This window comes from Labrus mixtus, chromosome 5 (genome assembly GCF_963584025.1).
Source record: "Labrus mixtus chromosome 5, fLabMix1.1, whole genome shotgun sequence".
NCBI lineage: Eukaryota > Metazoa > Chordata > Actinopteri > Labriformes > Labridae > Labrus > Labrus mixtus.
Genome location: NC_083616.1, coordinates 13,446,953 through 13,517,515, shown reverse-complemented (window position 1 = coordinate 13,517,515; position 70,563 = coordinate 13,446,953). Strand labels below are relative to the sequence as shown.

Here is a 70,563-nt window from a genome sequence, read left to right as displayed (position 1 = left end):
ATAAGGATCTGATGAAGGTTTTTTTTGTTTTCTTTGTTTTGAATTATTTAAGTCCCAAAATAAAACTTTAACCTATAAATTCAATAAGACGTTAATGTGCTGAGAGCCATAAATAATTCAGTCAGCTACTTATTTGATTATGTTCGCTAATTTTGTGACCATGTCAAGCAATTATTTGCCAATTTTTGCTTTTCTCTCTACTTACCTGGTTCACTGGTTCACTGAGTGGCTAATGGTATTTTAAGTTGGCCAAATTATGAGAGCTTTTCTGAAGTAGCCGCTGCACAATTGGTTCAATATGTTACACCGTTAAAAATTCAACAAAGCAACTTTCCCAGGAATTCACAGGTTTTTTTTTCAAAATGATTTATCATTGAGAATGTGAAATGAAAAGAATATACGTACTCTCCCCTGTCTTTTACCTTAAATGATCCTTTTTTGACAGCTGACTAACAATCATCATTACGGCTCAAACAGTAACCTGTGAGAATGGCAATAAATCTTGTTAAAATAACCAAAACCGTCTCTCGTGCTTCCCCCCCCCCCAAAAGAAGCAACCTGTCTGTAAGTACACACCATCTGTACATAGTTAGAGCCGTATGCACACAGATGGCAGCCAAACACTCCCAAAGTTGCTCTGTCCGAACGTCTAACCTTACAAAGCAAACTAATTAACAGTAAAACTCAGAGAGAAGGAAGGAGCCGTACGAAGAGTTCGCAATGACTCTAATGAGGGGAGAGAGAGAAGGGTCATCTATATAGTAATGCCAGAGGAATGGGGAGGGGGGACTTCTACTGATGCTGAGGTTTATTGCCCTCTTTAAGATCCATATTAAATGAGGGCTACTTATCGCCAAGCCTCTGTCCCAGCACACAGGCCTTTAACAGCATGGTACAGGGCATAGGGCAAGCATCTGAAAGGAGGGAGATGAGTGGTTGTCGAGTTGGGAAGGGAGGGAGGGATTTTGATTTCCCAAAAAAAGGATATCGCTGGAGGCAGGTTCTTCTTCATAATTTAATGTAAAAAGAAAAGCCTCAAATACGCTGTCCTGTGGTTCAGTGGTTAGTAATATACATTTGTGTATGCATATTTTGTGTACCTTCTTAAATTAACCTGTTATGACAAAACTAAATAACAATGTCCCAGCTGTGTTCAATTAAAAAAAAAGGGGTTCATAATATTTTTTTTTCCTTTATATGAAGACCAACCAGTGAAGGACTTATGTATTGTTCTGGCTGTTGCTTTTGCATTAGACTGTGCACCACACTGCCGGAATTCATTTTATGAAAAGGAGGACAACTCCTTGGAAAGTTAATTAGTAGGAAACAAGCGGAGGAAAAAGCAGGAAACGAGAAATGACCCAGCTGCCAAAAGTAATAACGTTTTCATTATTTATTTCATTATTCATTTGTGGATGTGTTCAGACAGAATTAATAATAGAAATCCCTGAGAGAAAATGTTTGCGCTGGAACCCTATTACGAGCAGGCCAAGTCCAGTGGCACAGTTAGTTAACATGCACAAATGTACTGCCCCCGACAAATAACAAATCAAGTGGAGCCCTGCACTATTTCATGCTCTAAACCTCTCACTTTCAATTCACTGTTTTTCATTTAATTGTATCAGTAAGGGTTAAGGTTGTTTACAAACCACTACCTCCATGAAAAAATAATACCATTTAAGAAAAAGCTACAGCCATAAATTAATCATTTCCTTGCAAATGCAGTGAGAACTTTATCCCAATAATCACTATGGCGTCCCCTTAAATGTGTATTGTTCTGTTTTCATAAAAAAAGTGAGATGTCCATTGCTCCCTGAGAAAGCCCGTAATGAAGCACAGAATCAATTAGAGGTCCCGTTGGAGAGGGGAATCTGTGGTGTTCCATTACACAATTCCTCTTTTTAGTCCAAAAATTACTCTGCATGATATTCCCCGATCTGGCCTGTGTTTGCTTTTTCTCACTGTTTACTGCAACACTTCCAGGCCAACTCACATTTGATTTTCCCCACTGAGTTTCCAAACACACTCCCAATACATACTCTGGAGAAATGAGGCCGGAACAGAGTAGTGGCAAATCATTCAAGGCTGTCCAAAGATCTCTATTACAAAAGCAGATTTTATTTTCACTTCCAACACAGACAGCTCTGATAAAAAGCATGTTAAAGGCAATTGGGATGACTGGTTTTTCTCTTGGCATATTATTTTTCACTTATCAAATGTGTTTCCCTTACCCCCCTCCACAACCACAACCTTCCCACCCAATTCCTGGCTTTACTTTATTAAGGAAAATTGAGAGCGCATTGCAAGGGACAAAGTGCTTCTTTGGATCAATCAATCTATCTACAGAATATCTGCAAGAGTTGGTGTGTATGTGTGTAAAAAATTATATTAAAAAAATTATGAAGGCTTGGCCATGTGTCAGATTCTGCATTAGCCATACGTAAGGAATTTCTTTCTTCTTCTCCTCGCTGCTTAAAGGACAAGGGCCACGGCCATGTGTGAATAATCACGCAGAGGGCCTCAGAGGTGCCCTCACAGCCTTACAAGAGGCTGGGTGCAAGGGCATATGGGGGAGGTGCAGGTTTTGGGGGGGGGGGGGGGGGGGGGGGGGGGTGGGTGGGTGTAAACGTTAACACGTTGAGGATTTGGATATCCTCACAAGCTTGTCTCATTAGCTGCTAATTGGCAAGATTCTCCCCCATCTTTTGTTCTCAATACCTTTCTTCTTTTATTTGGGACAGAGGCAGACGGAGAAGACGATGGTGACATACATGCTTAAAGTCCTTCATACTTCACTAAGAGAGTTAAGACAACATTAAAGCAACATTAAAACGACTGTCCTACGATCAACCTTAAAAAGCAACTGAATGAAAGATCTAAACCTTTAATCTGCCCAGGAAAATTAGGAGAGAGCCAGGTTGGGTAAAAGGAAAGGGGAAAGAAAACAATGAGTTCGAAAGAGAAGCGAGGACAGAGGTTACCCCCACTACTCCTCCCCCTTTCCACTTATTCACCTATTCCAACTGGGAAATTGTAGGAAAACATCAGCACAGCTAAACGGCAAATTATTACCAAAGCTCCCCTCTGTGCTGGGTCCAAAGCAGACATATTGGAGTTGTCATGCAGGCGGCTGGCCAATACTTTCCTAGAATTATGGTGAGTATTGCATTCTTTGACAAACATTAAACAAGACAATAAAATACATAGGTATAGGTGAATTCGCCTGCAGGCACACATGGCTTGAAAGAAAGACAGGAAGAAAGCGAAAATAAGAAGATTGGTCTCCATATTAACAACAGTTTCCTGACAGTCAAAGCAAATTATACATTTTCAGAAGAAGCCACTCAAGTCTGCATGAACCCTTTCCTCGAGGCAAAGCCTGGCAATGACTGGTGGTTTGAAAAGAAGACTCGTGTGCACACCTTTGTTTTTGACACTGTCTCTCTGCCTGCGTTCCCATTAGTGATGCACCAATGCTTCAGTTTACCATCGGTATCAGCCGATATCGGCATGAGCCGATGTCAGCAGCCAATGTTTATCTGTTGTGTCAAATCAATTTAAAGCTGGCAACTACTGCACCTCAATACTGTTTTAGAGGAGATGTTTTTAATTGGGAAGAGGAAGCCACCTGTTGGACAAACTCTGATCTGTTTTCTTGGTCAAACATTAAGAGAAAAGGTTGGCATTGTGGGAGTCTTAAACCAAAAGAAGTCATGAAAAAACATTGGTATCAGCAAAATTGTTATTTTAAACATTGTATCAGTATCAGCTCTGATTTTCACAATCACCCAATTTTCACAATTGGTGCATCTCTAGTTTCTATCTGTCTTCGTCTGCCTACTTTAGAGAATTTTATTTTTTTCCAAAAGACATTAGATTTCAAAACCAAGTCATTTAGAACAAACTATGTTGGCTGTAATCTATTTTAATTGACATGACTGAATTGAACAGACTGGGCTATGCGTGTCTCAATGTTTGTTGAAAGATTTTCTACTGACAAGTGGTTTAATATAATACACTTTCAAAGTTCCAGATTGTGTTACTAAGGTGCAGCATGTCGGTGCAGCCCTGCAATGTATTGTATTTGTTGTTTTAGGTTAAGGAGGGAACAACCGGTACGTGTTCACAGCTGAGGAATGACGAAGGCACCTGAGCTTTACTCATAAATGGTGCTTACCAACATCTTTCAGAGGGAAACACTGGAAAACAGTGCAAAAGTAACATGATTACAATTCCGATGAGAGTGAGGACTCTGTTTTATGCTAAAAGAAGAGAGCAGAGGAGAAGGTTTTAAAGCTAGGTCATAGACATTTTACACTGTTTAACACTTGAAACCAAAGCCGAGAAAGATTCAACTAAATGTAAGAGACGGACAAAAAAAAATATTGAGGGAGAAATACAAAATGATAATCTTACTCCTCAGATTCTTCTCTGCCCTTTTTAAAAATAGCATACTTTCTTTAAACCAAACATCTCATGTCAGACAATTAAAGAAATAAAGGCTTAAAGTCATTTAAGATCAACCATAATCATCCGTAATTTTGTGTCAAAACCTAAATCAAAGTCACCATTTCTGACCAAAAAATCAGACTTCCAACCAAATGCATGGGACACCAAAGTTAGAGCCCCTCTAGAAAATGAGGATAGGTCACAAACGGCTTGCACATGAGTCCTTGGCTTCATCGAAAATCCCACAGATCAAGGGCCTCCAACTAAAGCAGTACTGACACTGACCTCGCAGAGACCCAGCAACTGAAACAGTTTTAACAAGGTATTAGCAGGCCCCTCTGTATACCCTCCAAGTCTTAGGCCAGGTCTAAAGAAACACAGCTGCACTGGGTGTTTTTCAGGTTGGAGGGCAAACTTGCAAGCAACATGGTGCCCATGGCTAAGCTCAGCCCATGGGTGCAGCTGGAAGTTGAAGAATTCAAAGTTATGGGGGCCGAGATTACAGAGATCATTGGCATGATTTTTTCTCTATGCTGTAGCCCTTATTCCACTTGATTTTTATTGTTTGATACAGTACAAAAGCCTGTTATTTTTTCCATTATATTTATTCAATGCTCTTCACATAACTTTATGCATTTCCAACAACAATAGGACTGAGTTTATTTTGCCCTCTAAGAATATGTTATAGCTATGTGTGTGTTTGTGTGTGCATGCACAAGCACTATGGCGGTCGTTTCTGTGTGACTGTGGGCGTCTGGAGGAGAGAGAAGCCTCATCTGTTACCAGCCCAGCCCGACCGGCCCGCTGCGTGAAGTAGAACGACAGGGTGTCACCACCGACGACAGTGATGGATGCCTTAAATTCTGTAGGCAACTTGGGCAATTGGACACATTAACAACAGGCACCTGCTTTCCCCCATACGAATCTATTAAAAGATAACAGCAATGGCGGCTTCCACACTATTAGTAAATTATAGCTCTGTCTGAGTGTGGGGTAAGTGTGGGCCTCCCATCTCCCACCTACCCCATCTCCTCTCCTCTGCTAAACTTTCTCATTGGCAGTCTCAGAGTGCCCCCCAGTGGCAGCAGTTTATAATGCTTAGTCAAATCTGAAGCAATATCTGAACATGAACAAAAATGTCAACAGAAGAGACGAAGAAGAGTTTATTCAAAGGTTATAATCTACCCATTTATGAGAAATAAATTTGCAATCCAAAAAATAAGTGACAACTGACAGAGTGTGTCTTACAATTGTTAACTAATCAATGTTGTTGCATTTATGAAAACAAGTTCCATCATGGCCAAATTATCATAATTCAAAAATGTGTCATAAATCACGCCAACAATTATTCATTGTCAGACTTACAATTTGAAACTCCTAACCAAACATAAACCATACCATTAGCCATAAGAACAAGCCCTTTAATCAGTTTCATTTAAAGATGAATTAAAGCTTGAATGTGGTTGATGATTATCACAAGGATGATAACCTTTGACTAACTTTTTGAGAGGGGAAAATAGTATTTCTCTGGACTGGCTAAATACAAATCTCAAGCAATTAAGCTGACATAAAACTATCATGCTCTACTCAAGATCTGCTCTATTAAAAACATTAAAAGGAGACCACCACTCTGAATGTGACTCCATTATGGCTTGCTGAAGGCTGGAGCTCAGGTACACCACATAAACATGTGTCACATAAATTTGCTGTTGGTAAATATTTCTGTGCCAGTGAGCAATGTGTGTGTTTGCGAGCTGGTCAAGAGTAAAGGGAGGACAAGACCAGTAAACACTTTTACAACAGGCAATTTGTCAGGAAGTGTAAATGTCTCCAATTCCCAACAGCACTGGGGTTGAATTTACAGTCAGTCTGGAAGTGACAATGCAGAAAAAAAGGACCACTTTTTACTCCCTCTCATCTCCCTCAGACCACTAAAACCTTCCCATAAATCTACACTGGCCCCCCAAATGTCTGCTATTGTCAGATATCATGCCTTGACAATGCCTTCCACCATCATTGTCTTGACAGAAATATGATATGTGTAACTGCAATGTCACATCACTTAACATGATTTAGCCTAAGCTAGTCTGCACCATTTTAATCAATCAAAAATGTCACCTATTCCCTGTAACGATAGCAGAGGTATAAGATCCCTGTGTTGGGGTGATCTATAAGACTTATCTAGGCTACTGATTTATGACTACTGAACGCTAATGTACTAAAGGAGCTTCCTCCCTTCCTGTCATCTGGGTTTCTATTGAATTGGCAAATAAGTATGCCAGTATAACCTCATGGGCAGGGAGGAAGACACGTCACTTCATGTCACATTTTGTATTTACCCAACACATATAACATTATGTGTGTAAAAAAATGTCTGCTACTCCAAAGTCTGTTAAAATGCATTTACCGAAATGACCCAACTTACAAGAATGAAAGTAAACAATGAGTGAACTAAAAAAGTACCCTGAATGGCAACAATTGCCAAGTTAACCTGCTAAACAATATTTTCTTTCACTAAACAGGACAAATGACCAATAGATGCATTCAACATAAAAATCTTTGAAAGAACAAGATACAGCCCAACTTAAAAATAATTTAGAACCAAAATCTAAATCTAAAACATTAAATCATGGTGCTAACATGCAATGGAAGACACGAAAATAACTGCAGAAAGGGACCAGTACCTGTAATCACCATGGAGTGACTGGATCCACACGCCATCAACTTCACCCTTCCAAACTTTACTTCTGTGAACCCTCTCATATGGGCCTCCGCAGGACTGATGTTCTTTGGCCTGCCATGTCCAGTCTGGCCAAGCTCCCCACTACCCCAGCAAAGCAAATCCATCTCAAACTCACACTGCATGTCCTGAAAAAAAGACAGAGAAATGTGTTTAAGTGGCGGTGGAAACTTACCTATTTGTATGGTAAGCATTTTAACTAAAACTTTATTCAGAAACAAGAACTTTGTATGAATAGTTTTCTCTTTTAGAGCTTGGGTTAAGAACTGTAGTCCCGGATTTGAATGAGTACGGTTAGGTATTTATAAAGCAGCAGTTTTTAATAACCTATAGTCACACCACAGACATAAAAAATACATAATGTAAAATCTGGTGTATAAGACGCACTTTAGATACCTTTTTTTCTTCATCTAAGTTTGCTATGTTCCATGTATAAAATGATGACACAAGTGCCATCATTACAGCATGTGCAGCTGCCACCATCTAACATTGCATGCGACCTGATGGGACTGAAAATTTGCCCCCTTTCATTGTGTATTGCAAGCTGTGCAGGGGTACAGCGACGCTAACCAAACTACTCCTGATTCCTCATTAGGTCATTATTGTGAATTTAAAGAAAACAGTGGTATATTTTTGAGTACATAAACCAAGTGGAGTGTTAGTTTGATTGAAAAACTCCTGATTAAAAGTCAACAGGTGACCAGTGGAGGTGGGCAGTGTGACTCGAGGGCTGTGGGTCTCTACTTCAAAACTTTAACTGTAGGCTAAGAGCTCAATAACTGTATTGTAGCTAGTAGGAGTGCAAACTCCATGAAGCGAAGATAGATGGTACTAAAAGAGCTACGCTGCACAGAAACTGCAGGACATTGACCGTAATTGAAATCATCACGAGGGTAGACAGTTTTAACCCTTTTTTTCTCTCTGGGAGACCCCCAAAAACAGACTGCATCTTATCGATGCGACTTATATTTCGGATTTTACAGGATCTAACCTGTAAAATGGTCAAGTGATACTTCAACATTTTAAGCTGAAATCAAAGATGTTGTCTCACAAACAGGATGATAAAAAATAGTGGAAGCGATTTAAATAAAATGTGTTTATAAAATATGAATCTTGCAGTCAGCATTAAGCCAGCATAAAACCAACCTGAAGTTCCCAGCCTCATTTGTTATGAATTGTAGAGCCGATGCAGATCACCAATATTTCCCTCAATATGTTTATTTACAATCTGCCCTCTGTGCTAATTAGAATGTGACCCTGCACACGCATGCAAACAGCATCCAAAGACCCAACAGCAATATTACCAACACAATTCCATCCGACTGATATTGGAATTTTTCGAAAGAGCAAACCAATAGATAACCTATTACAAAACTATAAGAGATCAATAGCTAATTTCTTTATATTGATTACCACTTGGACATTTAACATGCACCCTGTGGCCACAATGTGTGTTCTGCGAGCTTAGATTCCCATTGGCCCTCGTCAGTATTAAAATTATCGATTCAGACAGAGGACTAAAAATGTCAAGCTGTTCATTAATCTTAATAAAGACTGGACTTGACCAAGGCACCCTTTTTCCAATGCAGAGATACAACCTAACCAGCTAGGTCCACATACACGGCATAGATTAATGAGCTTCTACTGAAGGATGTGATATAAGTCTTTGCCATTAATAGATCAATTGTATAAGAACAAGTCTTTTTTAATAGTACTGACTTTTACCTTGTGTTTAACTCAACAATTTTTCAAGTTTAAAATGACTTGCAAATAATAGATATTTGTTGAACATCTTCAAAGAGCAGGACAGCACTTATGGGGTTTCTGTGTGAAATGATGCTGCATTGGCTGTTAAGCTACAAATGGCGCTCCAAGATCTATAATGGACAAATGTAATCAGGCACCGCCTCACAGCCAGTTTCTTCTCTGTTTTATATTAAGAGGTTCAAACCACGCAGAGTTGTTCCTACATTAATGAGAATCGTAAGCAGTAATGTGACTGAGAGTATGATACAGACTGACAAAATGTGTCCACTACCAAAAGTCACGGACAGTGATTCATCTTCCATAGGAATAACTCTGTGTTTCCTGTAGGCTACTTCTTCTAACAGAACAGGCTGCCAACATCTCCTGTGGGACTACTTTACTTACAAAGCTACCGTCAAAAATAAATAATCAAACACAATCCAGAATGTGTTTGTTCTGTAACACACGGTCAAAGTAAGTTTTACTGAAAGAATAGTTGTATTCATAGAGGGGGTGGGATAATCGTTGATAGACAGTCACCGAGGTTACTCACTCTGACCTACCTGCTACACACTGAACGAGAGGTGGGAGCTGCTGACTGACATCACTTCGAGCAGCAAGCATGAAAATCTATGCATGGAATTCAATGATTGCACTTTTCAAAATATTTTTTAACAACCGAGGTCCAGACCTCACTGATACAGACTAACTCTTTCGTCATAATTTTCAGCGATGAACCCCGCTCAGCTGCAAAAGGGGGAGCATCTGTGTAGGATCCTACGAGCTCTCTGCTTTGGCATATCGTCAACACGATCTAATCCTTCACGATGTAAAATCGTCTTATCGCACACCACTATTGTAAGCGAAAGTGGACTTTTGTTTGTAACTCTGCCTGCATGCCAAGAATACACAATGATTAAAGTCAAAAAGGTAAAGGCTCAAAAGCATACAGCTACAAGGAACTAACCTCTGCCGACGTTAAAGGACAAGAACTTTTCATTCCACTGCCTTCATAGCTCACGCTTCATTTCTCTGTTATATTTCTGTTGTAGTCCACATTGGATGCCTCTGGTTTTCCTGTGTCCCTGACTACGCTTTCATTGCACTACTGACATTGACATGGTAACTGTCTCCATAGCACCTTCTGTTGACAGCACAACAGAAGACTGAGATTAACTTCACAAAGAAACTGGGGACAACTTTGAATGAAAGCAACAACATTTACTGAATTACCTTGAATCACGTTAAAAAAAGAGGGCTCGGTTTGTGGAGTATTTGATTTTCAATGTGTTTTACAAATTGTAACCCCAAACCATAAAATAAAACTAATTAAATACAATTTGTACATAATACTTATCATCATAGTACACCCTTTTAGCGGTCAGTTAACAAGAAAATAGGAGAAACATTTGGTGTTAATATAAATAGCACTCACATTTACTCTAATCCCATCACCACAAAACAGATCATAAATAGATACTACAGTTCAATGAAGATAACTTAGACTTAATGCATATGGTGTGTTATCTAGTCAATATTACTGTAATCCTCACATGTCCAACTCTTCACCCACTTAAATGTCTTGATTACATGGTGGCTCACAAGTTTTTAAGATGAGAATGTCAGCCATCTGTACTAGCAATCATCATTAAATGGAGTAGACAAATTTTAGCATCCATTTCCCACCCTTATTAAAGCCCGAATGACAAAAAAAGATTAAAGCATGTGTTTGCTACAATCCCCAGATGACTCTTCCCAGGTCTGCGATGACCTGTGCATCTATCAGTGAATTTTATTAAAATTTTACAAAATCATGGAATACATCTTTGTAATATCAGAAACCAATCTCCTATGAGCACTGCATAGTCAATGAAAAATTATTTTTAATAGTTCACTCAAAAAAAACTGTCCTATGTCAGTTTTATTTTATTTTTTTACATTTTAAAAGCACCTTTATGAAGAATTTGCACGCTACCACGGGAAATACTTGTGAGTTTTGAATGACAAGTTAAAACTGTCGGAAATGTATGTCATTCAAAACCACTACACTAGCCAAAAGAGACAAAAAGGGAATTCCTCGTACTTCACTTCTTTTTTTCAGACATTGCTTCTACTGAGAGAGTCACTGTCTGGTTTCATGGCTGTAATTTTAAGCCATTTCTCATTGAAACCAACAAATCCTAGAAATAAACATAGAAAAAGCAGAAGATAGTTCTGAAAGTTCCAATGTGCAAATGGACTGTTTCTAATGAGCGCAGTGCACTGACCCCTTAATTGAAAGTCAATGTAGCTTGCCCACAAAAGATCTATCTCCCTCCCCGTTATAAGTATAAACAAATAATAAGTCAAAAACAGATTACTTCCTTACACAGAATAATAATGTCTGTGTTCTGAATAATGGATGCATTGGTCATCACCATACATTGTATTTATGCACTTTAAGAGCAGCATGCCATATAAACATTCCATATTAGCATATAACAATCATCATCGAGTTACTCAAGTGATTCAAGGAATTGTTTTAGCCCACAAGTCAAGTATGATTTTAAGCCAAAAAGAAACGATGGGCATATATTGGGCTCCACAGAGAGCTTTGGACACATGGCCTTAAACAGGATCCTTTAACTTAAAGCCCCAATATGTAACTTTTCAGTTTTGGTGCGCTTTGGTGCCAACAGCAGGTCTCTGACTGCAACTGCACTGTCATAAAACGGTTACGCTTCCCATCTGAAACAATGTGCATTTGTTGACAAGCAGAGGGTGAGGAAGCCGGCACAGACGCCGTGAGAAGATAAAGAACCATGTCGACTCAAAAGGTACAGTAATATTACCAGATTTTGATCAAACCTGGATGTCTGCAGTCCGATGTTTAGTATGAGTATATGTATTCAACTGTTACCATGACAACTATAGGCTGTAGATAAATAGCTATATGTATACATGCTAGGTATCAGTTTGTAAGCTTATCAACTTTTTGGAGACAACGTAAGATGGATATATTTATCTATTTGTTTGCAAACCGGAGACATAACTTGTGTTGACTTTCTGCTCCCGGTAAAGCTGCTAAACGTGAGACAACGATGACACCGGAAATGATGCAGCCTCACATTATGTCTGAATCTGTTATACATAATCTGCAAGGATGTTCATTCTGTTATCTAAAAGTCTCTTTCCCATTAGACGTGAGAAGGATCATAATACCGACTTGTTTGGGCAAAATTATAACTAGTCTGCGACCATGTATATGTAATAAGTGTATGAGGTTTTTGTTTTTCAACATCGGTTCTCCTTTTATTCCAGGATTCAACTTCAACTCACCATCAGTGATGAGCAGGAGCCTGGAGTGGAGCAGCATGACAGGCCTGCAGCATATAGACAATGTGTGTTATGATAGCATGGCTGCTTGGGAGAGGGGAACAGAGTTATGAATCAAAGCTGATGCGTCTGGAAAATCTGAGATGCTTATACAAGTACAGTATCCTTGCTACAGGGTGTGTTGCCTTGTGTAAAAATGTGTCTTACAGACTTGTACATACATACCTATTGTGGTTTTGTTCGGTATTTTTGTGCCATTTCAAGTTGAGTTTGTATGTTGAGTTCCTTGAAGTCTTTTGTTTTGACCAGTTTACATAATAAAACAGATATCCTTTTCTTCTACTCTATTGTTGTGATTGCATTTACTACCTGTAATTGACCTGTTCTGGTAATGGTTATAACAATTAGTAATTGTGTGCATTGCCCACTGATTTTTAGTCCTATCTTCTTATTTATATTTACCAAATAACAAAAACATTATCAAGATTTCAAGATTCAAACGATCACCATTGGGCAGAACAACAACAACTAAGGTAATAATAAAATAGGATAATATAATAAGAAGGAAAAGTTAAAGAGATCAAGATAAAATAGTTATTTATTCAACAAACATTGACTTTCTATACAAATACAATCTAAAGCACATTTGGGCACTTATTGACACATTCAGCTGCTTGGGGGGGGGGGGGGTCTACACTATCCTGGAGCTTTGTTATAATGGACCTGAGCTCTGATGATGCACAGCTGAAGATACAGGCAGGCAGAAAGTTTAGGAGCAGTTTCTTCCTGTGAAATGTGAGTAAAGTTCAGCTGTGGGTGGTGCCTGTGGATCATCAGCACTAGACTCTGTTTTGTAGGAAGGCCCGTTCATCTTCGAATTCTGTTTTGCATCAATGGGCGTAGTCTCATCTCTTTCAAGGCGTTCACACTCCAGCTTTTTTTTTTATTGCAGCAACTTCAGGACCTTGGACAACAATATTATTTTGTATTAGAGTGGTTTCATATTTTCAAAACTGTTTAGGTAACAGCAACAATACATTTGTACGTTAGACAACTGTACTACTAAATACTTACATCTTGTGTCCATCACAGTTTCGAGCAGGAATTCGGCGGTTCTGGGGCCCGTTTCTGAAAGAAGGTTTTGTGCAAACTCTGAGTCAATTAACCCTGAAATGAGGGAAACTCTGGGTTATCCGTTTCAGAGGGGGAGGTCACTAAAACCCAAGAAAGAGGGGTAACTCCAGCCCGTTCCAGAGGGAGAGGTAACTTTACCTCTGAGTCAGTTACTATGGTAACTGAGTCTGTGAACCTAACCTGGTCGGGAGCAGGTTTTCTCTCGGTCTCCTCCCTCTTTCAGAGCCAGAAACGCTGTTTCATTTCCTCATTCTTTCATTCAGTCCGTATCACACGCGTTAGTGAAGATTCACAGTTTGTCTGAATAAAAATCCAGGTTGTTTTAATATGATAGCCTATGTTAGGTCAGCATTACTACAGCGTACAAAACAAACTATTTTATCGAACATGGTGTCTTTTAGTCGAGCCTCATATGAAGGGGCTACATTACTCCGTAGGGAATTAGAGCCGAACGTCAGGAGATGATCATTTAGGCCTAATTAATTAATAAACTAAACAGGATAAAGGTGAGAGGAAATTTAGCCTAGGCTATGTGTGTGAATCATAGGTGTGAATACAGCATTAGCCTATGTTGGAGATAAAGTTAATGCACAAAATAGACTCTGAATCAAGTTAACTTTAAATCTATATGTTATTATATTTCATTTTGAGCTGTTTTAAAGTCGCTTTTCTTCTGCTGGGTTGCATCTTAATGAAAATAAATTGTAGGTTAAATACAATTCCACCAGTTTTGACCTGCAATATTATAATTCTGATTAAATATTAAATTAATAGACTTCATTACGCGCTAACGCGAGCAGTTGTTTTCTCTTTTCTCTCCTTTGCCGCTGCAGCAGTGTTCCTTTTTTTCCTTCTTAAAACCTGTTCATATTCGCCGTATGTCCACATGAAGATAGGCTATATTTTGAAATGGTTAAAGTAGGAGGATCTCTTTTTTGTCACCTGTTGCCATGGTGAATCGTAGAATCGGGGCTCAATTCATGTTGTCTTTTTATCATCGTGGTGCACGCGCTGAACACCGAGTGAACCTACTAAGAGTTGATTTAAATAATTCAAATCTGCTGATCTGGAACCGCCGAAAACTCAGAGTTTCCCATCTGAGAGTAAATCAACTCAGAGCTCAGGGTTAGACTGATGGTTTGTTGAACCTTCTTTCAGAAACGGGCCCCTGGTGGTTATAATCAGTAGCTGCAAGCAAGGTCAGTGTTCTGTATACAGGTGGGCTGTGACCAAACTGCTTCTCTGCATACATGAGGGTGTGCTTCTGAAGTTGTCTTGTTGGGTAAAAAAGGCAGACAGAAAAAAACCTGCTCTGTTAGTGACATACTTCTCACTTCCACTTCATACTGCACCAAATAACATAAAGGTGAGCAGAGTCCTCAACTTGAAAATCAGCTGGAGACATAGAAAGAGTCAAAATATAAATGGAGTGTGCCATTTCAAATACACTTTGTAATGGTCCTAAATAGCATTGATGCATCATGCAGCCATTGTCGATTTGAAAAAAAGTGGAAATGTGTTTGTATGGAAATACTTACAAATACAAGCATTTGCATGACTGGAAGGTGATCTGCGAAATATATATGTGTGTGTTTGAGATGTAAGTTAAATTTACCTGGATTACAAGACATCAGCCTCCTCCTCTTCCTCATTCAGTAGCTGAACACCTTGGACAGCAAGCATCATTCCCGAATCAAAACACAAGTAGAATATTACATCTTACCATTCAATGACAGTATTTTTTTAGATAATGTTAATCCATGAAAACATACCTGTCGCGGTTGTAGGTTGCATTTGTTGCTGGAGATGATACTGACCGCCTTTTTAGAAAGCTGGAATAAAGTTCGAAGTCATTATGCTAGTTGATACAACTGTGCAGAGTATGTACAGTAATGTTATTTTCAACACATGAGAAACTTTGCATACGCGCTGCTCAGATAATTAGCAGCCGGAGCTATCGTAACCTGAACCCGGGACAATATGCTGTCTATATTATTATGCTACGGGCTTAACTTCAGCCCCAACTTTAATGTGTCGACAACTTTTTTCGCCGTGCATCAGTCAAAGTCTGCCCAAATAACTCTAAGGTTAGCATGCGTCGCTAACTCATCATCAGGGGACAGTAACGTTATTCTGACATTCTGGTCGTTATATGACACAGACTGAATGGGTTTGTGTTGAAACAACTGATAACTATGATGCAAAGAAATAAAACAACGTTTGTAACGAGCATAGTACTCACCACTTCAACAGCAGCAGTGCCAGGTCGGTATCTGACTTACAGCCCACCGTTCCCCGAAGCTCAATCAAACACATAAAAGCCTCTCCAGTATTTACTCTAAATCCAGTTAAATTGCGCAACAACGACACCTGCTGTCAGGAATAAGAAACTGCAGCTCAGCGGTCGCTAGGTAACTGTCTGTTAATGCCTCAGAGAAATTACATTTAAATTGTCGTTAATGCACATACAAGTAAAGATGGCTATATTTGGTTAATTGTGATAAGTTTCAACAATAATTTCGCCATGTTTTTGATAAGCTGAAGCTCTGTTTTTGTATGTTTTGTCCATTTAAAAGTTCGCTAAAAGATCGCTAGCTAACATAAGCATGTTGGCTTATGTATAGCTAGCGTGTATGTGCTGTAACGTGGAAGATTCATCTTTCTACTGTTTGTCTTATTACAATGCAGATGTAATATGCTGTTACAACCCACATGAGCGGCTCCAGAGATTCACTGAAGACTATCACAGAGGTCACATTAACAACATGGAAGAATAGTGTTTTATAGAAAGATTAAGCTAACCTTATCCTTTAACTTTAGCGAGATAACATTTTCTGTCCGACAGACGAATGAATAGATGTTGCGGCTGTGTGTTACTGCAAACTAAAAACTTAAATTTGTTGTAAAATAACCAAGTATTACGGATTTACAAGAGTCTTGAGAGGATGTAAGTTGACAAGCTATCACGAGCGGCACGCGACTGCGTGGCAAATAAAGGGCCGCCACATTGAACGTGGCCTGACATGCGCAGTTGGGGGTCAGTTGACGGACATCTGTTTTTCCCCATCTGAACCATAGGGTGCGTTCGAATTGTCCCTCCTATCTCCTTTCACTATCCACTTTACCTTAACCCCGGAAGCATTTAAGTGGCGGCCATGATAAGAGCCGTTAGAATTCTCTAAAAGTTAAGGAAAGGTGGGTCAGTGCTTCCTTTATAACCTCCTTTAGCATAGGATACACCGGACCATCCTTTACGAAAGGAGATGAGATATGCCGCCCCATAATTCCTTGCGGCCGCAACATTTAAGGCGAGTCGCGCATCCAACTGTTCACGTAAATGAACGATGATCGTAAAGTGATACAGATGATGTTTTATTCAACATATTTAATTCACTTAAGAATGCTTTGTGCAGTTGTACATTTGTATGCTTAAAATATTATGTGTAGGTTATATCTTATATCTTTCATCATTAATGTAACAATTAATTTCATACAATCATGTTTATTTTGATGTTGATTTCTGAGTGGACAGGAAGGTGATGGTTTCACTTTTGTTACTTGTAGCCTGGTAGTCTATATTGCTTTTATTTCAATCCCAACCTTGTGGTAATTAGGATTATTTCACCGGTAAGAAGGCACAAAGGAAAGTTTTTTAGATGCGTTTTTTGTAGTCCATTTTCGGAACATTGTAGTTTCAACACGGCGGATTTACGTCATTAACCTCCGCCAGTCCTTTATGAATTCTCCTAACATCTTTCCTTGACCTCATGACGTTTCCCCGGGGTTAAGATAAAGTGGATAGTGAAAGGAGATAGGAGGGACAATTCGAACGCACCCATAGACTGTAAATTCTCTTACCACCATCATATATTTTTATGTGTGAACATAAAAACTCTGGCACTTCAAATTGATGCAATTGCGTAAATAAGTAAGACACTAAAGTAGGTTTGGGAAGTAAGTAACAAAAGGAACTTTTTGAAATAAGCTCATATTTGCCACTGAAAATAAACTGCAACTTTATCAAAATCAAATTATACAACTATAACTATATATAACTATACTCTGACAGATGTAAGTATTTGATTTAACTTAGCCTACTCCAACTGCCATATGAATTAATACTTATAATTATTGTGGCTGTTTTTTTCTTCTTTTAATTTCAAGTAAGACACACTTTTAATTTTCTTGTCTCCCCCCCCCCCACACACACACACACATTTTAATACTGTTACTTTCAAAAGTACTTTGAATGGGCGGCAGTAGCTCAGTCTGTAGGGACTTGGAACCGGAGGGTCGCCACCAAGTCCTGAAATTGGTCTGGTAGCTGGAGAGGTGCCAGTCCACTTCCTGAGCACTGCCGAGGTGCCCTTGAGCAAGGCATCAAACCCCAAAAACTGCTCTGGAGCGCTCGCTGTGGGCAGCACCCTCATTCTGAGACCTCTCCATTAATGCACGTCCATAGGATCCTGTTTGTGCATGTGTGTGTAGCATGTTCATTAAACAGAGTGTAAAACTGAATTCCACCTCGCGGGAGTAATTAAGGATAAATTATTTTAATTTTATAATGAAAAGTCTCCAACAAAGCAGCAACATCATTAGAAATGATGAACATAAATACAAACGGAGCATTTTTCTCTGTGTTGTAAGATTTACACAGACCACAAACAAAGGACTGGATGGATTCATTTCACATTTGGTGGGTCAGGAGACACTTAGTTCTTGTGGGTTTGCCGTTGTAGATTTCTGGGGGGGGGCGGGGCGCGAGAGCACATGAGACGGGAGAGCACAGACGAGAGTAGCCAGGATGCAGCCATACCCGACTCTCATTCTTCGAGACCGGAGGTTGCCCCTTGTAGAATCCTCGTTAACTCAACAACTTCCTGTTACGAACGTGTGTGTCCTTCAAAATAAGAGCACATTGTAATACTAACAGATTACGCCCACATACACGGATCCCTTCACAATAAAAGGAACAAATTGTTTACCTTAGTTTTTTTTTTGTTTTTTTTTATCAATCATGACCCACATGTGAGGCTGGAGTTGCATTTTATTTATTTCACTATCACAAAAAATGGCATATGATATTTAAATATCCTATGCTGTCTTTGCATTAGCAGAAACGTTATTCAATAGGCAGTTCAGTCTGTTTACAGTCTATGGTTTGAACTCAGTTGATAAACTTATCTGCTCCGTTTTGTCATTTTTGCTCAACAATGCTGCCTTCAAGTCCCATTTCTCGAGTTCGAAAATTGTAGGCCTAGGCCTACTTATTCCGTGGGTAACATTTGCAGGTTTTAAAAAAAACAACTTGTTGTTCACTCACAACCAAATAGAAATTATAGTGGAAATTGTTATCCCTTTTTCATTTTTTTTCTATCAATAAACTGACATATTACTATTTCGGGTTGTTGTCGGTGGCTGTTGCGTAAAGTGGTATGTACACTTGTTTGAAGACTTCAAGTAGAAACAAAAAAGATTCCGGGATCACATGACTGTATGGTTACTTGGGGTCACACTCAGATCTATATATTAGAGTTTAGGGTTTACTTCTGCGTTATTTTTTCCTGTGCTTGACCTCTGTTGTATTATTATTTTTGTTTTGCATGATAGCTTCGAGCAGCTGTAGAGAGTGGTCTTAGATTACATCGAGCCCCCCTAGTTTGTCCTCTGTACATTGGATGGCAGTAGAGGTTTTATTAGACCTCCATAGGGCGTGTCCTGCTCAGCAGTCCAGACGCCATGGGTCTTTTCAAAGAAGTCTACCATAAAACGGAGCCATCTGAAAAGGAGTTGTAGGGTCGATCACATTGTGTTTTTATATAGGCTAAGCTATCTAACTGTCTAGATTATCACCTACTCATGCTACTATACCACGATGCCTTCAATTCAAAGCTTAACAATGACTATCGACGCGCTGAATGAGCACGAGACGTTTTCGGAAAGAGACACTATTACTGGAAAAATAACTCTGGTCTTAATAAAGGATACGAAAGTAGAAAGCCTGTTTGTCAAAGCAAAAGGGGACGCTAATGTGCTTTGGTCGCAAAAGTACGGCAAAAAGACGTACACATACTGTGCAAAAAAGAGATATTTCAAACTGAAGGACTTTTTAATTCCGGAGCAAAACGAGGGTAGGTGGTACATGTCCTGTTAGTTCTGCATGCCTTAACCCATTGAGATTAAACTATCACACAGTGTGTAAGCCCTCTTTATTTTTCTCCTCCTGACTGTTACTTTGAGCTGTTTTCCTTTTCTATTTATTTCATAACTAGGCAAGTCTGCGATTTTACAGTAATGTAAACGATAACTCAAGAACACCATAAAATAATAAACAAGTTAAATCCCACATTCAAAACGTAAGAAAAGTGCATAATGTGGGGGCTATCAGTCTAACGGAAGTGGAAATTGTGAATTTTGTAAAGTTACACTTGCCTTTGTGAATAATACTAAACTGGTGGAAATGCATTGATGCATTTATTCTAATTGATAATTATGTGGGAGGGTCAGTTGGTGTAAATGTTTTTTTACAGCAGTTGAATGGCAGTGATCAAGGTCATTATTAACACCAAAAACCTTTTCCTTCCAGACACTTTACTTCCCCAAGGAATCCATGTCTATAAATTCAACTTTCACATACCCCCAGGGTGAGTGCAGACTGTTATGGCACAATGCATCTGATTTGAACAGACAGTAGTAGACTACTCTTGTACATTCTGTACAATAATGTTAAACGCTGTTTATAGATGTAATCCTTTTCTGATAATGTATCATTTATGCATGTTTTCCCACTACAGAAGCTTTCCGTCATCGTTCCGTGGTCATCATGGAAGGATTGTCTACATGCTGGAAACAAAGCTGTCCAGGAGTTGGAGGATGGACCGTACAGTCGAAAAGGAGATCAATTTTGTCTCAAAGTCTATTCCAAACCTTCAGTCGCTGATGGTAGGCATATCATTGAAACATAATGAATGCAATTTGACAGAAACTATCACGCCTTCATGAGCAGGAATACACTTACAGTGAGATGTGGGTTGAAAAAAAACAAAAAACAAAAAGCAAGAAAAATTTTGAGGAGGACATGAGGGAAGCCCTACAAACCACTGTCCTCCACTTTAAAACTACTGTATCTTGCATGCACATTTACTGGGTTGGGGTATTAGAGCAGAGCCATCACTAATGGCATAAGAGCCACTTGAGCCTGTCCTGCTATTAAATATCTAAATATCTGCCACGGGAACTGCTGCTTAGATTTAGATTTGAAAGCACGCCACAAATGTAAAAAACTGTTTTTTAATTGTTAGAGACTTTCCTGTTGTCCGTTTTCACATGTTATTTCTTCTGTAAAGTAGTTCTTGTGAAAAGGATTCATAATTAGTGTTTTCAAACATGCACAAAACTCCTGAAATTCCACAAAATATTCTGGTGAGCTGCATGTGTGAAAGCAAAATGAGGATTTCTTTCACCCTGACTATACCCGGAGTTTTCCTGCCTTGAAAAGTAAGGGTGAGCTGATGTGTGAACACAGCTGGAACTATTCAGGAAAATTCACCACAAGCGAGCAGGCAGGGATGACGGCACAACATTTACATCACGCGACAGGTGAGCATCCCGTGCAGTCATCGTGCATGTTGTGGAGCTGCTTCGTACAGCTTATATGTTTCTACCATACATTCGTTATCTGTTGTACGTGCAATTACAGGTGGCATTGATACAAAGGCACAAACTGATCAAAGCATCAGACTCTGTCGCTTTGACTGCCATATTATGTCCTGCCTCCTGAGACACCACCACCACCACCCCCTCTCAGATTGAGTGTTGCTCCTATGGACCTGGGTATTACCCTGAGACACTTCACATAACATGCTCTGCATTCTTGTAATAATAGAAGTGGATCAAGAGTAACCCCCCCCCCCCCCCCCCCCCCCCTTTTTGTTTTTCTTTTGCACTCCAGTTGCAGCATGCTGGTTCAACCAAAAAAGAGATGGGTCCTTTCTCCAAAGGAAATGTGCACATGGATGCCTCTGTTGACAGAAGGGCTTACACTGCAGGTAGGACAACCCCTCCGCAGATTTTAAGATGACGAGCAAGATCTTCTGATAAAGTCAGATAAAACGTTATCATATTACAAAACTATTTAATATCACATGCAACAATACTGCTGATCTCAAGTGTCAAACTTTTGCTTTCTCTTGGTCTTTTGTCAGTGATGGTTACAGTTAAGAACAAAATAATAATTTCAATTATTCTTAAATGAGTTTTCTGGGATTTGGAAATAAGTATAAATGATCAATACATTTGGGGAATTGGGAGGTTAAGATTTAAGAAATATTCATATTAAACAAATACAGTTGTCTATGCAATTAATACAAAAATAAACAAAGTGAATATATTTTAAAACCACTTCTATTTGTATTACACCTTACTGTGTTGTTTTCCTCATAGGTGAAACTTTGATGGTTGTTGCAAAAATCAACAATTCTTCTTCAAGTGAGATGACTCCCGAATTCCATTTAATCCAGGATGTGGTGTACCGTGCCAGCGGAAGAACCAAACATGAAAGCAACACTATATTGAAAATGCAAGACAACTCCATCAAAGCCCAAACACAGAAGGAGGTTAGGTGTGCAATGAAGCTCCCAACAGATATGGTACAGTCCATCTACAATTGTGATATCATTTCAGTGGATTACCAATTGAAGGTATGCACAATTGTAACTGTGTAACTTAAATTTAAAGCAGAGTCAGTTCAGTTGATTGACAGAGCGTATTTTAGTAACTGCTGAGCCATCAGTATTGATAGATGTTTTCTTTCTATTCGACTTTAAAATAAAATGAGTCTGTCTTTTTTTCCCCTTAGGTGTACCTGGACATCAGTTTTGCTTTCGACCCGGAGATTGTGTTTCCGTTGGTCATATGTTCTCCTAGCTTAGCTTCTGCCCTTCAGCCTGGTGTGGCTGCAGGTCCCACTCCATCAGGGGCCTATGGGGGTCCAAGCAACATCAACTCCCCTTCCCATGCAGTGCCTTTTGGTCCATATCCTCGATCTCCACAATCAGGTGGTTATGGATACCCAGGAGTCCAAAGGTATTCACCATCACATGTGCCTCCGAATTACCCACCAGTGAATGCTGCTCCACCAAGTGTCTTCCCCGCTCAACCAGTTCATATGAGCTGGGGCTACAACAACACGCCCCCACAGCAGGATTCTCCATATGGATATCCATGTTCATCTTCATCATCTTCGCTTCATCCTCCACCTACTGCCCCAACATTTTCCCCAACCCGAAGTGCCCCAGAGCTCCAACCCCCACCCCAGAGTGCCCCAGAGCTTCAACCCCCACCCCAGAGTGCCCCAGAGCTCCAACCCCCACCCCAGAGTGCCCCAGAGCTCCAACCTTCCCCTGCTCCACAATATAACATATCACTACCTGCTCCTGCATACAACCTGCTGCCCTCTGCGCCAGTGATGAACACAGACTTCCTGTCTCAGTCTGATGATGCTCCTCCAGCATATTCACTCCTTTTCCCCTCTTATACTACCGGACAATCAGATGCAAGGTAATAGAACATAGCCTGGATGACTAAATCTGTATACTTCTATGTTTCAGAGCTCACCACTAACTTTTAAATGGCATAAGCTCTTGATTTGAAAGACTGAAATATATCGGGCATTATCGCTCACCCTGTGTATTGAGTAATTGGTATATGACAAAGTTATACCTCAGATTCATCATGTAACATTATATGGGATGAAATAAGCCATATTTCATTTAATTTCATATTTGATTTATTTGCTCATTTCAGTGTATGATTTCAAAACAATAACACACAATATGAAATACTTTCTCATGTTATTTATAAACTGTCCATGACCATCAGGAGCAGGAGGAAGAAAACATATAATACCTGCCCCTTTCTTAATAACACAAGTTAATGTTGAAACAAAATCAGATGACTAACCTGTTGTTTTTGTTTTATTTCACAAATCAAGAAATAATTCAACAATACCTACAGAAACAATCAAATGCAATATATAAAAGTAACCAAAATGTTTGCAATGTTTTTTTAATTTAAACCTGTTCATAGACATTTTCACGTATTCATAACACAACCACTATGGCAACAAGTACTAAAATTATGTGTATTTATGGGTGCTCATTTTGTTGTCCTTATGCTTGTATGTTTAAAAGTGGTCACATTGCTAGTTATGCAAACAGTACCATTGTGTCCACTAAACTAGTGTTATTAAAGCAGACATTGTGTGCTATATTTAAAGTAAGCATGCCAACAATTCTATACAAACATAGACATATTACATGTGGCAGTGTTTTTTCTGGTTAGTTCAGGTTCCTGTTAGCTTAAGATAACTAATGCTTCAATTACTCAGACCTCTGTGGGATAAAGGTTGTGTAATTTTTGTGCCTTGTTCAACTCAAGTGTCCTAATGTTTTTTACAGGGTATATATAATCTTTATTATATAGGCTACCCACTCTTTCTACCTCACTTTTCTGTTTGCAGTTTGGCTGAAAGAATCAGAACAGGAAGCCTACCTTATCGCAAAAAAATGTATTGAACTTTTTAATATTACATTTCTAGAAGGCCTATAGATGCATGTGTTCTATAATTTCAAGTGTTTTTATTTTGTGAGACATATCACAATACACTATTCAAACATGATCTGTTTAACTCCCAAATTGCCATTGTTTTCTCTGAGTTGTTGATCAAAATAAAGACCTGCCATCTTGTGAATGTTTCAGTGTGAGCATGAAGACTTTGTATGGCTTCTTATCATGCTGTATGTTTAACTTCCACAAGGTCGCCCAACTCTAAGCAAACAATCTCATTCATGTGGCTATTCAGCTTTTAAACACTGGATCTCTTCCGTCTTAATAAAAGCCACACCAGTTTATTTGTGTATGAGTAATAGGCTATGTTATTTCATCTCTGAAGTTTAGATCTATTTTTATACCTCTGTTGCCCTTTGTGAATGTTGCTCATATTTAATATTTGATATTTTCTCAGTACTGTAATGGTGGGATTAGGACAATAGTACAGGTTTCCCTGCCCCTCCCTCTACGGGCGGAGCCGCTTTAGGACTAAGCAGGTGACTTTTTCCATACACAGTCAACACCTTGACAGCGTAGAAGCCGCAGTTGGAATTGCAGTGCACGATTGGTCGATAGCCTATATCAAAAATGTCTCCGAAAAATTTTAAGCTGACTTGTGAAGCTTTGAATGAAGAGAAAACATTTACCTCAGGAGATACCATCAGGGGCACGCTAACTTTCACTTTGACCGAAGACACCAAAGTGAAAAGTCTAGGTGTTAAAGTCAAAGGGTACGCGCACGTACACTGGACGGAGGGAGCTGGAGATAGAAGGACTACAAAATCTAAAATCAAGGAGTACTTGAAAGTTAAACAATCCATTGTTGAAAAGAATTCCGACGGTAAGACAAAGAAATGTGCAACGCTTGGAAAACGAATGTCTTATTTTGAAATGATTGGCTTACAGGCCTACTGGTAGGCTGATGGGCATATGCAGGCTGTGACATATTTGTGAAATGGCTACAATTCTTTAGCACAGCCTGCTTGTTATGTAACTGATTCTATCGACAATTGTTTATCCATTATTTCTTAAAATAAAAAAATCATCTTTCATGAAAGTTCCTTGCTTACAGCGTGCATGTAGGCTAGGTCTTTTGTTTGAATTAATTTGCACATGTACATCTCCCAGAAAGACATGAATTGGGAAGCAGGGTTGAACAGTGGTTTGCAAATTGAATCCTGGGTGGGGCACGGTTTTGTGTTTGAACTTCTGTTTCCTTGTTTGTACCTGCATGGGTGTAGGTTTATTGGTAAAGTCAGGGCTCTTCACCAGCACACAAGCTTAAACAAATTGTTAATTCTTCCTGCTCAGTAGCTACCCACAAAAATCCATATAACATGTGCTGGTTAAAATTGCAGAGATTAATCACTTAAAGGAATGACACACGATGTTAGTGAGCACATTATAACAGCTGTATGAATCCAATGAGAGGGTCAGAGATTTATTTTTAACATTCTCACTTGTTTTGCAGGCACTGTGCTTCCGAAAGGAGACCATTGCCATAAATTCAGTCTCAACATACCACTGAGGTAAAGGTCAATTTAAGTACATTTTACTGTCCCATAGCATGCTTTTACTAGGAAATAATTTACTGGTCCTGTTTTGCAGTGACCTGCCGTCATCCTTCAAGGACCTTCATGGAAAGGTTGTCTACACACTAATAGCAAGGATGTCCAGGAGCTGGAAGATGCCTTTGGTGGAAGAACAGGAGCTCAAATTTCTGTCAAACTCCTTTGCAAACATTGCCCAGGTTAATCATAATATTTACTCATATCTAATCAAATTCAAATTCCACAACGTTATTTGTCCCCGGGGGGCAATTCAAAGGCAAACACAGCAGTAAATTAACGACAGTGGGTAGGCAAAAAATTTAAACCAAAAGTACAGCGTCAATTTAAATACGAAGGTTAAAATAAAAATTTACAAAAGTTAAAATACAAAATGTAAATAAATACGGTAGAGATATATGTGTACATTGATCAGACTAACTGATGTAAACAGTACTGTATGCAATAAACGGGAAATAAATATTTATATACAGAGCTATGTGCAAGTAGTACTAAATGATAAAGGGATAGTGCTGCATGGCGAAGAATAGAACAACAGAACTATATATATATATATATATATAAGAGTTGCATGAAAAAAGATAAACACTGAATGAATAAAGTGACCGTAGTGCAATGATGGATAGAGATACAACAGGAATAAAATGTAACCAGAGCTGTATAAAAACTGATATCAAATAGAATAAAGTGATTGTAGTGCATGAAATACTTGAATGCCTGCAGTTCGTCAGGTGGATTGTTTCTGTAGGAGACATATTCAACATAAGACACACATGACTCAGAGGGACAGTTGGCTTACACTGAAATATTGGTGAAGGTAAAAGTATTTTTTTTTGTTTTTCTATTCAGAATGTTTCTCAACATGAAGTCTGCCATAGACAAAGGTCTGGGGTGTATTATGCCTCAGTATGAAAGAGCGGACACATGCAATAAGAGCTTGAGAAATCTGAGTTAGTACAGCGGAGAATAAAAAGAGCAGGAAACCACAAACTGACTTTAGCAATTAGGAAATAGAGTGCCGTTTGCTGAAAGGAGTAGAGCTGGCTCTAATGAGAGTAATGTAAAAACACTGATATGATTGACAGGTAAAATAGTTTAATTTAAAGGGCGTTTACTGTCCTGGAAATTTCTGTTTGAATAAGAGATCTTGGGTCAAGTAGTTGTCTTGGTTGAGTTTAATTCTGTTTGCAAAGAGAAGGAACAATGGCTCCAGAATGTACAGTAAGAACAGTCTGTAGTCAAGTTCAAAGGAGAAAATACACTTTTATAGTTGAATCAACAAGAAGAGGGGGTGGCTATCAGCACCCTCTGTTGTGGGGTAGATTGAAGAGTTTAATGCTAAACATAGTTGAGACAGTGTTTGTTTCTCAGTTCGGAGAAAGGCAGGAGGTCATACAAAGGTTTTCTTGTAAAAGGGAAATTCAAAAGGTGGTTAGGGGTCCAAACGTCAACAGTAAGCTGACTCACAGGCATACAAGCCTTTGATTGGTTTAAAATATGTTCTTGATATGTTTTAGTGCCCCGTCACTGCTTCATTGGAAAAAGGAAAGGTCCAAATGTCTGCTACTGTTGACAAAAGGATTTGCTGTCCAGGTAATGTATAAAGCTTACTTGTAATCAAGCAGTGTTTAAAAAATGAAGCCAATGCAGAAATGCCAAACAGTTCAATATTAATGAACCCATTCTTACAGCAGAATACAAACTTGTTTACTGTCTGGTACAAAAATCTAAATTTTATATGAGTGGCTCATTTCTTTATTGGAACACACAATACGTGGGGTTTAACCTTTGTTATAACGCATCGACTTTTTAAAAAAACATTTATTTTATGCCTTTATTGGAGATACATGGCAGTGGATAGAGTTGGAAATCAGGGAGAGAGAGAATGCAGAATGACAAGTGGAAAAGGAGCCGCCTCTGTGCATGGGGTGTGCGAGCCAAAAACTAGGTGCTCCTTATTCATTCACAGATAGCATTTTCAATATGGTGACCTCCATCGTTTTCAGAAACTAATGACGTCACTGAAATTACTTCTGTGTTTTATACAGTCTATGCTTGTAACACAACAAAACAGCAGTGAAAGACAAATGCAGTGTACTATTGGATGATTACAGGTGTTTACAGCTTTTTTGTAATCGTTTTTGACGAACGAGTTTAAACATGTAGTCTCATACTTACATATATGCTTTTGTCATTAATTAAATTCATGTTATTGTGTGTCAGGATGACATTAATTCAGAGAACTGTGTATAATCAGATGTTGTGTTTTGTTTTATAGGTGACACTTTATCTGTTGTTGCCAAAGTCTGCAATTCCTCCTCCAAGAAAATGAAGCCCAAATTTAGCTTGATGCAGAAAATAGTCTACCGTGCCCATGTCTCCACTAAGCACAGTTATCGAACTTATTGCAAAGAGGTTGGGGAAACTATTGCATCCAACTCAAACGAAACCGTCTCCTGCAAGCTGACCGTTCCTGTTGATGCCGTATACACCATGAACAATTGTGAATTGATCACAAATGAATATTTTGTCCAGGTAATGATTAATGTAATAAAGGTGTTACATCAACTCACAAATGAACCTCTTTTATTAGCAGGTGTTTGTGTCATTGTGGCACAGATATACAACATACAGTCATACACAACACATATTACAAATATTTTTAAACATATAAGAGAACATAACTCAATCATTGGAGCTTATATATGTTTCTGTTTTCTAGGTGTATTTGGACATCCGTTTTGCCATTGATCCAGAGGTAGTGCTTCCCGTGGTTGTTGTTCCTGCTAAATGTGCTTCCCGTAAGCACGATGAATCTATGGGTCCTTACCTATCTGGGCCTGTTGGTGCCCCTGGTCACAGTGACTTCCCTCCTCCAGCCTTCCCTGTGGGACCTTATCCTGTACCTGTAGGTCCAAGTGCTCCACTTCAGCCTGGTCAGACTCTGGGGCCCTACCCAGCTGGGGCTGTTGGTGCACAAGGTTACAGCAACTTCCCTCCCCCAGGACCTTATTCTGCACCCACAGGCCCAGGCACTTATGGATATCCAGCACCACATCCCGCACAACCTGCCCCCACAACATTTGGCTTTAATAATCAGTGGCCACAACAGGCTCCTCCTTATGGTTATCCAGCTGCAGCTTTCCCAACATCTTCAGTGCAGCCCCAAGCCCCTGCTGCTCAGCCTCAGTTTCAGCAGGGAGAAACCCCTCCAACCTATATGTCCCTTTTCCCCCCTCCTACTTAAAAAGCACAGATGATAAAAACTGAACTACCTAAAGAATGCTACACTGCTATTGAAGGGGGCATTGGAGCTACTGAAAATGAACTAAATGTTTAATATTGCTATAGCTTAAACCGTTGTTTGCATTTGCATAGTTTAGGGTCATATACAGGAAATATTGAAGATTTATAGTGTTTAAGTTCTATTGTGATACCATCGTGATCTGTCTATGTTCATCATTCATTCAAGGGTTTTGTTAGGATGAAGGATTGAGATAAGTAAAAACTTCACTTTGTACTTTTAATTAATATGTTTATGCACTCATTCATATCCATTCTACTAACTTTCTCTTATACATTTCTCCTAAACTAGATCATAGTGGAGGTCAATGGATTTTTTTTTAAACAGTTAACCTCACCACAATCAAGCACAGAGAAAGGGAACATATTTTCTTTGTAGGCTGTACCTATCTGTGGCTGTAAACCAGAACATTTCTTAACACAGTTATCCTAGCTGGATAGTTTACATGCTACGTACTACGGGTGAGCGTTTTGCATCATTCCTGTTCTGTTCTCCGCTGTACTGTGTTGTTCAGTTCATTATGCCTAGTTTCTTACGACTTACAACAACGTTGTTACGTTGTTTCTAACACACTGTACGTCCATTATTCATATCCACTTCATTATTTATTTTCTACGTGCGAGCTTCAAAAAGACTATTGTGAAAACAACAGATGTTTGCAAAGGAAAGTTATTCTAAACCTTTTCCTGGTTTACACCATCTGACATATAACATTCTTAAAATAAAAATAGTTAAATATAAATATTTCACTGAATCAATTTATTTTCACACTTAGGCCTTGAAGATACTATCTGGTGCATCATTTAAGAGAAAAACATCATGTGACCATGCTGGCCCCAAAAGCTGTCCCATTCCTCACAGTAACAACTGGGAAATCCTATTCAGCTTGGAACACTGTTTTCTCCTTATAACAGATTTATGCTCTTAAAATCTAATTGGTAGTCCATGCAGTTGTAGCACGTTGGTAGTAAACACTCTTCCTGGCCTGTTTTAGTGGTAAACAAGGTATGTTATGGAATGTAGGCTATGGCTCACAGATTTTCTAGAGGGTTAAAAAGAAACAGAACAGAATAATGTAAAACAGTAATGACCTCAGCAAAGATGCTCACTTTGAATTTGTTTTTCAGAACAACATGCCTGTAGTGTGCACACAATGACTCCAGTTGTGTGGGAACATTCACAACAGTTTCAACACGGCGGACTCACGTCATTAACCTCCGCCGGCCCGTCGCATTTAATGACGTCGCCTAGTGGAAAATGCGGTCGGATTGTCAGAGCAACGAGATCGCCTTTCCCTAAGTCCTTTATGAATTCTCCTAACATCTTTCCTTGACCTCATGACGTTTCCCCGGGGTTAAGATAAAGTGGATAGTGAAAGGAGATAGGAGGGACAATTCGAACGCACCCATAGACTGTAAATTATCTTACCACCATCATATATTTTTATGTGTGAACATAAAAACTCTGGCACTTCAAATTGATGCAATTGCGTAAATAAGTAAGACACTAAAGTAGGTTTGGGAAGTAAGTAACAAAAGGAACTTTTTGAAATAAGCTCATATTTGCCACTGAAAATAAACTGCAACTTTATCAAAATCAAGTTATACAACTATAACTATATATAACTATACTCTGACAGATGTAAGTATTTGATTTAACTTAGCCTACTCCAACTGCCATATGAATTAATACTTATAATTATTGTGGCTGTTTTTTTCTTCTTTTAATTTCAAGTAAGACACACTTTTAATTTTCTTGTTTTTTCCCCCCACATTTTAATACTGTTACTTTCAAAAGTACTTTGAATGGGCGGCAGTAGCTCAGTCTGTAGGGACTTGGAACCGGAGGGTCGCCACCAAGTCCTGAAATTGGTCTGGTAGCTGGAGAGGTGCCAGTCCACTTCCTGAGCACTGCCGAGGTGCCCTTGAGCAAGGCATCAAACCCCAAAAACTGCTCTGGAGCGCTCGCTGTGGGCAGCACCCTCATTCTGAGACCTCTCCATTAATGCACGTCCATAGGATCCTGTTTGTGCATGTGTGTGTAGCATGTTCATTAAACAGAGTGTAAAACTGAATTCCACCTCGCGGGAGTAATTAAGGATAAATTATTTTAATTTCATAATGAAAAGTCTCCAACAAAGCAGCAACATCATTAGAAATGATGAACATAAATACAAACGGAGCATTTTTCTCTGTGTTGTAAGATTTACACAGACCACAAACAAAGGACTGGATGGATTCATTTCACATTTGGTGGGTCAGGAGACACTTAGTTCTTGTGGGTTTGCCGTTGTAGATTTCTGGGGGGGGGGCGGGGCGCGAGAGCACATGAGACGGGAGAGCACAGACGAGAGTAGCCAGGATGCAGCCATACCCGACTCTCATTTTTCGAGACCGGAGGTTGCCCCTTGTAGAATCCTCGTTAACTCAACAACTTCCTGTTACGAACGTGTGTGTCCTTCAAAATAAGAGCACATTGTAATACTAACAGATTACGCCCACATACACGGATCCCTTCACAATAAAAGGAACAAATTGTTTACCTTAGTTTTTTTTTAGTTTTTTTTTATCAATCATGACCCACATGTGAGGCTAGAGTTGCATTTTATTTATTTCACTATCACAAAAAATGGCATATGATATTTAAATATCCTATGCTGTCTTTGCATTAGCAGAAACGTTATTCAATAGGCAGTTCAGTCTGTTTACAGTCTATGGTTTGAACTCAGTTGATAAACTTATCTGCTCCGTTTTGTCATTTTTGCTCAACAATGCTGCCTTCAAGTCCCATTTATCGAGTTCGAAAATTGTAGGCCTAGGCCTACTTATTCCGTGGGTAACATTTGCAGGTTTTAAAAAAAAAAAAACTTTTGTTCACTCACAACCAAATAGAAATTATAGTGGAAATTGTTATCCCTTTTTCATTTTTTTTCTATCAATAAACTGACATATTACTATTTCGGGTTGTTGTTGGTGGCTGTTGCGTACAGTGGTATGTACACTTGTTTGAAGACTTTCTTCAAGTAGAAACAAAAAAGATTCCGGGATCACATGACTGTATGGTTACTTGGGGTCACACTCAGATCTATATATTAGAGTTTAGGGTTTACTTTTGCGTTATTATTTCCTGTGCTTGACCTCTGTTGTATTATTATTTTTGTTTTGCATGATAGCTTCGAGCAGCTGTAGAGAGTGGTCTTAGATTACATCGAGCCCCCCTAGTTTGTCCTCTGTACATTGGATGGCAGTAGAGGTTTTATTAGACCTCCATAGGGCGTGTCCTGCTCAGCAGTCCAGACGCCATGGGTCTTTTCAAGGAAGTCTACCATAAAACGGAGCCATCTGAAAAGGAGTTGTAGGGTCGATCACATTGTGTTTTTATATAGGCTAAGATATCTAACTGTCTAGATTATCACCTACTCATGCTACTATACCACGATGCCTTCAATTCAAAGCTTAACAATGACTATCGACGCGCTGAATGAGCACGAGACGTTTTCGGAAAGAGACACTATTACTGGAAAAATAACTCTGGTCTTAATAAAGGATACGAAAGTAGAAAGCCTGTTTGTCAAAGTAAAAGGGGACGCTAATGTGCGATGGTCGCGAAAGCACGGCGACAAGACGCACACATACTCCGCAAACAAGAGATATTTCAAACTGAAGGACTTTTTAATTCCGGAGCAAAACAAGGGTAGGTGGTACATGTCCTGTTATTTCTGCATGCCTTTACCCATTGAGATTAAACTATCACACAGTGTTTAAGCCCTCTTTATTTTTCTCCTCCTGGCTGTTACTTTGAGCTGTTTTCCTTTTCTATTTATTTCATAACTAGGCAAGTCTGCGATTTTACAGTAATGTAAACGATAACTCAAGAACACCATAAAATAATAAACAAGTTAAATCCCACATTCAAAACGTAAGAAAAGTGCATAATGTGGGGGCTATCAGTCTAACGGAAGTGGAAATTATGAATTTTGTAAAGTTACACTTGCCTTTGTGAATAATATTAAACTGGTGGAAATGCATTGATGCATTTATTCTAATTGATAATTGTGTGGGAGGGTCAGTTGGTGTAAATGTTTTTTTTACAGCAGTTGAATGGCAGTGATCAAGGTCATTATTAACACCAAAAACCTTTTCCTTCCAGACACTTTACTTCCCCAAGGAATCCATGTCTATAAATTCAACTTTCACATACCCCCAGGGTGAGTGCAGACTGTTATGGCACAATGCATCTGATTTGAACAGACAGTAGTAGACTACTCTTGTACATTCTGTACAATAATGTTAAACGCTGTTTATAGATGTAATCCTTTTCTGATAATGTATCATTTATGCATGTTTTCCCACTACAGAAGCTTTCCGTCATCGTTCCGTGGTCATCATGGAAGGATTGTCTACATGCTGGAAACAAAGCTGTCCAGGAGTTGGAGGATGGACCGTACAGTCGAAAAGGAGATCAATTTTGTCTCAAAGTCCATTCCAAACCTTCAGTCGCTGATGGTAGGCATATCATTGAAACATAATGAATGCAATTTGACAGAAACTATCACGCCTTCATGAGCAGGAATACACTTACAGTGAGATGTGGGTTGAAAAAAAACAAAAAACAAAAGGCAAGAAAAATTTTGAGGAGGACATGAGGGAAGCCCTACAAACCACTGTCCTCCACTTTAAAACTACTGTATCTTGCATGCACATTTACTGGGTTGGGGTATTAGAGCAGAGCCATCACTAATGGCATAAGAGCCACTTGGGCCTGTCCTGCTATTAAATATCTAAATATCTGCCACGGGAACTGCTGCTTAGATTTAGATTTGAAAGCATGCCACAAATGTAAAAAACTGTTTTTTAATTGTTAGAGACTTTCCTGTTGTCCGTTTCCACATGTTATTTCTTCTGTAAAGTAGTTCTTGTGAAAAGGGCTCATAATTAGTGTTTTCAAACATGCACAAAACTCCTGAAATTCCACAAAATATTCTGGTGAGCTGCATGTGTGAAAGCAAAATGAGGATTTCTTTCACCCTGACTATACCCGGAGTTTTCCTGCCAGCCCCCCAAAGTAAAGCCTTGAAAAGTAAGGGTGAGCTGATGTGTGAACACAGCTGGAACTATTCAGGAAAATTCACCACAAGCGAGCAGGCAGGGATGACGACACAACATTTACATCACGCGACAGGTGAGCATCCTGTGCAGTCATCGTGCATGTTGTGGAGCTGCTTCGTACAGCTTATATGTTTCTACCATACATTCGTTATCTGTTGTACGTGCAATTACAGGTGGCATTGATACAAAGGCACAAACTGTGATCAAAGCATCAGACTCTGTCGCTTTGACTGCCATTTCTGCATTGTAATTTTTTATATTATGTCCTGCCTCCTGAGACACCACCACCACCACCCCCTCTCAGATTGAGTGTTGCTCCTATGGACCTGGGTATTACCCTGAGACACTTCACATAACATGCTCTGCATTCTTGTAATAATAGAAGTGGATCAAGAGTAACCCCCCCCCCCCCCCCCCCCCCCCCCCTTTTTGTTTTTCTTTTGCACTCCAGTTGCAGCATGCTGGTTCAACCAAAAAAGAGATGGGTCCTTTCTCCAAAGGAAATGTGCACATGGATGCCTCTATTGACAGAAGGGCTTACACTGCAGGTAGGACAACCCCTCCGCAGATTTTAAGATGACGAGCAAGATCTTCTGATAAAGTCAGATAAAACGTTATCATATTACAAAACTATTTAATATCACATGCAACAATACTGCTGATCTCAAGTGTCAAACTTTTGCTTTCTCTTAGTCTTTTGTCAGTGATGGTTACAGTTAAGAACAAAATAATAATTTCAATTATTCTTAAATGAGTTAAGACTGTTTTCTGGGATTTGGAAATAAGTATAAATGATCAATACATTTGGGGAATTGGGAGGTTAAGATTTAAGAAATATTCATATTAAACAAATACAGTTGTCTATGCAATTAATACAAAAATAAACAAAGTGAATATATTTTAAAACCACTTCTATTTGTATTACACCTTACTGTGTTGTTTTCCTCATAGGTGAAACTTTGATGGTTGTTGCAAAAATCAACAATTCTTCTTCAAGTGAGATGACTCCCAAATTCCGTTTAATCCAGGATGTGGTGTACCGTGCCAGCGGAAGTACCAAACATGAAAGCAACACTATATTGAAAATGCAAGATAACTCCATCAAAGCCCAAACACAGAAGGAGGTTAGGTGTGCAATGAAGCTCCCAACAGATATGGTACAGTCCATCTACAATTGTGATATCATTTCAGTGGATTACCAATTGAAGGTATGCACAATTGTAACTGTGTAACTTAAATTTAAAGCAGAGTCATTTCAGTTGATTGACAGAGCGTATTTTAGTAACTGCTGAGCCATCAGTATTGATAGATGTTTTCTTTCTATTCGACTTTAAAATAAAATGAGTCTGTCTTTTTTTCCCCTTAGGTGTACCTGGACATCAGTTTTGCTTTCGACCCGGAGATTGTGTTTCCGTTGGTCATATGTTCTCCTAGCTTAGCTTCTGCCCTTCAGCCTGGTGTGGCTGCAGGTCCCACTCCATCAGGGGCCTATGGGGGTCCAAGCAACATCAACTCCCCTTCCCATGCAGTGCCTTTTGGTCCATATCCTCGATCTCCACAATCAGGTGGTTATGGATACCCAGGAGTCCAAAGGTATTCACCATCACATGTGCCTCCGAATTACCCACCAGTGAATGCTGCTCCACCAAGTGTCTTCCCCGCTCAACCAGTTCATATGAGCTGGGGCTACAACAACACGCCCCCACAGCAGGATTCTCCATATGGATATCCATTTTCATCTTCATCATCTTCGCTTCATCCTCCACCTACTGCCCCAACATTTTCCCCAACCCGAAGTGCCCCAGAGCTCCAACCCCCACCCCAGAGTGCCCCAGAGCTCCAACCCCCACCCCAGAGTGCCCCAGAGCTCCAACCCCCACCCCAGAGTGCCCCAGAGCTCCAACCCCCACCCCAGAGTGCCCCAGAGCTCCAACCCCCACCCCAGAGTGCCCCAGAGCTCCAACCTTCCCCTGCTCCACAATATAACATATCACCACCTGCTCCTGCATACAACCTGCTGCCCTCTGCGCCAGTGATGAACACAGACTTCCTGTCTCAGTCTGATGATGCTCCTCCAGCATATTCACTCCTTTTCCCCTCTTCTACTACCGAACAATCAGATGCAAGGTAATAGAACATAGCCTGGATGACTAAATCTGTATACTTCTATGTTTCAGAGCTCACCACTAACTTTTAAATGGCATAAGCTCTTGATTTGAAAGACTGAAATATATCTGGCATTATCGCTCACCCTGTGTATTGAGTAATTGGTATATGACAAAGTTATACCTCAGATTCATCATGTAACATTATATGGGATGAAATAAGCCATATTTCATTTAATTTCATATTTGATTTATTTGCTCATTTCAGTGTATGATTTTAAAACAATAACACACAATATGAAATATTTTCTCAAGTTATTTATAAACTGTCCATGACCATCAGGAGCAGGAGGAAGAAAACATATAATACCTGCCCCTTTCTTAATAACACAAGTTAATGTTGAAACAAAATCAGATGACTAACCTGTTGTTTTTGTTTTATTTCACAAATCAAGAAATAATTCAACAATACCTACAGAAACAATCAAATGCAATATATAAAAGTAACCAAAATGTTTGCAATGTTTTTTTAATTTAAACCTGTTCATAGACATTTTCACGTATTCATAACACAACCACTATGGCAACAAGTACTAAAATTATGTGTATTTATGGGTGCTCTTTTTGTTGTCCTTATGCTTGTATGTTTAAAAGTGGTCACATTGCTAGTTATGCAAACAGTACCATTGTGTCCACTAAACTAGTGTTATTAAAGCAGACATTGTGTGCTATATTTAAAGTAAGCATGCCAACAATTCTATACAAACATAGACATATTACATGTGACAGTGGTTTTTCTGGTTAGTTCAGGTTCCTGTTAGCTTAAGATAACTAATGCTTCAATTACTCAGACCTCTGTGGGATAAAGGTTGTGTAATTTTTGTGCCTTGTTCAACTCAAGTGTCCTAATGTTTTTTACAGGGTATATATAATCTTTATTATATAGGCTACCCACTCTTTCTACCTCACTTTTCTGTTTGCAGTTTGGCTGAAAGAATCAGAACAGGAAGCCTACCTTATCGCAAAAAATGTATTGAACTTTTTAATATTACATTTCTAGAAGGCCTATAGATGCATGTGTTCTATAATTTCAAGTGTTTTTATTTTGTGAGACATATCACAATACACTATTCAAACATGATCTGTTTAACTCCAAAATTGCCATTGTTTTCTCTGAGTTGTTGATCAAAATAAAGACCTGCCATCTTGTGAATGTTTCAGTGTGAGCATGAAGACTTTGTATGGCTTCTTATCATGCTGTATGTTTAACTTCCACAAGGTCGCCCAACTCTTAGCAAACAATCTCATTCATGTGGCTATTCAGCTTTTAAACACTGGATCTCTTCCGTCTTAATAAAAGCCACACCAGTTTATTTGTGTATGAGTAATAGGCTATGTTATTTCATCTCTGAAGTTTAGATCTATTTTTATACCTCTGTTGCCCTTTGTGAATGTTGCTCATATTTAATATTTGATATTTTCTCAGTACTGTAATGGTGGGATTAGGACAATAGTACAGGTTTCCCTGCCCCTCCCTCTACGGGCGGAGCCGCTTTAGGGCTAAGCAGGTGACTTTTTCCATACACAGTCAACACCTTGACAGCGTAGAAGCCGCAGTTGGAATTGCAGTGCACGATTGGTCGATAGCCTATATCAAAAATGTCTCCGAAAAATTTTAAGCTGACTTGTGAAGCTTTGAATGAAGAGAAAACATTTACCTCAGGAGATACCATCAGGGGCACGCTAACTTTCACTTTGACCGAAGACACCAAAGTGAAAAGTCTAGGTGTTAAAGTCAAAGGGTACGCGCACGTACACTGGACGGAGGGAGCTGGAGATAGAAGGACTACAAAATCTAAAATCAAGGAGTACTTGAAAGTTAAACAATCCATTGTTGAAAAGAATTCCGACGGTAAGACAAAGAAATGTGCAACGCTTGGAAAACGAATGTCTTATTTTGAAATGATTGGCTTACAGGCCTACTGGTAGGCTGATGGGCATATGCAGGCTGTGACATATTTGTGAAATGGCTACAATTCTTCCCAAATTAAACTGTTTTAGCACAGCCTGCTTGTTATGTAACTGATTCTATCGACAATTGTTTATCCATTATTTCTTAAAATAAAAAAATCATCTTTCATGAAAGTTCCTTGCTTACAGCGTGCATGTAGGCTAGGTCTTTTGTTTGAATTAATTTGCACATGTGCATCTCCCAGAAAGACATGAATTGGGAAGCAGGGTTGAACAGTGGTTTGCAAATTGAATCCTGGGTGGGGCACGGTTTTGTGGTTGAACTTCTGTTTCCTTGTTTGTACCTGCATGGGTGTAGGTTTATTGGTAAAGTCAGGGCTCTTCACCAGCACACAAGCTTAAACAAATTGTTAATTTTTCCTGCTCAGTAGCTACCCACAAAAATCCATATAACATGTGCTGGTTAAAATTGCAGAGATTAATCACTTAAAGGAATGACACACAATGGTAGTGAGCACATTATAACAGCTGTATGAATCCAATGAGAGGGTCAGAGATTTATTTTTAACATTCTCACTTTTTTTGCAGGCACTGTGCTTCCGAAAGGAGACCATTGCCATAAATTCAGTCTCAACATACCACTGAGGTAAAGGTCAATTTAAGTACATTTTACTGTCCCATAGCATGCTTTTACTAGGAAATAATTTACTGGTCCTGTTTTGCAGTGACCTGCCGTCATCCTTCAAGGACCTTCATGGAAAGGTTGTCTACACACTAATAGCAAGGATGTCCAGGAGCTGGAAGATGCCTTTGGTGGAAGAACAGGAGCTCAAATTTCTGTCAAACTCCTTTGCAAACATTGCCCAGGTTAATCATAATATTTACTCATATCTAATCAAATTCAAATTCCACAACGTTATTTGTCCCCGGGGGGCAATTCAAAAGCAAACACAGCAGTAAATTAACGACAGTGGGTAGGCAAAAAATTTAAACCAAAAGTACAGCGTCAATTTAAATACGAAGGTTAAAATATAAATTTACAAAAGTTAAAATACAAAATGTAAATAAATACGGTAGAGATATATGTGTACATTGATCAGACTAACTGATGTAAACAGTACTGTATGCAATAAACGGGAAATAAATATTTATATACAGAGCTATGTGCAAGTAGTACTAAATGATAAAGGGATAGTGCTGCATGGCGAAGAATAGAACAGAACTATATATATATAAGAGTTGCGTGAAAAAAGATAAACACTGAATGAATAAAGTGACCGTAGTGCAATGATGGATAGAGATACAACAGGAATAAAATGTAACCAGAGCTGTATGAAAACTGATATCAAATAGAATAAAGTGATTGTAGTGCATGAAATACTTGAATGCCTGCAGTTCGTCAGGTGGATTGTTTCTGTAGGAGACATATTATGTCATATTATGTCATTACATATTATTTTTCTATTCAGAATGTTTCTCAACATGAAGTCTGCCATAGACAAAGGTCTATGCCTCAGTATGAAAGAGCGGATACATGCAATAAGAGCTTGAGAAATCTGAGTTAGTGCAGCTGAGAATAAAAAGAGCAGGAAACCACAAACTGACTTTAACAATGAGGAAATAGAGTGCAGTTTGCTGAAAGGAGTAGAGCTGGCTCTAATGAGAGTAATGTAAAAACACTGATATGATTGACAGGTAAAATAGTTTAATTTAAAGGGCGTTTACTGTCCTGGAAATTTCTGTTTGAATAAGAGATCTTGGGTCAAGTAGTTGTCTTGGTTGAGTTTAATTCTGTTTGCAAAGAGAAGGAACAATGGCTCCAGAATGTACAGTAAGAACAGTCTGTAGTCAAGTTCAAAGGAGAAAATACACTTTTATAGTTGAATCAACAAGAAGAGGGGGTGGCTATCAGCACCCTCTGTTGTGGGGTAGATTGAAGAGTTTAATGCTAAACATAGTTGAGACAGTGTTTGTTTCTCAGTTCGGAGAAAGGCAGGAGGTCATACAAAGGTTTTCTTGTAAAAGGGAAATTCAAAAGGTGGTTAGGGGTCCAAAGGTCAACAGTAAGCTGACTCACAGGCATACAAGCCTTTGATTGGTTTAAAATATGTTCTTGATATGTTTTAGTGCCCCGTCACTGCTTCATTGGAAAAAGGAAAGGTCCAAATGTCTGCTACTGTTGACAAAAGGATTTGCTGTCCAGGTAATGTATAAAGCTTACTTGTAATCAAGCAGTGTTTAAAAAATGAAGCCAATGCAGAAATGCCAAACAGTTCATTATTAATGAACCCATTCTTACAGCAGAATACAAACTTGTTTACTGTCTGGTACAAAAATCTAAATTTTATATGAGTGGCTCATTTCTTTATTGGAACACACAATACGTGGGGTTTAACCTTTGTTATAACGCATCGACTTTTTAAAAAAACATTTATTTTATGCCTTTATTGGAGATACATGGCAGTGGATAGAGTTGGAAATCAGGGAGAGAGAGAATGCAGAATGACAAGTGGAAAAGGAGCCGCCTCTGTGCATGGGGTGTGCGAGCCAAAAACTAGGTGCTCCTTATTCATTCACAGATAGCATTTTCAATATGGTGACCTCCATCGTTTTCAGAAACTAATGACGTCACTGAAATTACTTCTGTGTTTTATACAGTCTATGCTTGTAACACAACAAAACAGCAGTGAAAGACAAATGCAGTGTACTATTGGATGATTACAGGTGTTTACAGCTTTTTTGTAATCGTTTTTGACAAACGAGTTTAAACATGTAGTCTCATACTTACATATATGCTTTTGTCATTAATTAAATTCATGTTATTGTGTGTCAGGATGACATTAATTCAGAGAACTGTGTATAATCAGATGTTGTGTTTTGTTTTATAGGTGACACTTTATCTGTTGTTGCCAAAGTCTGCAATTCCTCCTCCAAGAAAATGAAGCCCAAATTTAGCTTGATGCAGAAAATAGTCTACCGTGCCCATGTCTCCACTAAGCACAGTTATCGAACTTATTGCAAAGAGGTTGGGGAAACTATTGCATCCGACTCAAACGAAACCGTCTCCTGCAAGCTGACCGTTCCTGTTGATGCCGTATACACCATGAACAATTGTGAATTGATCACAAATGAATATTTTGTCCAGGTAATGATTAATGTAATAAAGGTGTTACATCAACTCACAAATGAACCTCTTTTATTAGCAGGTGTTTGTGTCATTGTGGCACAGATATACAACATACAGTCATACACAACACATATTACAAATATTTTTAAACATATAAGAGAACATAACTCAATCATTGGAGCTTATATATGTTTCTGTTTTCTAGGTGTATTTGGACATCCGTTTTGCCATTGATCCAGAGGTAGTGCTTCCCGTGGTTGTTGTTCCTGCTAAATGTGCTTCCCGTAAGCACGATGAATCTATGGGTCCTTACCTATCTGGGCCTGTTGGTGCCCCTGGTCACAGTGACTTCCCTCCTCCAGCCTTCCCTGTGGGACCTTATCCTGTACCTGTAGGTCCAAGTGCTCCACTTCAGCCTGGTCAGACTCTGGGGCCCTACCCAGCTGGGGCTGTTGGTGCACAAGGTTACAGCAACTTCCCTCCCCCAGGACCTTATTCTGCACCCACAGGCCCAGGCACTTATGGATATCCAGCACCACATCCCGCACAACCTGCCCCCACAACATTTGGCTTTAATAATCAGTGGCCACAACAGGCTCCTCCTTATGGTTATCCAGCTGCAGCTTTCCCAACATCTTCAGTGCAGCCCCAAGCCCCTGCTGCTCAGCCTCAGTTTCAGCAGGGAGAAACCCCTCCAACCTATATGTCCCTTTTCCCCCCTCCTACTTAAAAAGCACAGATGATAAAAACTGAACTACCTAAAGAATGCTACACTGCTATTGAAGGGGGCATTGGAGCTACTGAAAATGAACTAAATGTTTAATATTGCTATAGCTTAAACCGTTGTTTTCATTTGCATATTTTAGGGTCATATACAGGAAATATTGAAGATGTATAGTGTTTAAGTTCTATTGTGATACCATCGTGATCTGTCTATGTTCATCATTCATCCAAGGGTTTTGTTAGGATGAAGGATTGAGATAAGTAAAAACTTCACTTTGTACTTTTAATTAATATGTTTATGCACTCATTCATATCCATTCTACTAACTTTCTCTTATACATTTCTCCTAAACTAGATCATAGTGGAGGTCAATGGATTTTTTTTTAAACAGTTAACCTCACCACAATCAAGCACAGAGAAAGGGAACATATTTTCTTTGTAGGCTGTACCTATCTGTGGCTGTAAACCAGAACATTTCTTAACACAGTTATCCTAGCTGGATAGTTTACATGCTACGTACTACGGGTGAGCGTTTTGCATCATTTCCTGTTCTGTTCTCCGCTGTACTGTGTTGTTCAGTTCATTATGCCTAGTTTCTTACGACTTACAACAACGTTGTTACGTTGTTTCTAACACACTGTACATCCATTATTCATATCCACTTCATTATTTATTTTCTACGTGCGAGCTTCAAAAAGACTATTGTGAAAACAACAGATGTTTGCAAAGGAAAGTTATTCTAAACCTTTTCCTGGTTTACACCATCTGACATATAACATTCTTAAAATAAAAATAGTTTAATAGAGGATGAATGTTTAAATATTTCACTGAATCAATTTATTTTCACACTTAGGCCTTGAAGATACTATCTGGTGCATCATTTAAGAGAAAAACATCATGTGACCATGCTGGCCCCAAAAGCTGTCCCATTCCTCACAGTAACGACTGGGAAATCCTATTCAGCTTGGAACACTGTTTTCTCCTTATAACAGATTTATGCTCTTAAAATCTAATTGGTAGTCCATGCAGTTGTAGCACGTTGGTAGTAAACACTCTTCCTGGCCTGTTTTAGTGGTAAACAAGGTATGTTATGGAATGTAGGCTATGGCTCACAGATTTTCTAGAGGGTTAAAAAGAAACAGAACAGAATAATGTAAAACAGTAATGACCTCAGCAAAGATGCTCACTTTGAATTTGTTTTTCAGAACAACATGCCTGTAGTGTGCACACAATGACTCCAGTTGTGTGGGAACATTCACAACAACCAAGTGATCCTACAACATTATTGCTTTTGCTTCCTTCACAATAACAGAGCATTTTAACGTGAATTCAGACAATGAATGTCCCTTCAAACTGAGTCAGTCTACTTCATGAATGCATGACCCCTCCCTCCCTCTATATATTCAAGTGATGGCTGCACAGAGGGAGGTAGCAGAAACTTCTCTCCGCCCACTGGCACTTGCTCCTGTTGCGGGTTTTCATACCAGCTGCATTGTCACGGGAAACCTTAAACTATCTGTCCCAGCCACCGCGATGGGACGAGGTCTGCTGTGTGTCTGTCTGCTGTTATTCGCTCTTTTCAAAGGTAAGACAGCAATTGAGTAGGCTATATGTTAAATTGTGCCTATTCGGCGAGCGAATGTAAACGCACTTTACATTAGGTATGATGATGTAGGCTACAACTAGGACACTACACAACCACTTAAAAGAGAAGGAAAACGCCTATAAATGTCGTTCACGTTGAAATCAAATGGTTCAGAAACTTTAGCTAATGTTAAACTAGCGTTAGCATAACTTTCGTCCTCTCTGAAGAAGCAGCAAAACAAACAAAGCGAACAGTAAACATGGATTTTGTCACGCTTTTAAGTATTGGGGTTTTTCCAGCTAAAGCTTACATTAGTTGTAAAACCTAACAGCTAAAACTTAATGATTTTCTCCTTAGCAGTATGAAGATGTTTTCTGCTGTATAGGAGCTTACTATTAAGATAGTCTTTTTTTTTTTTTTAAATCTTAAGTTAAAATGAGTGACACATGTTTTCCAAGTAGCTAGTAAATATCAACACATCATCCATTCAATGGAATTTGGCTTGTTAGATAGATAGATACTTTATTGATCCCGAGGGAAATTCAAATTCTTCTTTTTCTTATTCTTTTCTATGTCTTTTCTATTGTTTTCATGTCATCTGAACTCCAGCATTAGACTACATTACATGACACATACCGAAGACTCATTAGTACTTGGTCAAAGCAGTTTATAGATATAATCTTTAGATATAATTTATTTGTTAAGAAAGTTATTTAGTGTGCATACCAAATATCAGTGACATTATATGCTGCATGAACTTGTCCGCACAAGAACTGAAGTATTTTCAGAGTTGTGCACACCTTAAACTGGCTGGGTCCTGCAAATGGCAGGACCCAGCCCTGTTGCCGCCCTGACCAAAGGCAAACGGTACCATCAGCAACTCCCGCCACCCAAGCCTTAAATCACCAACAGTTGACCTTTGACCTTTAAAAAGCCCTGTTGTAGCCCCTTACCCCATAACATATAAACATTGTACAAACCCTCACCTTTCACATAACAACATTAATTACACCCATCAAATGAAATTTCACAGACACATACTGTACAACCTTCTCAGTTCTCTCTTCTCCCTCTCAAGTCCACCACACAAAAATGACCATCTCTCCTTTCCCTTCTCTCTCTCTCTCTCTCTCTCTCGCTCTCTCTCTCTGTCTCTTCGTTTCCTTCTTGTATCCTTTGTATTATTATTTCCTAATGTTTTGTAATGTATTTGTTTGTTGAAGTCAATAGACTAATGTTATAGATACCATTTGATGTCTTAGTGTTTTGAAGTATTTTTTGTATATGGTCTCCTCCTACTATGTTTAGTTTGCATTGTTATGTTTTTATCGTCTAGCACTTGTACGGTTTCACTTTTGCACTATAAAGAAAAACAAAACAAATCCAGATTCCTTCCAACAAGCACGAGGGGGTTTATAGTTATGAGATAAGATTCAAGCTTTTACTATAACGATTAAATGTCCTCTCCACAGAAACATGTGGGTTTAAAGTCCAGAACAAGCTGCTGGGGAAATGCCTGCAGGTGCAAGAAGGAAGCTTTGGAGGTAGAGTGTCTCTGGGTGATTGCAGCCCATATTCAGCCGTACAGGAATGGCGGTGGCTCCCAGAGAGTCAGGCTCTCAGGAGTCACCGCACTGGGGAGTGTTTGACTGCCCCCGCAGAGCAGTACGAAGGTGTCCATCTGCAGTCCTGCATCTTTCATGCTGAAAGAGAGGAGACTGGAGATGAAGTGCCAGTGGTGGAAATGGACAGAGAGGCAAGGAGCCAATCATGGTCCTGTTCCAAGAAAGGACACATAACTCTGACAGGGCGGGGACTACACCTTAGTGCCACACAAGAATCTACTTTGGTCTTCCTTTCAAGGGAACATAAGCAGGTATGAATATTTTAGAAATCAAACAACAAGTCCTATTAAATGTTCTGTAGTAGCTTGATAAGATGACTTAAAAGAACCTTAAAATCAGGGAAGAAATCTAAATTTATTGTAATTTTACTTAATAATTGTAGGTTTGTACGTATTCTAGTGCTTGATGTTCTTTTGGTTCACCTCCTTTCCAAGCAGGGCAGCAGATGGCGGACTCTTGACAACCAGACATTGTGCAATGGGAGAGAGAGCAAACCTAACCACCACCAAACTCTCCATCATCAAGAGAAATCTTCAGAGCCAGGAATTTCTTCAAGTGCTGTGTCTGATATACAACAGGAGGCTGAACCAGGTAAGGACCTGTACGTAACTCCCTATCAGTAATTTACTGAGTGCTGTCCTCCATCAATATTTAATCTATTATAATTCAAATTGAAATGCTCAAAGGACCAGCCCCTTAGTTACAAACACATTCTGGGAACGTTATGTCCTAACTGCTTTAAAAGCACATCCATTAGACGTCACGACATGTTGCATTTTTAAGCCTTTATAAAACTACGATTAAAAATGAAAGCATAATAATGTATGACATGGTTTATAATGAATTATATGTGTCGACAAAATGTTTTGTCAGTTCTGAATTTCTAATGTTTGACACCTCAATGCCATGCCTTGAGCTTGTATAGCGCTTTTCTAGTCTTCTGACTACTCAAAGTGCTTTAACACCACAGGTCACACCTACTCACACACTGAAGGCAGAGGCTATGTAAAGTTACCGTCAGTATTAGCTTATCCCATTCCTACACATTTATAGGCCCCCTCCGAAGCAGCGGGAGCGACTTGGGGTTAAGTGTCTGGAACATAGACACATCAGACGTGTGGCTGCAGGATAACCGACCATAAATACCATAAATGTAACTAGTTCCAAAGAGAAGTGATGTCAGGTATCACAAAATTATAAAATTAAAAATCCTGAAATTGAATAAATGTCATATAATGTCAATAAAAGTAACACACTATAGCATTGCTTTGTGAGTTTAAACAAGTGGCAACATTGTACAAGCCATTGCTGGTTCAACACTGCAGTAGTTTGAATGAACACAGAGTGAAGCAGTGCGATGCTATAAGTGAATATGTGACCTCAGCCGACATTGTTGGAAGATTGTATGTGTACAATAATACTGTTACAGACCTAACCTTTAGAATATTCCACCCGAATTATAGTAAACTACTAGGCAGATAAATAAATAAATATAAATACTTCACTGTTTTTAATTAGTAACTAAATGTATTTCCCACACTCTGGCTTGCTTTTGGCATCAGGTCATGCCAGTGCAATATTCATAGACTAGAAATTATCCGCTGCACACTGAAAATGACCTTACTGTGAGTGAGCAACGTGTTTGATCTATAACTTCCTCAGGTTCAACCAGCATGTGCAGTACAGTATTCATGTTTATTTTCAGTTATTTTGGAAAATTTTAGGATTAAATCATTTTTTATATATATATATATATATATATATTTATTATTATTATTATTATCATTATTGCCAGTAGGAAAACTGAAATAGATGATTATTTTGGTAAAATTATTCACTTCTACAAGTTATGTATTTAAAAAGACATAGTGGAATAAAACATGATAACATGGTAAGACATAATAAGATAACATGGACACCATGAAAAAGATAACACATTTTGGTCCTTTTTCCTTTATTGCTATTCAGCTGCCATTCCTCGAACAGTAAACATGGATTTTGACAGTTTAAATCTTGTGATTTCTTTGAATGCACCATCAAGGAGCCTTTCAGGGTTTCATCTTATTATAAAATGAGATGTGCCATTGTTTGCTTGAAAATGTTTTCAAATTTCAAAAAAATGTTTTGGGGCCTAACCGATATAGGATTTTGGGGGCCAGTACTGATGCAGTTATTAGAGATCCAAAAAAATCCAATACTGATATGTCTTTCAATATCTTTCTTAGATCTTTAGAGATAGTTAGATATAGATACACACACATTTATTGCATTGATGTCTCGGATACAGTTATCATAAACTTGTGGAAAAGATGTGAAATGAAGACAATATGGTCACTCAACTGGAAAGTAACTGCGCATGTACGTGCATCATGGCATGACACTCTGCAGAGTGATAATTCTTGTTGTAATATGGCACTCTGAGGCCTGAGAGAGAACTGCTGGTGTCACACAATAAAACTCAAATGAAATGCCATGTGACTGGTGAATAAATCATGTAATATCGGAGCATTCCTGAGATAGAATTAGCCGATGCTGATAGTCACGTGATATACTAATAACAGCTGGTATTATCACCTGGCCGATTAATCGTTCGGGCTCTACATTTTTTTATGATTCAAAAATCTTTGTGCTGCAAAGAAAATATCAGTACCAAGATGTTTTGTGCTGCGGTCTGTAGATTAGATTACCACATGCATGCTGCACCCAGAAGCTAATTTAGCTAAGGGCTCTTTTGCCTGATCAATATTTTTCTGGTCTTGAAAGAAAGCCAGCCACTGTATGAAATGGCATCGCTGTGACATGTCAAGTCATGGCAGTGCTGATTCAATTTGCCTCCATGCAAGGCGGATCCTGCGTGATCTGATTTCCTTTTCATTACTGAGGATGGACAAACAGGACATCTGCTTCCTTCCTCAAAAAATGGCTCTGTCTAAAACACAAAATATATGCGTGTGTTTTATAGTCGGTGAAAATAAATCCAACCTATGTTGTTTAGTTTATATCATCATTTTAAGATGACCTGTATTTGCCTTGTTTTTTTTTTCTTGTCCTTGAGTTGAAGGTATACCAGGCACTGAGGTTACAGAAACACATTCTGCAAAAGAGGACCCTGTTTCTTTCCAGAGCACCAAATCTCCTGCAGATCCCACCATGATCTTCTTCAGCATGGACTATGGTAAATCATAAACTGTAATAGATTAAAGACTGAATAGATCCTCGATGGTAGGCCTTAACAACCTTCCTTATTGAACATAAACCTGATAATGTTTCCACCACTAGGGGGAGATAGATGACCAAGAATCTTAGAATATTGTTTATCGTTGGTGTGTTGAAATATGTGTAAAGGAGTTTCAATAGGCTTTTATTTGAACAAACAGAGTCTTTACAGAAATGTCACAATGTCAAAGGATCTAATGAATGATGTGTTGCTTGGTCTGTATTGTGTTTGTTTGTTTAAGGCATGGGCTGGAAGATAACCATGTTGGTACTCAGCTCTTTGGCTCTGGTCCTTGGGGCTGTGATTCTTATCCTCAATGTTTACTCCAATAGGTGAGTACATAAACACAAACTTTACTTTAGAAAAGATAACAGGTATATTCCTTAGTTGACTAAACTAGCAAATATTATTTTTCGTATAAGTGGATCATTTAAATGGTAAAACCGGCTAAGTTCCAAAAGGATTTGTTTATTTTACGTCATTGCAAATTGGATACACTTTAGTAGATTGGTGAATAGAACAGTGGCATACTGAAAACACACAACAAGTTGACGTAATCTGTTTTGTGCAGCAGCTGATCTGCCGTATAGGCTGCTAAAGCTCTGCATGTTGAAGGCCAACATCCAATAACCACAACTTAAAATATTCCAAACATGATTAAACTCAAATGAAAATAATAGTTGGGAGACAAGTCATTCTAAATCATAGAAACTTTAAGTAGATACACTGTTGAAATAAATGCATTTTTTTAATACTCTCTCCAGATAGTTTAAATAGTTTTGGAAGCATTGACTGTAATACAAACTGTTACCTGCAGTCTTCATCTATCTGACCTGCCTCAGGGAGGGTTTAGTATATCATCTTCAGCCGAATATTATCAATATGTATCGTCTGTAATGCGCCTGATGCTGTGTCTTGCGGTAAGTGAGTAGTCAGCTGTTTGGCCGACAGCTGTTGCTTGTGGAAAGCCCTGGAAACTAGAAAAATGGGAAGAGTAGAAATATTGGCCTTAACAATAAATACAGTACAAAGTGAACCGTTGTACTTTCCTCCACTTTGAGTTTTTTTTTTCTGATTTGCTGCAGCAGAAGGAAGAAGGTGGTGTGTGTTCTGAAGTCATACACTCCTCGGCCAGAGATGAGTGTACCTCGATCCCCTGTGCCCAATGAAAGAGCCCCGCTGACAGAGCACGCCATGTGTCTCCCGCACTCCACCCCCACTTTACAGCGAGGAGAAATCCTGATTCAGTGGAAGGACGGCACTGTAACTCCACTGTACGAGGCCTGAAGGTTTTGTAAATTTCAATGTGTTTTAAGTTGTGCAAACATGCATGCTCTCTTGTGTCGGTTTGTATGTGTGTATGGGTCATGCACAAACGCTCCTGAATGTGTTTCAATGAGAGTCTGTGGGGAAGTGGAAAAGGTGAAAAACAAAAGGCAGAATAAGGTTATGTTTTGTTTAGTTTCAGACTCTTTTCATCAGTGTTACCAAGCTGTTTCATTAAATGGAAATTTCATGGATCAGTATTGCAACCGTGTCAGTGAGGCTTAGCTGCCACAGGAAGATATAAGCTGTCATGAAGCTGCCAGAAAAGAAAAGACGAGCAAAAGCTGGACTTTCAGTTTTTTAATAATACTGAGTCCTGACTTCTGCTGTTGGAGATTCGAGGGATTGCTTGTTGGTTTCTAAAATTATGGGTAAGCATTCAGAAAGTGTTTGACTTACTCAAAGTGTCATTTAAGGGCTTAACAAAGCATCAAATATGTTAGGCCTTTACTTGGATAAATACTTGGGAAAACTTATCTTTGTTTGCCAAGGCCTCAACTGAGATGTGTTCTACCTTCATGTCGGACGCTTTGTGCTGTGGTTTTGAATGAGGTTAATATGCTTGACATCGAGGATTTGGAAAGGCGGCATAGTAATTCTTAACAGATTGTTGAATTGTCACTAAACATCGTACTTCTTTCTTTACATACTATATTAATAACAAAAGCACAATTGACAAGCATCACACCTTGACCCCAGAGAAGCACACCTTTCATAATAGGATATGTATAATAACCTGTGTGTATTAACTAGGTGAACTTGGGGAAAGTTTATTTCTTAACAGACTTTACTGTTATGCCTACATGCATTATCATAACTATTTAGTTAATATTTTTTTAAAGAAAGAAATCTTTCCCAAGCTTTGTATGTTTTGTTATCAGTCTAACAGTATTACATTTGAAATGCACTTTGCTTTGATATTGACAGTATAGCCGTTTTCACATATGCACTCCAGATAATTTCAGGAGGAGCGCTCTGGATATTTTTCTGACCTGGCTGTTCACACATGCATCTCACAGTGGTAGACGATCCCTGTCAGACACGAGGGGGGGCAGGGGGGTCCTCTTAGGTAAGACGTGACGTAAAAAAAAAAGACACGGAAGTAGAAGCAATGAGAATATTTGCCTTTATATCAATGCTATGTGTGGTTCAATGGAATCACAATATTAACGGAGAACACCATACTGATGAACAGAAAAAAATATGCAGCCATTTAATGACGTGCACAGAGATCGTAGCGGTTGCGTGTATAAGCTCTTTGCACCATGCAGCAGTCACTGTAGAAACGTCACTCCCCGCTCCCATTGGCTCGAGGTAAATTCTCTGGAAAATATCCTGACTCACTCAGACTTGCTGTGGAAAAATACTAGGGGTCTGTCAGGAGACACTCTGGGTGAAGTCTCAGCGAAAAATTAGATTCTTGGCGTTCACACATACAGCTCCTTCTGCGATTATCAGGAGATTTTCAGGAGTTTTCTACTACAATTGTGAAAGCCCTGTAGTATAGAATGTTGAATATCATGATTATAATACTGACTTGAACTTGACTGTTTATTTACAACCTTTGTATAAAATTTGACTTAACAATATCCACTGGGGTCCATTATTAGAAACACTTTACTGACTTGTTATTCAGGTCATATGATGCTTCTTAGAGCTTAACATTTTCTGTTCTTTGAATCTGCATGATAACCTTGTAGAGAGCATATATGTGGTATATTTTTTAGTTTCCTAACAAAAGTATTTTTTTTACATTGAATCAGCTAATAAAAGAGATTTACATAACGCCTTGCACTGCTTTTTCTGACTACATGATCTATTATGTAAAGCGTATGTTGTTCTGAGTGGGAAGAAGAATGTTGCTGACAAAAGCACCTTTTATAGTAATGACTTCAGCCAGTCTGTAGAAATGATCTAATCACAGATTTGTTGTGATGATGAGGGTTTCAGAGAAAATTGCATTTCCCTGTGGCACCGAAACTTCAAAGCAGGATGAGTGTGTTTACAACAGAAAACCACAGCGTGTTGCATTGTTTTTGGGCTAGGCCTTGGGTTGTTCAGCAGGTTAATTTGATCTGTCCTTTCATTTTAACTTTAGGCAGATATGTGTTAGGGTTTTATCAAGTCAACTTTGGTTATATTCTTTAATAATTATATTTAATTATTAACAATATAAATAACAATATAATTAAACTATGTTTAATCAACATTTGGGGCACCACCCTGGAATCAGGGAAATATAACCAAAATATCACTAAAATCAGTCTCAAATTAGTTACTGAATTAATAATATTATTAATAATTAATAACTATAAGTTGAAGGTGTGAAATCTGTACACAAAGCCCTCGCACCCAGCTTATATCACAATGCAAATACACCAGTAATCACAAACAACTGCTCTCTTAAAATTATAACAGAATTTATTTAAACAAAGCAACATCAATCCAAAATCAATGAACTTAATCAAACAAATAACTATCATAAACTAATCTAAGCAAACAAACATTATCAAGCAAAACTTGTGAATGTGGTGTAAAAGTGTAGTTGTGTGTGTGTGTGTGTGTGTGTGTGTGTGTGTGTGTGTGTGGATGAGAGAGAGGGAGAGAGAGAAAACAAGATGGTGGAGAGAGACAATGCACCATATGGCTTCGTCACATGGTGACAAAATGGTGGACAACAAAGGAAGCCGTGTGGCTGCCTTTTGAAATAGTTTGAGCTCTCTGAGCTGAGTTCAGTAACTGTTACTTAAACACCAGAAAGCCAGTGGCCGGACTTTGATTCAACAGCGGGTACACTGGTCTTTCTGTTTGTGAAAGCCGTTGACTGAAGGTAAACTAGCGTAGCATTACACACATTGGCGAACACGGCGGTTCATCACAATAAAACAAATGCAGCAGCTTACAACAGATAATAAACAGAATATGACGTCTCGTCAACAATGATGCATAATTATCAGTGATTAGAAAAGAAACATAACTATTTCTGAAACTATTTCTGCCCAGACCAAAGCTCTTACTTGGGGTAACTCCTGGTGATCGTTGCACAGTTGGTTAGATCGTCACTCTGTTGAATATTAAATCAACAGATTCAGGCAGGTTTCCTTAGTGGCAGATGTAGGAGGAGGGAAGCGGGATTCAGATCTTCGACCAGAGAACTGCTCTAGGGTCTTCTGGTTACAGGAGCCAAGTTCTTTGTGTCCTTGTGGATTCAGGGATCAGTGGGCTTCCTCCAGCGCTCCTGTCCGGTTGCGTTCAATGACGTCTTACGAAAAATCAAAGGAAAGAAACTCTTCTTTTTGCTTGAACCTAATAGCATCTGATTGCGCCCAAAACTCCTAAAAATATGCCGTGGAAGTAGTCAGCTGAATCCTCTGATGTTTGAATTCAGCATGTGAAAAGCTACCTAGACTGAACAACCTCAGCTCTGGAGTTTAACATATGTAAGCCAAGAGGAGGAAAGGGTTTGTCTCGAATGCTGGAGTCCATCTTGTTGGAGAGTTTATCCTCGGGTGTCAGCAGACAACACTTGAAGAGGAGGAAGCAATGCCTGGCAATTGCTTTTAAAGATCCCATATTATGCCCTTTTTGGGGTTTGTATATTTAATGTATGTACCTACTTAATGTATGTACCTACTAAGTCTACTCTGATTGGTCTGCCGATCCGCTCTATCGTTATTTGTCTGTTGCTCAGCACGCTTCTCGGGAATTTCAACATGAGCTGCAGGGCTTGCCACAACGAGCCAATGGGCTTAGATCAGTGATCTCACACTGACAAAGACGCCGCACGGACACATTTTTATCAAGGGGGGCCTGAACCGAGCGTTACATGCGGCTAATGCTACAGCTAACAGGAGGACGTAGGAGAAGCCGCGTTTCCGCGGACTTTGAATTTTTGCACATAGATGTGCCTAAACATGCACAGGATACATGGAAAACACACTAAAGAGCATATAAAACCAGAAAAAGCATAATACGGGACCTTTAAAGACTGGAGCTGCCTGTGGGTTTACCTCAGGCCTCCTCCAATGAGGATAGAGAATTCAGACACCCCCCCCACCCCCCCACTTTTCAGACCTATTTGTTAGTTTCTGTTGGGGGGGTGCTGGGCTAAGACTCCTTTGTTTAGTTCCCTCCAAAATAACTCTAGTCAGGCTTGAGAACTGTGATACTGGCCTGAGTCCTTTGTCCAGCACACATGGCTGAGGCACAACATATGTGTTTAAACATTACACTTTCAAAAGAAAAGACTGAAAGAGTCTCTGTAGTGTATCTGCATCAGCCATTCTGCTCCTGTTCTATGTAAGTGTTTAACGGGCATTTTTTGTACGTAATTCTAGAGGGGAAAAAAAAGTGTGGCACTGACACCCCGTCTCCCCTGCTGCTCATGTTTAGAATAATGAAAAGCCTCAAAGTTTAATGAGCAGCACACAGCACCCTTAAAATTACATGCTGTCCCACACTCCTCCAGACCACATCCTCACACCTGATGAAAATAAAAACATGTTATTTTTTTTTATTTTCTTCTTTTTTAGACTCAGTTATCTCCCACAACAATTTGATATCTCTGTTTTATTGATGAAAACCTGTATAAGACACTTCTATTTAGACACTGGTTTCATCATACCTTAAAGACCTTTAGTCAATATTTTGTAGTAAAGTTGCCAGACACAATGATTATTGTCCATATTTGAAGTGTTTTCTGTTGTCTCTTTTAAATACAAAGAGGTTAAATAGTAGCCATCACCCTACCAATGTTTTCCAGCACTTCTCTAAATTATGCTTATTTCATTTGTGTCACGTAAACACCCTCACACACCCTGAAAGCTGCAAGTCCTTTCAGCTCATTTTTTCTTTTTTCTTTCATTCTAGTGTGCAGGAGGAGTCTTGTGCAAAAATAAAACAATTGTAAATGTGTCACTTTCCAAAGACTACCAGGCTGCTCTGTATGTGCCCAGACCTGCCGTCGTTCAGTTGAGGCAGAGGGCAGTGGGAGTGACACCTGTATGAATAAGAGGTGTGTGAGTGTGAGAGGACTGACTCAGCATTCTCAGTATGTGGCATGGACGATCACATGTCTGATTTCAGCTCCACGGTGGAATCATCAGATCAGTCCATTTGTTCTGATGCAGTGTGTATGATGTTTCAGTTCTTTTCTTGTCAAGTGTCAAGAAGGGATTTGTTATCTTTAGTTAGAGAATAGAACAGAAATGTATTGTCAATGCTTATCCCCGAACTGAAAACCAGCCCACCAATAGAGACAGCCCACTGTCACAAAAAAGCAACATTTATGAAAACATACCATAAAAAAGAAAGCATGTTTTGACTACTACAAAATGTGAAATGCACCAAAAAAAGCTTTTATATTGACCCAATTTCTTGAAAGGAAGCCCAAGGTTGCCATAAACATGTTTTTTGTCTTGTTTTTTGCTGTCTTTTGTTTTGTGACCTGGAAGAATTGCACAATCTCCAGTACTTAGTTCTGCTGACAGTCTGAACACTGCAGAAGTAAACAATCATCCTGCTCATCCCTCAGCTTCACAGTTATACCACACGAGACCATGACCAGATGAGGAAGAATTCAGAAAGGGTAGGCTAACCCTAACCCTGACCTTCACACCGTATTGCAGAAAAGTATATAAATACCAACAAACCAGTAAGAAACAAAGCAGACTCCTTAGCATTGTGATGCGGTGCAGATGACATATTTCTGTATGAAAAAATTGGATGGAAGGGAAAAGACAAAAGGAAAGACAGAAAAGGAAGAATAAACAGATGTGTTCAAAGGACTCTGGATTTATAAGCTTCCTCTTATTTCCTTTTCAGCATTACATTGTGACCACTTTTCAATTAAATTCAAAGATTGAAGAAGAAACATGCTGACATCTTGTGAGCATGTGTTTGTCATCTTCATGGCAGTCATTGATAGAACATGAGAAAGGAAATTGTCACTGAATCAACTTGTAGTTAGTAAGGCTCAGTTTCCAGTAAAGATCGATAAACTGACACAAACTGTGACACATTAAACACCATAGCCATTGCTGCCGTGCTTATTTCTTTTTTTTTTTTTTTTTGTTGCTGAGAGCCAGAGTTTTATGTGAATGAGCTATTTTACAAGTTTGGAATAAATAAAAAAACAGAATTATGGAGGAATGAGAAGCAGGAATGCTTGGGGTTGACACATTCCTGTTCTATATAATTTTGGCTACCAGTGTAGGCGTCTTATGATTGTGCCTCGGTCAAATAATGTGTTGAGGTTAACCTAATGTGGTGATTTTGATTGGATAAGAGCTGTTGGAAGGAAAAGTGTTAAAAATATTTTCTAGTTTGTTCAAAGAATGCATGAAATGTTTGAATCTTCACTGCACTGTTCAGGAATTATGGGCAGACAAGTTATGTGTGTTAAAATTCAAAAAGTCAAAATATATTTTGACTGTTTCCATGCCAAAAACTTCCAACTAAATTTCAAGATACTTTTGTTTGATGCTACAAGAAGACAAAATACAAGGGAATGAAATAATAGCGAAAAATGGCTTCTTTGGTAAGGGTTTATGGTGTGCTCCATTTACGACAACAACACACCACATGATAGTTTGCTCGTGAAAATACCATGACAACATGTGTACAAGAGATAAAACTTGCACAATACTTTCAGTTTGATTGATATAATTACACTAAAAGAGGACTAAGCTTCTAATACACACAATAGTTACATCTTAAACTTTACTGATGTGCAGCATCCATGTTGGATTTTAACTCCGACTACTGAAGTTGCTCCGGGTTTCGTTCCTGATGACGCATCAGACCGGTAACTCTTCAATTTCCAACTTCTGAATTCAAATGAAACCCACCAATAATAATGTAGTTTTGCTTTCCCCTAATTGGCTCATATTCTATATATCTTAAAGAACAGTTACACTTATTAATTCATTAGTCTTACCAAATTTAGTGTGCTTTATTGATTTTTTTTCTTTTTTTTTTAAATGTTACAAAATGATATCATGATGACGTCTGTATCTGTGGTGTTATTGTTCGTGTTGGTATTAAAGATTGAATCCCTGCCTCGCAGTTCGTGGCTTGGCTTATAGAAATGTGTCTGTTCGTGTCGCTCTGCTCAATCCAAGAATTGTTCTTAACGATGGCCTTCAAAGTGAAGGTGCTGAAGTTGTTGATGAATCTGTTGCTGATTTGGACTCACTGCAGCTTCACAGTAAACACGGCTCATGCTATCACACATGGTCTGCACATGGCAGACTCTTCCCTCAGGTGTTTAATACTATGTGAAACAAAACAGGCCATTAAGTTCCTGTCTGGACCAGACACCCCATACCACTGTGAGATACATTAAATAGCCCTACAAAAAACAAAGGTTGTTTGAACTTCAGGCAATTCACCTCTTGTACTTTAATATGTCTTTCCTTGTTTCTTTTGTCCATTCCTTCCCTTTTTCTTTCCGTGAAAAACAGTCCTTTTGTATTCATGTAAATTTTCTGAAGATTGAAGAGCAGCTTGTTTTACCCCCCCAGTGAAAGTGTTTGTTATAAGTGTGTTATACAATGCTGAAATCTATCCAGAGGCACATACTTTGAAGAGACTCTGGCATGAGTAACCTGGCTTAGGGGGATATAATGGAGATTTTACAGGTGTACTCAATAGAAGATCCTGTGAAGAAGATATGTGGGATGCTATATTGAAGGTATAGCGCGGTTTTAATGTAAAAAACATTGGTTTTGGAAAGAAGAGGCCTTCTTTTGCAACCAACCATGGGATCTAGGTACACTTCCAGATTTAAGCTGTATTGTTAGAAGCTAATGTGCCTTGCCCATGTGTTAATCTGAATTTTCACATCTTTTTGTAAAGCCGTCCACATGACCAAATGACCAAACAAGCAGAGTTTTCTTTGTGTTTTTTGTGGCTGTGTAATAGTAGTCTTATTGGCAGTTTTTTGGGCAACAATAGGTATGATTTATTTACAGATATTTATGTAAGTGAAATGTAGTTGTTATAATCGTTTTGTGCACATAAGTCACACTCTCATTTTTTGCAGTTAAATAGAGTTCCATAAATGTGGAAAAGACGTAAGGATAACTCAAGGCTTGTTTCTAAAGGCTATGTAACAATGATGTTTCAGGAATGTAAAGGGCTAAAATTTGCCAAAGCAATATCTTACAGAGCCATAACACATCAAACCTGATCTAATAGTAGAAGTCCACTGAAGCCTCAGGCAGCATGCTGCCCCTCGCCATGCAGCTCAAGATAGAAAACACATGCCCAGATGTGTGGCTGGCGAGAGCTGCTTGGAGGATTTTTTTTTTAAAGAGCCGGTTATGCTTTGTTAGTGTGGCTCTGTCTTATTCCAAAAAAATGCGCACACAAACTGCAGAGCTGGAAAACATATGGGTGACGCATGCTTCATAAAAAACTCCAGTCCATGTTCTACGTTTCCGTACTATACTGAAAGCTTTATATACAAAACTACAATCAAACAAAATGTAAAGCACGGTCAAAGACCAGTGTGCTACTGTAGCTCCACAGCTTCTAATAAAACTGGCAGCATGCTGCGAGCTTTAACCAATCAGCAGCCGGAGTTGACTGGAGCCTTAATTACCTTCAATTAAGCATGCGTCACTGGCATGATCTACTTAAAACTGAAACACACAAAAGATATACTACACTTATGTATGTATAAATGGCTCTAACATAGCCTGCCCCTAATTGACTAGGCTGACAGCATATCAATTATCAAACGTGAACACTAAGAGCCATTATCTCATTTAACACAAAACATGAACTTTTCTTACAGTTCAAGATGTACCTTACAACTATTTAAACAATAAATGACTTATCGTATTCAGTCTCTGTAGAACTTCACACTGCCTCCTCCAAAAGGCATATCTTGGTAATGTGTCTCTCAAGTGTGTTTGTCTTCATCTGGACACGGACTATTCCTTTCGAGTCTGGCATTATCATAACAATTTTACCAATCACCCGGGAATTTCGTGGTGCAGAGGGGTCTACAATAAGGACAACATCTCCAATGCAGAAGTTCCTTCTTGTTGTGTTCCATTTGTGTCTTTCTTGCAGGAGAGGCAGGTACTCCTGTGTCCATCTTTGCCAGAACAAATCCGCCATATACTGAATTTGTCTCCAGCAGCGTCGTATGTAGAGGTCATCCTTTGAGAAGACACCTGGTGGAATGTTTGGCTGTGTCTTCATCTGTAGTAAATGGTTCGGGGTCAACGCTTCCAGATCATTTGGGTCGTTTGAGATTGTTGTAATAGGCCTGTCATTGACGATGCATACAGCTTCACACAGGAGTGTATGCAGTCCTTCGTCGTCCAGTACTTGTTGTTTTAACAAGGAACTTAGAACTTTCTTATTTGACGTTCCCAAACACCTCCGTGGTGGGATGCAGCAGGTGTGTTAAATATCCACTTCACAATCTTTTTCCCGCAACTCTCTTTCTCTCCCGCACCAACAAAATTGGTACTATTGTCTGAGCGAAGAATGCACACTTGACCTCTTCTACTTAGAAACACACAAAAGATATACCACACTTACGTATGTATAAATGGCTCTAACATGCTTGTTTTCACTCCATTATCTGCAGTAATTGTATACTCTAAATAAAGGCTGATAAGCTTGCAAATTATATCTATATTTTTGGATTTATAAAAACCCTTAATTCTAGGGAGACAATAAGTCTTTTTTCATTTCGTTACCATCATTTTATGTTAGCATACCCAACAGAAATATGTCACATTTAGATAAACAATGAATACCTTAATTTGATAACTTTTGGTGCATTAGATAGAATATTAATTCATAAAGCCTACAGCTGTATATCTACAGCTTCCTTCCTCCATAGCTGTTGTCCTTACTCTCCCTTACCACTAACAACATGCTGTCTGCCAGTGACATGTAGGCAACAATGTTGACATAAGAATGTTTATCTTTATCTTTATAAAAATATTAATCTGTTCTATTTATATAGCATTTTTGGAAATAGAAATTTTTGTACTCCAATGACCAAACAGGGTACTACATTTTAAATCTGATGCTACACAAAAACTAATAATGCATCAAAGTCAATATTTTGGCTAATCTTTGACATATCCAAGACTGATTAAAAAAAAAATCCCCCAGCCACCACATATTTGTTATATGGAAAATAACTATTTTTTTGTTTTTTTTCATAAATAACAACAGTGACATCAAGTAATCAAACTGGTATTTAAAGGGTTAAATTCCTAAAAATGATTGAATGTTTGGTAGTTTTGAGCAGCGCTGAAGTTGTTTAAGAGATGTATGCAGAAAAAGTAGAAAAAATATCAATCTATTCTATTTTTATAGCAGTTTTTTGGATGTCCTTATTGACTTAAGAGGGTAGTAAACATGTTTCACAGAGTTCTATTGATCTATTAAAAAAATAATAATTGCATTCCAAAATGTCTTCCAAAAGAGACTGTGCCATATGCACTAACACAGCCAAAATGATGGCCTGATAAAGAGGAAACATTTGCCCAAATGGACAAAAATGTCCATAATTATGCATGAGGGTTAAATCTGCAGTCAATGATTGTCATTTTGAGCCACTTGGCAGTCCAAAGAAGTTGTCAACAAATATACTTTTTTGGCAAAGTTTTCAACAAACAACAGATTCAGAGCACCATAATCATTAATTTGGAAAAAATGGTATTCGCTTACTGGCAAATTCAAGTCAAACATCCACTCCATCTTCATCTTTAAGCTCTGGACTTTGGTCTCAAATTCCCGTGTAAATGATTGAACTGTTCTCATAATAAATGCCCCACTATATCAAATTCATTATTGTTTGTGTCTGGTAAATGTTTGAAAGCTGAAAACAGCTGCATTCTGAGGCTGAAAATGGCACTTATTTAAGAAGTGAGAGTAAATCAAAACAGGGCAGATGTGTGCCAAAACAATAAAACAGTATGTTGAAGGTGACATTAAGCTCCATAGAGTTTAGAAGAACTTTCATTTAACAGCATAAGAGGTACCTTGGTCATATTTCTTTACAATTTCCTTGTAAAAACAACCGCAAGGTACACATATTCCTCTGTTTATGGCCAAGTTGTGTGATCACTTCTTGACATAATGTCTAAAATTCACATTTACAAATGCTCTTCAAGGCACTTTGATTTGGTTTCAATACAAATTACTTGTAAGTCTCCACTTGATATACAAATCTACAAAAATGATATTATATAATCCTGTCTGTTATGACAACAAGGTCATGTGAGTTTTCAGTGGGAACCTCAGTCAGTTATCCTTTCCACACACCCAAGATGACATGCTAAGCAAGGCCTGTTGGAACCATTGTATAGACCATCTTAGTCATACTGGCCTGCCCAGTTCCAAATTCTGCAAGAACAGATTTGCCTTTCGTACAATAGTTCTGAAACTCTTTTCAAAAATGTAACATTAGGTAAGTGGGTGTATTAAGCTGGATAAAGAGCAAGCCTGTTTATTGTCCACATATTTAGTTTATAATGGGAGATAGGACTAGAACTTTCTATCAATCTAAACCCTGGTATGAAGGACCATGAAGGGCAGATTTGAATAGATTTATGCACTGAAGGATGGTGGCCCAGTTCTGGTCTGTGGTTGTGCTTGGAAGTAGTCTCTAAATAGATTTGGAAATTTCCGCTGTGCACTGCATAATGATGGAAATGGTCTCCATTTGGAGACATGAAATCATAATTAAATAGCGCAGCTGAGTAAATGGAGAGATCATTATGTGTAGTCTTGTTTCCTGCTTTGCTAGTACTGGTAAAGTCTTTAATGCCATCAATCACATGGCCATACACAATACAAGAGTATTAAAAAATAATATTACATAACCCATTCTCGACGTAGCTGGTTTTGGTAGAAGGCTTTATGCCAAAAAAAATCTGGTTAAAGTTTTCTGCCTGTTTTTCCCAACCACGTTACCAAGAGTGTTTGCTTATTGGGGGCTCAGTGCTGTAAATAATGTTAGAGATTGGTGAAGACCTGATCAATATTTTTAGATAACTCTTGTTAATATTTTGCACCCTATAAAGCATTGACGAATAGATTAACGTTATGATGTCGAGTATTTTTTCTCTTTTATTCCCTGACCAAATGCTCATTCTAATTCCAACATTGGTCAATTTTTACTACATCTTTTGTAAACTCACAATCCACTGTTCTCCAGGAAAACAGATTGTGACCCAGGGTTCTTTAACAGGTTAGCATGATACAGTATCTTGCCTAGCCTATCACCCCACCCCTCCAAATACCCCCGCACAAGAAATGAGAAGAATAGTTGACCAACAACAATGTAGCGTAAAAAGAGTGTAACATGATCCACATTAGTGCAACAATAAAAAACAGAACTTTATTATATCAGTATACAAAAACATTTACAAGCATATATGAGTATAATTTCAGGGACCTCTGAAAGGATAACATGGTGATGCACACAGAAAAAGAGAATTGTCATTTTTCTTTTGCACAAATATGACACTTTCAAAGGTGAAACTATACCACAGAAATGGTAAGAGATCAAGTTGCTAGGGACTTTTACACTGCAGAAAGAGTCTTTTTCAAGATACAGCAGCCTTTATATAGCTGCTCTAAAATGGCAGCGGTGAAGTTAAGAATGCTGTGGCAAGGATGTTACTTCACAAACATTTGTTCGCTCTAAACAACAGAGTCAACGTTGGTGTAGACCTGAAGCATTGTATGATTTTGTTAAATGTACCTAACATGCACAATATTCCTCTTGAGCAGATATTCTCTGATGAATATTCTAACCCCTGGGAAGAATTTTATCATTTTAATTTCCCAATTTTCTGTAAATGTAAGTACTAACATTGAAAGATTCTAGACTCTAATAATTAATAGAAATTGTTAGTGAAAGACATGTGTATATCATAATCTAAATACATCTACTTAATCCTAAAAATATGAAAGTCTATACAAAACTATATTAGCATAAAGCGTACAATACTGTTCAAACTGCCATGGAGTGTTACAGACACTAAGATCCAAATGTTCATCTCTGAATAGAATTAATGTAATTCTGTTTCTATACTTGTGTTTCTCTCCTCTGCACTTTTACACAATCATTAGTCTACAATATAATACAAATACATGATAATGATGAGAGTGGCCTGTTTTCACCAAAACCCAACTTTCTTGGGAAATATCCCAACAGCTGTAAAAACATTTAAAAAGAAGCCAGTCGTGGCTGGAAGAACATTGTGGTTTGTGTCGCTATTTACATAATGTGCAAGTGTAGCTGAAGGTCTCTAACACACTCAGTACATTTCTTTGGTTGCGTCGTTGGAGTTGTCCTTGGCGTTGGTGTCGGTGTTGGCGTTGGCGTTGACATTGGTGAGTCGTACGCTCTCCTCCTCTGCGCACTTTCTGTCCCGATATTCTCCCTCCTGATGGAAGCCGACCATCAGCTGATAGATCATCACGCCGATGATCGTGCCGATGAACGGGGCGCACAAAGGCACCAGGAACCAGCCATTTCTAACCCTGAGGAGCAAGAGAAGAGTTAATCATGCAAAAACGTAAGGTCCCGTGGGTGCATAGACCAAAGATAGTGAGGGACTCTGAGGGCATTCCAAGTTATAACTCACATTTGGATACACAATTTATCAATCAATCAAGATTATCAATCAGCACTTACGTGAAAACTTCACTGCCCCAGCCAGCAATTGCGGTGAAAATACGTGGTCCGAGGTCTCTGGCAGGATTGACAGCGTAGCCAGAGTTAAAGCCCATCGACAGTCCAATAACCAGAACCACAAATCCCACAGTGAAGGCCTCCAGCCCCTGGGGAATAGAGTTGTTGTGTGGATCCACGATGGCCAGAATGCAAACTATGAGCGCTGCTGTGCCAATTATCTAGGGAAGGATTGAAGATAATATTGTGAGTTGGACAACTGCGATATATCATTTATATGAATATGTAGAATTCAAATTTAGTGTTTATCAAAAAAGTACCTGATCAAAGAATCCATTAACAAGTGTTAGATGTTTTCCAGGGTAGGTAGCAAAAATTCCCGCTGTGGCATTAGGTCCATACACATTGAAGCTTCCAGGATGATCCCACAGTGCATCTGAAGAAACAAGAAAAAATATAGCATCAACAATATAGCACAGACCGGTTTCATAGACCCTGTGAAACATAAATCTTTGACAACCATGTGAAGAACATCATTTTTTTTCAAGATTTGGATTCTTACCATAGTACATGCCAAAAATGACAGCAGCACCAAAGAAAGCACCGATTGTCTGAAAGAGGAAGAACATGGGGAACTTTCTCCAGCGCTCTCTTCCGAGCAGACACAGGGCAAAGGTCACTGCAGGGTTCAGATGGCCACCTGTAAATGTAAAGAATGACAGTATGTTTATGAACATGTAGTGCAACAGAATCAAGTCAGTATACACAAAATACTCCTCATACTGACTCAGTCTGAAGAATAGATCAATTTAATATACAAACAGTTCAAAAGTTCTAATGGGATTTTTCCACCCAGAAATATTTCATAGGTTTTCATTAAAAAAAAGTAGTTTACCTGATACTTGGCCACAGACCAGGATACCTAAGGTGGCAGCAAAGCCAAAGGCAAAGTTGACTGTAAAGAACATGCCATGAGAACCACCACTCAACACCAACTGGGCCACAGCACCACAGCCAAACATCTGGAGAGAGAGAATGAGAAAATCAAGATTACACACGAATATTGTAATGATAATTGAGTGCTATGTTTGATATGTTTTTTTTAAAATGGTTCAAATACAATTTTGCTTAATCTGTTCTTTCAAAGTTGCTCGCTCTGAAGGAAAAGATTGAAAGTGCATATTTTTCACAACAAGTGGTCCAAAGATCTGCAGAGCAGTGCTCTGTTAGAGCTAGAACAGTTCCAGTACAAAGCTTTGTGCACCAAACAACAACCATATTTAGTGTCTTGATGTTGTTTAAAAACCAAACATTTCAGTACAGAGCTTAGTCAGCCAGTCAAGGGCAAGCCAAGGTGTAAGGTGGGGCATGGTGATCGTTATCATTGAAACCCATGAAACAAAGATCCCTTCAATGACCACTGCTCAGATTTAAATGAGCTCTATTGTTTTCATAACTACACACCGGAGTACAGGATACTCAGAAAGGTCACTGTGTTGACCTTGATTGGAGGAAACTTGAGCTGCTAAACAGCCCAGCTGATTTGTCTGGCATGGAAAAAAAAACTGAAGTGTAGTTTTTGTTTTGTGAAGGAAAAGGAGAAAATGTGTGTTTGTGGAAGAACATGACTCAACTTGTCTAAAGAAGATGAATTAACATATTGGGTTGTCTTTAGATGAAGGAGTAGTACGGCCACGCAGGTACCATACTAATTATTCTTCACACTGTGTGGTTATGTATAAGTATATATGTATCCTCTTTGTATCCTCTGGAAATCTGTGTGGTCTATGCTTTGCCCGCTGCTCTTTAAGCCTCCTGATGAGGATACTTTTCATTCACCACAGTACTCACAAATTGAGGTTAGCTGTAGGGAACCACACTCAGAGGGACTGGCGCCTGGTGAAAGCTCATCATCACTCGCCTCAGTCTAAACCCTTTTCCACCCCTGAGTGATGGAGCCAGTCATGACTGGAAAAGACCATTATTAATAGGCGAAATTATGCTGAACTGTTTCTCTCGTTTTGCCATCATGGGCCTTTGAGTTGTGACAATAAAACATCACAAGTTTTCACTTCCAGTTTTTTTCTTAATGTCAGAGGAATCAGATTGCAAATGATGGACCATTAGCAAGTGCCAAGTGTAGATCACATTTCAAGAGAAAGGTCGTAAAGGTAGTAAATCCTACCCTTAATCTAGGAGCACTACCTCTTAACTTTAAAAAAATCCAGTCACCGCTTAAGGATTTGAGCACCTTACTGTGCTATTTTCATGATGTTGTAGTTAGTTAAAGAAGCATAACACTTCCTCAGCCAACATTCAAACGGCTGATTCAGCTGGTCGTGCATCCATGCAGCTACTACCAGCTTTTAACACAGTCGGGAAGCTTATAAAAAAAAAAGACCAGCAGCAGTCTGCCTACTGAGACACACATTTGGGTATTGTTCAGTAGCTGAAAGAAAAGAATTTGCTGGCCTGAAACCAGTCTCTAAATCAGAACCTTTGTGATATTCTCAAAATCAGGATGAGGAGCCTTGGATGCCTCCACACAGAGCCCAGAAAAGGGTTTTGAAAGAGAGAATGCAGGGCACATTTTGAGAGTGCTGTGAAGGGTTAACAGAACACTTACAGAAGGATGAACAAAGACATTATAGAACATATGTGTTCCCATTTAGGGCATCTTTAATAGCCCTTGTTGACTGTGCAACTGAATTGATATTTGAGTTAAAACTGTATCAACGTCTGACCCTGCTCTACTGCCTGGATGTAAACCAGCACAGTGGCCAGATTAAATTTTACAAATACAACTTCAGCTGAAGTCTTGTTTAATGACACTAAAGACTTGCTAATGACTATTAACAGTGTGACAGTGTGAGAGTGTTTAAAGTGCTATGAGGACATACAAAGAGACACACCCTCACATGTACCTTGTCCAGCCGTCATCCCACATCATTTCTTTTACACTCCATATAATAATTCATCAGTATAGATCTAGAATTGTCAATGGTAAATGAAAATAAGGGTGGAGGTAGAGGGAGAGTTTTACTATATTTGATCGAAGAAGTTAAACTATTTCAACCATGTCTGTGATGTCACATGTTCTGTCATTGAGCCTCCCAGCGCTGCCATCGACATGTGTCACCTTTAGAATGACTGAACCACACCTTCCTGTTCAAATAACATGTTTAATTACATAACAACAACTTCTGATAGTTTCAGTCAATCAATACTGTAAATAAAATGGGCCTAAACCATACATTTTATGTATGTTTTTTAAACTGCTTGAAACTCTGGTTTAGGTCCTGTGATTTGCTACATTGGAGGGAAAAATGAATGTCCATTAATTTGTAATTTTCCCATTTAGGAAAAAAAACAATATCTTAATTTTAAGGAATATGTATCTAAGAACCAACTGTGTTTATAACTGAGGGATTAATAAAATAATAAAATGTAATTAAGCCATATTTTACATGTAAAACCATTAGAGGAGTTCACTGTGCTGAATGCTATGTTTCTTAAGTATAAACTGTAAAACTCAAGTGCCAATTTTCAGGAAAAAAGAAGTGACAACGTACGCACACAATCATACCCAATCACACACTAAAAAGAAAAGCACACTTACCACAAGGACGAGGGTGCCAAGACACTCTGCCAGGGCCTGGCGAAGCAGCAAGTTACGGATCTGGAAGAACCGGGAAAGTTTGTCCAAATACACCTTCTGCCTGCCCATGTTTTCTTGCTGGAGGCTGATGACACTGTGAGAAAACAAGCACTGTAGGTAGGTATGTTTTTCCTGAGTGACTGAAGAGCTGGGTGGACTGGGCTCCTCTTATAGGGCCAACATGGGCTTGGGCTGGGTTTGTGCCAAAACTGTGCTCAGCCCCACCCTCTGCACCACCCCTCCCTGCCTATGATTTACTCTCACTAACACACACCCACACGCGCACACACACGCACACACACACACACACACACACACACACACACACACACACACTTTACTATGATCATTCCAGGTTAACAAAGTAAAATACTACTTTAACCAGTGTTTCCTGACCTGATTTATAACCCTTGACATATCCATGTTTACACGCTGCCAACTTTCAACATTTTCCATGTGAAACTCAGGATTCCACATATTTGCTTTATTTTACTTCTCTCTCTCTCTTCAGTGTACATTTCTTAGGTCTTGCAGAAAATAAACTACCCCTCTACGTCTACCTTACTCCAAAATAAAAAAAATATTTTTTTTGAAGATGATGAATGGTGCACCGTTTGATATTCCAAATCCATTTAAAGACACTTTGGTCTTCCTAAGACCCTGATCTAAAATAAACACGGATAACTGTATCTGTGTGCTGTCCTTGCTGGTTCATTCCCACAGGTTCACACACTTCTTTCCCTCACCTCGTTTCTCTGACCTGCTCTTTTGTCCTCTGTCTGAAACTTCATCACCACATATTATACCCTCTTTGTCTGGTTTCAATAGAGGTGTGAGAACATTTCCAGTTTTAAAAGCCCACAGACATGCCTCTATCAAAGTAGGAATCAGTGTACCATTTCTGCACTCTGTTTGGAGACTTTTGTCTGTTCGCCCGATGCCCATTTTGTAATGACAGTGGAGGTCAAGGATCACCTGAACATTTTTTGTGAACAAATCTATAAAGATGACTTGTTTCAAAGAACTAAACAAGACTCTTGCATTTAGCCTAAACACATCTTTGCATTTTAAAAAAAATCCATTGAAATAATATCCCTACTGTCTAGACACAATTGCTGAGTCAGATAGAATATATCACTCTCGTTAAAATATTTCCCTTTCCCAGTATGCACAATTCATGTCAATGAGAACAGTGGGAAAACAATAGTCTAAATTTTGATTGATATTTCACATGTGTCATCACTGAACCCCGAGGCAATTTGAGTCATGTCAGTCACAGCGCAGGAATCAACTACCTGCGTCATGAATGTTGCGCAACTGTTCATCTCACGCTGTTTCAATGTAGCTTTTAAAGAGATGGGAGGGGCAGACGAGGAGAGACGTCTGTCTGACAAAGAAGTTGATGGGAATTTTGGGAAAGGATTTTTTTATTGTTCACACAGATATGGTTATGTTAAACATGTAACCGAAGAAATGAGTGACTGATTTTTATATTTATTGAAGTGGTAGATATTAACCAACACTATAAATCAGTGCCACAGGTGTGATTTCTGGCTCTTACCTTGAACATATCAATGCATTATCTTTTGGTGTTAGCCTTGTCTGACCCCCCTATCCAAGTTCTTTTCCTGTGGTCAATGATACGTAAGTAGGGAAGTATTCTTCTTTTGTTAAATACCTTATAAAAGTATTCATATTGGATTTTTATCCCTTTATCTTCTGATTTATTCTCAGGGCCTAACTCCTCTGATAAATTGCTTTAAAACCTTTAAACCTTGTTAGACAAAATTGTCCTGGCATATTTTTGCAAACCTTTCAATCCAACCAGGGCTCCTCAAGTCATCTTCTTCAAAGATTTAGTGTGTTTACTTAGTTTTTGTCTCTGTGATTCAGTTAACCTCTTCAGAAGGAATCCCATCTCAAAGGCCAGAGGAGCCACATTTTTGGTCCACATGGTTTGAAACAACTTTTCCTGGAACTCTTTGGCGCCGACACAGCCCAGTAAACGAGAGAAGGAAAAGAATGGTGGCACCCGCAAACACGAAGGGAAAGTGTTAAAACCAATGTGAATTTGTGTTGATTTACTGCAAAAATAAATCTAAACTATTAAGATTGGTTTGACACAATATGTTTTTTTTTTCCATGGGCCTGAGGTTCTCAGGAAATGGCACCAATAACTTTATAATGATTGTGATTGATGTACCATGTGTCTACCAGATGTGTTTGTCTCGCACATGTGCCAGGCTAACAGTTGTTTTCCATCAGGTGTTGGAGGAAATGACAGGCGCAGGCAGGTGGAGAAAGATTGATATATGTCAGACAGACATCACAGTTTGGCACATTGCCTCTTGCAACAAAAAAAAAAATGTAAACTGTCTGGGCTCTGGATAGAGGATTTATACCCTTCATAGACGTCCAAGGGCCAGATTTACTAAGATCCCAATTAAAGAGTACTAAATTGCGTGTTCACTCCAAAAGTTTGCACGTTTGGTTGGTGGGCGTTTTGCGGGTGATCTACTAAGAAAATTTGCGTGAATGACAACAGGTTCAAACCTTGTGGAGGCGGTAGTATTTAAGTTAGATTTTTGCGTGTTCTACTGGTTTACAGAGTTTGGACAGAAAGCAGGATGACTGCAAGCGCAAAATAGGTATTAGTGGGAGAGGCAAATAAACGCACAATACTTTCGAGTTATAGGAGATAAATCTGAATATTACAAAGAGAATGTTGGTTATAAGAAAACCTCGGCATTAAACAGGGCCTCTCTTTTCTATCCTTAATCTTAATAATGAAGTGTCATACATTGCGCTGGAGGTGCGAGCTGTGTCCTCTGTGGCAGGGGCGCTCTACACTCGCCGTTGTTGCGCACCAGATAGCTGACCAGCGCTGTGTCTGATCAGACATAAATGCCCTGGCAAAAGGTATCGAAGACGGGGTTACAAACAGTGGTGAGGTCCCCCAGTCCAAGCGTCCTACAGAGTAGCAGCAGCGGGCTTTAGAGGGTGGTGACGAGCGCATTATGGAGAGGAGCGCACCAGAGGGGGCGAGCTGGGGGAGAGACGCGCGACCCGAGAAAAAGGAAATCCCCAGTTTAAAATGTAATGTTGGCGAAAAGAGGGAAATAGGAAGACATAAATGTCAATGTTGAAATTCTATAGAATTCAGAGGCTGTGAATGTTCAGTTCTCTTTGGCTGTAGGCTAACAATAGCCTGTAGTTGTTTCTCTTCCTTAACGATTAGAATATTGAATCAAATAAAAAAATAAATGCATGCCATTTATTTTTCTGTCATTTGAAACATGTAAACACTTGTGGGGAAAAACGCGACATTTATGCCTTCTTTTGTTGTGCCTCTATCTCCTCCTAACTAAAATAACAGCAGCCTGTTGTGTGTAACACTGGTCTCCTGAGTTAGCACGTTCCTTTCAAAGGTGTTAAATACAGACACCGTCACAATCACCGCAATTCTTGCCAGGTTTGGTAAATCGCAATGCGTGTACTAACTTAACTTCTTTGCATTTTCTCCTCCCAGTATTTTGCACGTTAGGGCAGAAACGCCTCATATTGCATATTCAT

The 70,563-nt window shown here is 39.0% G+C and overlaps 6 protein-coding genes and 1 long non-coding RNA gene across 10 annotated transcripts; 5 read left to right on the top strand and 2 right to left on the bottom strand.

Annotated features, from left to right (window-relative positions):
• Positions 1-12,173: 12,173 nt before the first annotated feature.
• Positions 12,174-15,364, bottom strand: LOC132974122 (uncharacterized). Its single transcript, XR_009673097.1, has 3 exons — positions 15,157-15,364; positions 15,000-15,051; positions 12,174-13,214 (listed from the first exon to the last, which is right to left on the bottom strand). It is a non-coding gene; the product is annotated as an uncharacterized LOC132974122 (long non-coding RNA).
• A 3,700-nt stretch (positions 15,365-19,064) lies between these two features.
• On the top strand, positions 19,065-24,130 carry LOC132974121 (arrestin domain-containing protein 3-like). The gene is made up of 6 exons (XM_061037951.1): positions 19,065-19,515; positions 19,971-20,028; positions 20,179-20,326; positions 21,336-21,432; positions 21,827-22,083; positions 22,242-24,130. Exons 1-6 carry the CDS (start codon positions 19,260-19,262, stop codon positions 22,944-22,946), a joined length of 1,521 nt encoding a protein of 506 aa, XP_060893934.1. The 5' UTR covers positions 19,065-19,259; the 3' UTR covers positions 22,947-24,130.
• A 363-nt stretch (positions 24,131-24,493) lies between these two features.
• Positions 24,494-29,087, top strand: LOC132974119 (arrestin domain-containing protein 3-like). Its single transcript, XM_061037948.1, has 6 exons — positions 24,494-24,833; positions 25,464-25,521; positions 25,601-25,742; positions 27,078-27,153; positions 27,839-28,095; positions 28,283-29,087. The coding sequence occupies exons 1-6, from the start codon at positions 24,581-24,583 to the stop codon at positions 28,805-28,807; spliced, it is 1,311 nt and encodes a 436-aa protein (XP_060893931.1). The 5' UTR covers positions 24,494-24,580; the 3' UTR covers positions 28,808-29,087.
• A 3,066-nt stretch (positions 29,088-32,153) lies between these two features.
• On the top strand, positions 32,154-37,286 carry LOC132974120 (arrestin domain-containing protein 3-like). The gene is made up of 6 exons (XM_061037949.1): positions 32,154-32,557; positions 33,014-33,071; positions 33,222-33,369; positions 34,424-34,520; positions 34,924-35,180; positions 35,339-37,286. The coding sequence occupies exons 1-6, from the start codon at positions 32,302-32,304 to the stop codon at positions 36,101-36,103; spliced, it is 1,581 nt and encodes a 526-aa protein (XP_060893932.1). The 5' UTR covers positions 32,154-32,301; the 3' UTR covers positions 36,104-37,286.
• A 313-nt stretch (positions 37,287-37,599) lies between these two features.
• On the top strand, positions 37,600-42,704 carry LOC132974116 (arrestin domain-containing protein 3-like). The gene is made up of 6 exons (XM_061037942.1): positions 37,600-37,989; positions 38,637-38,694; positions 38,774-38,915; positions 40,176-40,251; positions 40,937-41,193; positions 41,381-42,704. The coding sequence occupies exons 1-6, from the start codon at positions 37,737-37,739 to the stop codon at positions 41,903-41,905; spliced, it is 1,311 nt and encodes a 436-aa protein (XP_060893925.1). The 5' UTR covers positions 37,600-37,736; the 3' UTR covers positions 41,906-42,704.
• A 112-nt stretch (positions 42,705-42,816) lies between these two features.
• si:dkey-245n4.2 (uncharacterized) lies at positions 42,817-51,436 on the top strand. Of its 4 annotated transcripts, none has more exons than XM_061037944.1 (6): positions 42,817-43,483; positions 44,956-45,359; positions 45,546-45,699; positions 48,164-48,283; positions 48,567-48,657; positions 49,411-51,436. In XM_061037944.1, the coding sequence occupies exons 1-6, from the start codon at positions 43,273-43,275 to the stop codon at positions 49,610-49,612; spliced, it is 1,182 nt and encodes a 393-aa protein (XP_060893927.1). In that variant the 5' UTR covers positions 42,817-43,272; the 3' UTR covers positions 49,613-51,436. The 4 variants fall into 4 exon arrangements, with proteins under 4 accessions (XP_060893927.1, XP_060893929.1, XP_060893928.1 ...); XM_061037946.1 differs by having other exon boundaries at positions 45,543-45,699; positions 48,170-48,283; XM_061037945.1 differs by having other exon boundaries at positions 45,543-45,699; positions 49,414-51,436.
• A 10,572-nt stretch (positions 51,437-62,008) lies between these two features.
• On the bottom strand, positions 62,009-67,139 carry LOC132974115 (aquaporin-3-like). The gene is made up of 6 exons (XM_061037940.1): positions 66,952-67,139; positions 64,228-64,354; positions 63,895-64,032; positions 63,653-63,768; positions 63,336-63,553; positions 62,009-63,181 (listed from the first exon to the last, which is right to left on the bottom strand). Exons 1-6 carry the CDS (start codon positions 67,057-67,059, stop codon positions 62,956-62,958), a joined length of 933 nt encoding a protein of 310 aa, XP_060893923.1. The 5' UTR covers positions 67,060-67,139; the 3' UTR covers positions 62,009-62,955.
• Between the last annotated feature and the right edge of the window lie 3,424 nt (positions 67,140-70,563).

Excerpts from the sequence above, each read along its gene's own strand:
- LOC132974121 (XM_061037951.1), top strand. The coding sequence starts at position 19,260 with ATGCCTTCAATTCAAAGCTTAACAATGACTATCGACGCGCTGAATGAG. Across the intron at positions 19,516-19,970 it reads AATTCCGGAGCAAAACGAGG|ACACTTTACTTCCCCAAGGA; the intron begins GTAGGTGGTACA and ends TTTTCCTTCCAG. Across the intron at positions 20,029-20,178 it reads AACTTTCACATACCCCCAGG|AAGCTTTCCGTCATCGTTCC; the intron begins GTGAGTGCAGAC and ends TTCCCACTACAG.
- LOC132974119 (XM_061037948.1), top strand. The coding sequence starts at position 24,581 with ATGTCTCCGAAAAATTTTAAGCTGACTTGTGAAGCTTTGAATGAAGAG. Across the intron at positions 25,522-25,600 it reads AGTCTCAACATACCACTGAG|TGACCTGCCGTCATCCTTCA; the intron begins GTAAAGGTCAAT and ends CCTGTTTTGCAG. Across the intron at positions 25,743-27,077 it reads CCTTTGCAAACATTGCCCAG|TGCCCCGTCACTGCTTCATT; the intron begins GTTAATCATAAT and ends GATATGTTTTAG.
- LOC132974120 (XM_061037949.1), top strand. The coding sequence starts at position 32,302 with ATGCCTTCAATTCAAAGCTTAACAATGACTATCGACGCGCTGAATGAG. Across the intron at positions 33,370-34,423 it reads CAAACCTTCAGTCGCTGATG|TTGCAGCATGCTGGTTCAAC; the intron begins GTAGGCATATCA and ends TTTGCACTCCAG. Across the intron at positions 34,521-34,923 it reads CAGAAGGGCTTACACTGCAG|GTGAAACTTTGATGGTTGTT; the intron begins GTAGGACAACCC and ends TTTTCCTCATAG.
- LOC132974116 (XM_061037942.1), top strand. The coding sequence starts at position 37,737 with ATGTCTCCGAAAAATTTTAAGCTGACTTGTGAAGCTTTGAATGAAGAG. Across the intron at positions 38,695-38,773 it reads AGTCTCAACATACCACTGAG|TGACCTGCCGTCATCCTTCA; the intron begins GTAAAGGTCAAT and ends CCTGTTTTGCAG. Across the intron at positions 41,194-41,380 it reads CAAATGAATATTTTGTCCAG|GTGTATTTGGACATCCGTTT; the intron begins GTAATGATTAAT and ends TCTGTTTTCTAG.
- si:dkey-245n4.2 (XM_061037943.1), top strand. The coding sequence starts at position 43,273 with ATGCATGACCCCTCCCTCCCTCTATATATTCAAGTGATGGCTGCACAG. Across the intron at positions 45,360-45,542 it reads TTTCAAGGGAACATAAGCAG|CAGGGCAGCAGATGGCGGAC; the intron begins GTATGAATATTT and ends CTCCTTTCCAAG. Across the intron at positions 48,658-49,410 it reads CTCAATGTTTACTCCAATAG|CAGAAGGAAGAAGGTGGTGT; the intron begins GTGAGTACATAA and ends GATTTGCTGCAG.
- LOC132974115 (XM_061037940.1), bottom strand. The coding sequence starts at position 67,059 with ATGGGCAGGCAGAAGGTGTATTTGGACAAACTTTCCCGGTTCTTCCAG. Across the intron at positions 64,033-64,227 it reads GGTCTGTGGCCAAGTATCAG|GTGGCCATCTGAACCCTGCA; the intron begins GTAAACTACTTT and ends TTACATTTACAG. Across the intron at positions 63,182-63,335 it reads TGGGGCAGTGAAGTTTTCAC|GGTTAGAAATGGCTGGTTCC; the intron begins GTAAGTGCTGAT and ends CTTGCTCCTCAG.